General features: G+C 41.8%; 4 protein-coding genes across 7 annotated transcripts in view; 3 read left to right on the top strand and 1 right to left on the bottom strand.

Moving 5' to 3' along the window:
- The window catches only part of LOC110755442 (uncharacterized), a 7340-nt gene extending 1399 nt beyond the window's left edge, over positions 1-5941 (top strand). For 3 of the 4 annotated variants that reach the window (XM_021956640.2, XM_021956639.2, XM_088255101.1), the window contains exons 3-6: positions 1-1229; positions 4013-4440; positions 4552-4612; positions 5143-5941. The exon at positions 1-1229 is cut by the window's left edge. In XM_021956640.2, the coding sequence (XP_021812332.1) occupies positions 1-1229; positions 4013-4440; positions 4552-4612; positions 5143-5625 (2201 nt within the window). In that variant the 3' untranslated portion in view covers positions 5626-5941. Of the gene's footprint in view, positions 1230-4012; positions 4441-4551; positions 4613-4738; positions 4885-5142 lie in introns of all 4 variants that reach the window. The other variant, XR_015836619.1, reaches the window with a different exon arrangement.
- Positions 5942-19047: 13106 nt separating this feature from the next.
- Positions 19048-21206, top strand: LOC110755464 (alpha carbonic anhydrase 7-like). The gene is made up of 6 exons (XM_021956672.2): positions 19048-19141; positions 19893-20110; positions 20242-20451; positions 20591-20758; positions 20852-20905; positions 20996-21206. Exons 1-6 carry the CDS (start codon positions 19051-19053, stop codon positions 21080-21082), a joined length of 828 nt encoding a protein of 275 aa, XP_021812364.1. The 5' UTR covers positions 19048-19050; the 3' UTR covers positions 21083-21206.
- A 607-nt stretch (positions 21207-21813) lies between these two features.
- On the bottom strand, positions 21814-24230 carry LOC110755470 (lysM domain receptor-like kinase 4). The gene has a single exon (XM_021956679.2). It carries the CDS (start codon positions 24118-24120, stop codon positions 22282-22284), a length of 1839 nt encoding a protein of 612 aa, XP_021812371.1. The 5' UTR covers positions 24121-24230; the 3' UTR covers positions 21814-22281.
- Positions 24231-29173: 4943 nt separating this feature from the next.
- On the top strand, positions 29174-38754 carry LOC110755444 (uncharacterized). Its single transcript, XM_088254703.1, has 10 exons — positions 29174-29727; positions 29822-29853; positions 30023-30308; positions 30448-30780; positions 30921-31165; positions 31311-31415; positions 33639-36299; positions 36691-37140; positions 37221-37446; positions 37839-38754. The coding sequence occupies exons 1-10, from the start codon at positions 29400-29402 to the stop codon at positions 38561-38563; spliced, it is 5391 nt and encodes a 1796-aa protein (XP_088110829.1). The 5' UTR covers positions 29174-29399; the 3' UTR covers positions 38564-38754.
- The last annotated feature ends 29619 nt before the right edge of the window (positions 38755-68373 follow it).

The raw sequence follows: 68373 nt of genomic DNA on the forward strand, positions 1-68373 counted from the left end.
CGCTGTCGGGTCAAGGTTCTGGTGAGTCTGAGAATTTTGGTAATTGGAGGAGTCTGAATCCACCTCAAAGCTTAGATTGGGTGACAAATTACACAAGTGGTTCAGTGGGTAGTGGAAGTAATAATCAGAACCACATGTTTGGTAGTAGGGAAGCAAACACTAACGTGTCTCCATCCGCACCACATTTATTAAAGCCTAGTAGTTTCCATGGGTATCAAGATGTGCAGTCTAGTCTGGCTAATCAGTCTGCTGAGATTTCTATCCATCATGTTAGCCAAAAGCACTTGGGAACGATGCATTTTTCTTCTCCTCCACTAAATTACCTTAATACCCTCCAGGATGTTGTCACTTCAGCTTCTACAGGCGGCCAGGATCAGCTACAAATGGCTTCACTTGTGCAGCAAAGAATCATGGAAAATGAACTTGTTCTTCTTCCAAGCTATGGGAATCAGTCGAACACATTACGCTTCGATAATGCTAGTAGTAATTCTTGGATGGATCGGCAGCCTGTCGAGAATCGCCATCACTGGAGTAGTGGTGGAATGGGTTTTAGTACTGCTAAAAATGTTGATGAAGACATGAGGAATGGGATGAGTAATGATTCCAATCAGCAAGGGCTTTCTCTGTCACTGTCATCAAATCCACCATCTAATAATAAACTGCCTGCGGCTCAATTTGGGTCTCAAGATTTACATGCAAGCTCTCATGATGATCATGCTTTTAAGGATGTTCAAAGTCCGAAAACCGGGAAATCTTCTGCGGACTACTTATGTTCCATAACAAAGCCATCTATAATTAGCAAAGCTTGTGGAAAGTCTCTTCAAGACATTGTGGGGACTTCTACTAGCGCTTGTCGAAGCAACGGTCCTCTTGGTCCTTTCACTGGTTATGCAACTATTTTGAAGAGCTCCAAGTTCTTGAAACCAGCCCAACAGCTATTGGATGAATTCTGTAGAAATAGTGATTCAAAGCTAACCAAAACACGTGAGGCATCTGAGAGGATGTCTGGAGATGTCAGTGCTTCTGCTTCAGTTTCGGTTTCTACTGATGCTGCTAATGCAGTTGAAACTGAAGCAGTGGCTAAGGGTAACAATTCCGGTGCTTCTTCTTCAACGTTTTACGGTTCAAATGAAATTACCAGTGATGGTGGAGCTGCAAGCATATCTTCTGGGTCCTTTGGGCCTGAATACCAACAAAAGAAAGCAAAGCTTCTTTATATGCAGGAGGAGGTTAGTGATTTTTTTTTCTAGTCATCTCTCCTTTATTTGTCAATATGGTATTCATTTAATTTTGTTTTATACATTGGTTCTTGATAAAAGTATGGTAAATAGGAGCTTATTAATCAGTTTTGGGTTTGCATTGGAAGACTCTCATGCATGCTCTATGCATTTCTAAATAGCTATATGGCAATTAGTGTCACATAAATAGCTATGCATTTCTAACTCTGAATTAGTGAATTAGTTTGAGGAAGATGCAATTGTTAAAATAATTTTCATGATTAAAGAGCAAAGAGTGTTTTGTTTAAATAGAGCATTGGGAATGGAGAAGAGTGTTTTATTTCAGAATTCCTTTTTTTTAAAATTATATATATTACCATTATAATGTACAATTGTTCTGGACATTTCAATATAATGGTAATATATATATTAAAAAAAGTAATTCTTATAGACTTTGGTTCCTTGATAATTGGCTTTTTAGAGGCTTAGAGTACTCATTAATTAACAAGTTTAGGAATTGACCACTGGTTTAGTGCAACTCTAGCCTCCTCAACTGTGTTAGGGTGGATATATAATCGCTATTGTGGGGCCGTGATTATGACTTGATTAGAGTTTTGTGCAAAAGTCAGATTGATTAGATGGTCATTAAAATCATGCTGAATATTAAACGCTGTTATCACTTTCTTTTTCCGGATTTTAAAATTAACACATACTAAATTCCTTTAATTTTAGCCGGCTGCTACACTAACGCAACCCTTTCATTTTGTTCAAGTGCGAGCTTTTACGAAATTCACTCGGTAGAATATGCTTAAGGGTGAAATGCTTTAAACACTGCCACACTTGAACATAATTCGAGACACTACGTAAACATTTGGGATACCATGACTGGCTTGTAGAGGACCCTAGAAAGACCTCAAGGACCAGTGAAGTAAATTGGCTCTAATACCATAAAAAATTGACAGTTAGGTTGCATCGACAGGAGAAATTTTTGAGTGTGATAGTCACACTACCACGTGGTGGTACTAATCTTGTATTATAATATGAGTGGACGACATGCAGTCACACTACCACGTGGTGGTACTAATCTTGTATTATAATATGAGTGGACGACATGCGTTAGGTACCCAGTCATGTGATTTTTAGTACTCACCAATCACCAATTAGCACGAAAATTCATGCACACAAGAAGTTAGCTCACAATCCAACCACCGACGTTTGTTAAGAAGGAAAAACAAAGCAAACTTACGAACTGTTAATTTTAGTCAAATGAAATGATTGATGAGCATTGATGTTGTGTTCACGAGTCAATATTTAGATAACATCCCCAATGCATAGTGAAGTAGAAACACAGACCCTAACATAAGACTCACTTTCAGAATAAACATAATGTGTTTGGTAAGTAGAACAAAAGGATGGCCTGTAGGATTTTTGTGCAGCCATTTATCTTCCCAATTCAAGATTTCAAGAGGAGATATTGTGGACTGATATAAAGCACTCTATGACCATCTTGTACTAATGGTTTTTTTTTTTTCCTCTTCGTTTCGGTTTTAACATGGTATCAAATTTGAAGTTAACCCTGTTCCTCGCTCTCTAACGCTTCTCCACATTCGATAATGAGACAACTTTGATGGTCCTAATAAGTTATATTTTGATTTCATCATTGAATTAGCTAGTCCTTTATTGATATATCTTAGCAAAGGAAATATGTCATGTGATGTGTAGTTATATGACATGCTTAAATCGGGTGTTGGCATGCAAAATATGCAGCCCTCTTGAAGTTCTTGGTCTCATAGGTTTGTTGCACATAAATTCCTAAGTAAGAATTATGCTCACAGTTAAGCACTTGATGAATGATTTCTACTGTCTTTTTGATGTGCTGCTTTCCTCTTTTTTTTCTTCCAATTTTCTAAGTTTGTTTTTAGTACAAGCGATTGGGGAGGGGGTTTACACAAATATTCATTTGGTGCCTGGAGTTTTCGAAACTCTGTCGTGGAAGACCTTAACCAACTGAGCTATACCCTACTGCCCAATTTTCTATATTTGTATACCAGAAGTCCGTGAAGATAAACTAACTTCCTCTTGCGCTTTGTTTCTATATATTAATACATTACATGTTGATGATGACTTGACATGCAGCACTCTGGTCACATACATAAAAAGAAGTATATGTTTGTAAGGAAGATGGCCCACATTTTCATTAGACATCCACTTAATGTAGACGTTCTTCTCCTTAATGTCCAAACCTTAATTATTAATGAGTTAAATTCAAAGCTCTTTGGTGTACATGTAGGACCGTGGCAATTAACTAGATTTCCAATTAACAGTACACACCACTTATTTTTCCTGTCACTTTATAAAGGCTTTGTCTTCTTGGAATGGCTAACGACCGCATTATTGGGTTGAAAAGAAACATCCTTTCTGATTGCCGACATCATTTTTCAAGTTTGGTAGCTATCACTATTAAGTTTTCGTATTTTGGCCAAAAGTTTGGTGCCGTACCCAGAAAATTGTAATTGCAGTTCTACACTTTCTTTTGTGTCAGACTTTGGTGAAGCAATTGTCCTTCAATCAATAAAAGTAGTTGTAACATTTTATTTTATCACATTGTTGGCCATGTTTCGTCGAACCCTTATACATTGATACGTCGAGCAACTTGATTAATAAATGTGATATAGAGTTAATTGGCCGGTAGTGAGTATTATTAAAATTTTAGTGGATAAGCTATGTTGTTAAGATGAAGTGTTCATGAATTGATTTGAGTACCATTTTGGTAATTCTTGTTGTGCCATTGAAAGGTTTGCAGAAGGTACAAGCAATATAATCAACAAATGCAAATGGTGGTCTCTTCCTTCGAGTCGGTTGCCGGTCTCAGTTCTGCCACACCTTACATATCCATGGCTCTCAATACAGTGTCAAGACACTTCAGGTGTCTCACGAATGCCATCAAAGACCATCTCAAGCACATAAGGAAAGCTTTGGGAGAGGAATATTTGTCATCAGCTATAACTACTGGTACTACTGGGTGCAGTAGTAGTAAAGGGGATAAAAACTTGGCCAAGCTAAAGTTCATGGGCCTCGGCTTCCAAAAGCATAATACATCTGGTGGTGGGGCCCATCTGGGTTTCTCTGAACCCCAACAGCACGTCTGGAGGCCCCAGAGAGGCCTACCTGAACGTTCAGTAGCCATTCTTAGAGCTTGGCTCTTTGAGCATTTTCTTCATCCGTACGTACCCCATCTCTGTCACTCTCTCTTCTAATAAATTATCTCCCTCTCTCTCTCTCTCTCTCTCTCTCTCTTCTAATCAATTATTTTTTTCTATTGTGGTGTAATTAGGTATCCCACGGACACAGATAAGCACATGTTAGCCACTCAAACGGGTCTATCTCGAAACCAGGTAGGGTCACCTGCTTTATATCTAATTATCATGTCTAAAGTTCTTAATCAAGTTGATTACTTCTTTGCTAGAATTGATCAAATTGAATTTGCAATTATAGCATTTGTTAATTAAATAACTGTGTAGGTAATATTCACAGAATCACAGAAATGGGGCCTTTAGTTTGCATTGACGCCAGACTTTTCAGCTGCACATCTTCTGCTATTGTGCATTTGCGTTGAGCCCATTTTTGCATTTATTAAGACTTGTGTTAATTGTCCATTAGAAAGATGGTACGTACGATACATGGTCAGTCGAGATGATAAAAATTGTTTTATTCATGCTTTTCTAGTGTTGATTGTACCTAGCTTTTGATACTTAGGTTGCAGGAGTTCCATTTATGAAAATTCAATACTTTTCACGTTCCAATTACGGCTCATGCTACGAATATTATTAACTATGGACTTATGTGCTAACTTCTTGATTGTATTCAGATCATATGCGTAATGGTTATTGTTCTGATAATGACATAATTACTAACTATAATGCAGGTGTCCAACTGGTTCATAAACGCCAGAGTGCGTGTTTGGAAGCCCATGGTTGAAGAAATACACATGCTTGAGACTAGAGGAGGCTCTGTCGAAGCGAGCCAAGATCCCACCAAGAAGGATGGAAATTCTTTAACTGAAGGTACCAGCAGCAGGCCAGACAACGAGCACCAACTTGGCATAAATAATATGATGCATGATAGACAATTGGAATGCTCAGGAGATGAAGAACAGCAATATCAGGAGATCAAGAGGTCCAGAATAGAGTGTCAAGTTCCATCAAGCATGGACGGTGGATTGATGGGGTTTGTCCCGTACCAGCGAAGCGGGCTTGAGGTTGGGGGACTTGGCGCCGTGTCCCTTACGTTGGGTCTAAGGCATGGGGTGGAAAGTGCCCAACAACAGCAGCAACAACAATTGCAACAACAGGAGGATCAGCTTCGGCGGCAACTTGGAAGTCAAATGATTCGTGATTTTGTGGGTTAATTTAGAAAGTAGCAGAAAATAAGAGGATGAAGGTATAGCTCCGCTCGCTAATTATCTGGGCTCGCATTTGGGTAGATCATGTAAAAAACTAAAAAAAAATATATATATATATATATATAGTGGTGGATTAGCAATCAGGTGGGTAAATTGGTGAGGATTAAAGCTGTGACGTTGAGGCAGGGAGTGTATCTTGAATGGAATTTGGAGGAGGTTAGGTTTTCGTAACGTACCATTCTGTTGATCAAGTGATTTGTGGTAGAATGCTCACTGTTGAAAATTTGGCGACAGGTTGTGAAGATATTTTGTCACATGGAAAGTTGTATGTCTAACAAAATTAAACGCATAGAAACAAGTGAAAACAAAAAAAGAGGTTAAATTTGTTCCACTGCAGGCCCAGTTATCCGAGCCCAAAGTGTTCGTTGACTTCATTTCACACAATTTAGCATCATGAAATAGGCTTTGTTGCCCATAAAAGGCTTTATGAGCTTGGGTTGCACGCATTGGTTTCGTTTGGCTAAATTAATGGAGTTCACTTGCAGAACGATAATTTACTAAAGTGCAATCAATTCTGTTTCTGTAACTCATGAAAAAACTAACCCTAGTCCCCTGGTTTGGGGAGGGTATTCGATTTGGAAAATCTCCACCCCTCAATCGCCAATTAAATTGTTGTTGTCGGTTTGGCACCGGAGAACGGTACGTTAGTTTGGTTATTGTGGTTTGTCTGTTTTTGGCTTCACCTGGATGCGATGAGGTAAAGTTTCGTTATGGGAAGGGATATTGGATGTAACATCGACCAAAGGTGGTGAGGTTGGAAATAATGAGATAGGGTATGGATTTTTTGATCAAGTGCGTGAAAGTGCAGCAGATGAAGTAAATTTAAAATATATATCGATTTGGTTCGAGTTCAATGGTCATTTAATTGAGTGAGTCGTCAGTTGAATAAATCGGATTTGGTTTTATTGAAGAACGTTTTGACTTTATTTTTGGTCAAAATTTGCACATTTTGACTTTATTCAATTCAAACTGCCAATCGGTCGTCTAATAACTTCCCAGGCTATTACATTTATTTTTTTGTTTCCTATGATTCTATACAACGATTTTAACTATAAAACCAACCATAATGCTTTATTAATGAATATATATACACTCAAAAATTGTTTCTTTCATAAAACTTGAAGATTCAATAGTTATTACATAGTTAACCAATCTTTATTCCTACCACATCTATAGCATTAACCTAGAATTAAAAATAATGGAGCTACATGTGATTGCTCACAAATTCTACCAATTCAATCTTAACTTCATCAATTTGTTCTTGGGTTCTTGCACATTTTCCAAGCTTTTGTAGTCCCCCATGTAGCAATATCAGCAACAGGTCCCTTCGTAGCGATATCTGTTGTGAGTTTTAGATACCTGCAAAACAAAGGTTAATCTAAACACAAATTATACTCGCAAGTGCACAAGGTCAATCGTAATTGTAAGGCAAGCACGATGTCATTCTCATAATTAGATTTGTTTAAGAGACTGAGAAGATGAGATGAGAGGGAATGTTGAAGAGAGTTGAGGAGGGTTTCAAAAGGAGAGAGAGTGATGTTTTTCAAGCCATGGGTGAAATCTGAAATTTTTAGGTCGAGGGCGAATAAGCTTTAAGCGGTCTTTTGGTTTATCGCGTTTTCAAAAGATGACACTTGTTTAATTGACAACGTCGTGTTTTTAAAATCAACCCAACGCAACTCGCTTTTAGCGGTGTATTAGATCATATGCCATGACGGTTTTGTAAAAACGTCATCCATAACGTCTTGTATTTGGTGTCGTGGTTTAAGGATATTGTAGTAGTGCCTATCAGTCCTTCAATTATTGGAGTTAATATGATCATCTCCTCGTAAAACCATGTGTTCTCCATTCGGATTATGAAGTTCAATAGTTCATCTCCATAGCCAACACATAGTTCTTCTTAGGTTGAACTTCTTCAAGCCAACAACTTTAATAACTTCATGCAGGTAGGCTAATGAAACTGAAGGATCTTATTATGGCCTTATCTTTTATTATAGGTCTCTTAATTTGCGTTAGGAAACATATAAAAAAGGAAGAGCTTGCAATAAAGATGCATATATATATGCATGCGTATCATTGGAAAGTATATTTGTGCGATCCAAAAACCAGGATTCGGTATTACGAATATTATTTTATACCTTAATCACATAACCATATAAACAAAAATACACACTGTTTTATTCAGAGTTACACCATCTGCTCCAAACCCAAGCATAAACTATACTATATATCGATCGGGTACACTATTGCTTGTATATACATACATATATCTATATATAAACACACACAAACAGCTCTTACGCACCCACACCGTATCAACTCATTACTTATAACTATAAGTTAAGTAATATTTTTTAGCCACCGCCATTATCGTTATCACTGCCACCCTTGCTGAAGTCCTGCCAAGGGAGGTGATGGTGGTTGTTGACACTACTTCCAGGATACCCAGCATACCCTCCTTGGCCGACCTCAGCCTCCTCACCTAGCTCCCGGCCATGCAAATATCCATCATGTTCATTTGACGTCTTCACTGCGGCAAAGGAAGAGCTCGCCACCATAAAAATTAGGGCAAGAGCCAAGAGTTTCATTGTTGACCAGCTTTTGTATTTCTTCTGTTACCCAAAAATGACACTGGATGGATGAGGCTGAAGAAGTTTAATCAGATCATTTATATAGAGGCAGGCATGCTAGCTAGGGTTTTTCTGATTGACAGTTTTAATATATATAATGGATAAATTTGGTGGGTTGAGGTCTCCACCTATTGATGCAATACTAAGTGGGATGCCCACAAAATATGATGAGATTATATTAAATATATCTGATAGCAATATTTGTTGCCTCATTCATCAAAAGCGAAATAATTGTTTTGTCTCCTTGGTGCTATAAATAGGAAAACTCCACCTGCTCAGCGACGGAAGGCTAAGCATAGCAACAACAACAAAAGTCAATTAAGCACAATTGAGCTTGTTGCGTTGTATTCTTCTGTAATGTCAAAGCCAATATAGTAGTGATTTGGCTTCGAGATTTCTCCAGACATTTGGTAATGTCTGCATTTAATGATTTCGAGTTGCTTATTTTATTATTTGAGGTGAGACACTCAAAACCCAATTGGATTTCAGTCTTTTTTTTTATTTTTTATAATTACATTGGAGGAAAGAAATTCCACTGGGGTTAGATCCTGGGTGCCATGGGAGGAAGAGGGAACCCACCAGTGTGGTGAGAACCCATTGGATTTCAGTCTCTTTGCCACTAATTAAACACGGTAAGAATATCGAGCTTCACACACGTTGCTATGCTTTACAATTCTCACCTATGGATATTGACTTTAAATATACAATTTGCTTAATTAAAATGTGATTAGGCGATAATATGAGTACTGAAATCCTTGTAACATAATAATAATCTGATATGAATATTAAAGAATAAGAGACTACAGTTCCAATTGATTTTTTGACTTGAAACCCAGATTTGATACCAAAATAGAAAAAAAAGAAAAGAAAAGGCGGAAACGTTTGAGAGAACTTGGTGATCTTTTGAAATTGGGCTAATCTTAGGTTGCTGCATGTCTTTCATAATCTGGATTCTAGACAACATATTTTAATATGCTTTACGAAATTATGGAAAGAAGTTTTACAAATTCATGAACTTTATTGAAAAATTTGACCAAGTTAAAGTAGTGAAGGCTTGAATTCTAGCTTTAGCCAGGTGCAGTGCAGGGGCAGAGCTAGAATTGTAAAGTTAGGGGGCCGAAGTAGAAAATACAAGTTTATAAAACACCTAAGTATTCAATAATTAAATGTTTAGAGCTAAATATTTATAATTTAGTAATGTTCAATTTATTTTAGAGGGAATTATAACTTAAATTATAAGTTGTTTATTACAAATTCTATATGTTATATATAATATAATAGAGGAGAGATAAAAATATAAGGGGACCAAGGCCACTCCAGGCCTAGGAGTGGCTCCGCCATTGGCTAGGTGCACTTTTGTGTACCATAGCGCCTTGGTGGAAGAGATAGGTGTCTCAAGCGGCTCATCCGAGAGGGGATGGGTCATTGGAGCTGGGGGTTAATTTCTAGCTTGTATAGACTCCATGTCAGCATAAAATTGAGGCCTACATTTGCCACATCAAAATTTAATAGTTTTATTAATTGTGGGGAGAAATTATAAAAAGCACTGTACTACCACTTCAGCTTGTGATGCTCCCATTAAAAATATGACATGTGTCATAGTTTTATAAATAATTTGAAGTTTTTTCACAGCTAGATTTAAAACATTTATACCATTTAGAATAAACTTAAAAAGAAAAAAAAAACGAAAAGACAATAAAAGAACATAGAAGACGACAGAATCCACCTCCCACCCCAACCCAATCCCCCCTACACCGCCACCTCACTACCTCCCCTTTCTGCCCCTCCCTATCTTCTCCCTCCTCTCTCTCTCTCTCTCTCTAAAACTGCAAGATCTCTTGAACCCGTGAAGATCTCATCAGCATTGAAAAGGGCCCAATTTCATTCAATTACTACTAACATACACCTACCACCCCAACTTTCTTCACATCTAATGGCAATTTGAAAATTAGAAGTTAACAAATTAGTAAGAAAAAGGAGAAAAAAAGAAGCTAGTCTTGGGGTAGCCACCGAAAGAATGAGAAGAGGATTGAACAATGATTAAGCAGTAGAGAGAGAGGGGTGCATTTTTGCTCACCACTTTAACCATAGGTGTACCCTCACCACCATCCTCAATGCTTGACACGTGTCCAAAGACATAACCATAGTTAACTTTTGCTTTTGTATTTATGGAATCATGATTACACCTATGGACACATGTCAAGCATTGAGGATGGTGGTGTGGGTACACCTATGGTTAAAGTAGTGAGCAAAAATGCTCCCGAGAGAGAGGGGGGCGGGGGGGAGGGAGGAAGAAAAAGAGAGGGAGTGGTCAGTAGCCACGAAGACAGCACGAGGTCGACGATGGGTCGGGGTGGGTGGTGGGGCTCTTTTATTTTTTATTTATTTTATTTTTGATTTTTTAGTTTTATTCAAAAGATAATAATTAGCTTCCAAGTGTAGCGGAATTTTTTTTTTTAATTACTATTCCTAAATGACACATATTTTCAATGAGAGTTTCATAAGATGAGGTGGTAATACAATACTACTCTATAATTTCTCAACAGTAAGGGCAATTTGTAGGGTTTATAAGAGTTTGTGTATGCCTTTATGTATAGTCAATCATGGCGCACCTTATTAACGCTTACGGCAATCAAATGCATGCATGCCGTAAAAGGAAAAGACTTTTTACGGCTTGACCTTTCGTGACACGTAGCTGAATGCCGTAAATTGTCATTTACGGTGCCCAACACACACCGTAAATACTCAAATTTCTTGTAATGGATGGAGATTTGTAAGAGCCCTAGCTGTACAATTCTTTGAATAGAAATGGACACATTCTTCTTCACATATTCAGAAATGGTCTCTCTCTTTAGTAAGAATCTCAACATTAGTAAATGAAGGGGAAGTTAAGAATTGAAATCATTCCAACATCCATATGCTAGTAAATAGAGGAGAGGTAGAAATGGGAATCATTCCAATACCAATTCTTTGATAAGTAAACATAAAGTGGAAAGCAAAAGCAGCAGCCTACAAGTTTCTCCAAACCGTTGTATGTAGCAGCGCTTCCCCTGAAAGTAGTTTTTGTCTCTTTAACCAAACAACATGGATATCCAAAACTGTGAAAAGAAGTGATTGAGACCCCAAAAATGAAAATACCAAATATGGTCTAGCTTCGTCCCTACCTACTTGGAGGTTGGTATGGGTAGATAGTTATTGTTATTGTTTTTTTTTTTTTTTGGTTCAAATGAGGGAGCTTGGTTCTTCTAGATGACTTTGCATAAGCTAAACGAATCCACTATGAATGGGTAAATTGATTGCAAACAAATAGGTCAAATAAATTCAAAAATTATAAAGTACCAACCCCATTCATAAATCACTGAATTAGCCACCATACATTTTTTTTAGTACAAGCGATAATTAAACTACAAAGGGAAGGTTATTTCTCACACACTATTTTGTATATTATAATATATATAATATATATATACATATATTATACATATATAATGTATATGTGTATATTATAATACATACATAGGTATAATATATATATATATACATTATATATGTATTATAATATATAATATATATTACATATATACACGTATACTATTTGTTGAGGCCCAAAAAATTCATAGTTGGGCCCGAATAAATTTCCGGCCCAATGCAGCGCCTTATTAAGAAAAGGCACGGGTTGGAACACATGAAAGCCCATCACACGCAAGCCACAGTCCACGTGTCATGCCAAGTAAATAATTTGTCATGCTAAGATAAGGTAATAAAATATGCCGTCTTTACAAGCCCAATTTAATTAAGCATCATGTCCCTCTTTAAGGACGATAAAATTGAAGCATGCCAAGCGACATGCCATGCCAAGCGGAAAATTATTATTTCACACCCAATCACACTGCAAGCGTAAGTGGGCCCATGCCACTCAAATGCCCGGGGTTTGCTTGAGTGAGTTGTGGTATGGATGGTAATAAGTTGTCATGAGGCTCATTGATGGGCCGAGAAACGGAGGAACCGGGTTGCTTGGGAGCCTCGGGACTCAAGCCCATTTCTTAGGCCCAAACATGGGTAAGCACAAGAGAGAAAGAAAATAGCCCAGTATCCTAGAAAAATCAGCCCCTTACCTCAACAAAATTGCCCAACATTTGGTGGAGTTAGCTCATTTATTTGATAAACCAACTTATTGTCTTAGAAAGCCCAAATATCTAAAATAAAGATCTACAAAAGCCCCAGCACTTGGCTGAAGAACAAAAGCCACGAGGGGAGCTTGGAGGACCATGTGAGCAGAGCTGTTGGGAGGCTCTAGCCCATGGGAAGAAGCAAGTTTCAAGCAAAAATATACAAAGGACAAAGGGATGTTGGTGTGTAGGCTGCTAGGAGAGGAATCACCTTTTGAACCAGCATGCATACCCATTCCTTTCCCCCATCAGATCTGGTCATAGAAGAAAGAAAGAAAGAAAGAAGAGAGGGAGATGGCTAGAAATAAGAAGTCCTCCACTGTGGCAGCCGCAGGAAGAGCATTGAGCTCCCAAAAATCCCTGATTTTGTGGGATTGGGCAGAGAAGATTTTGCCAAAATCAGATAGGAGGAGAAAGGAAAGAAAAAGCTTGGCCAAAATTGGGTAGAAACCATTAGGTTTTCTTGGGAATGGCCAGCTTCCAACGGCTATAAAAGGAGGTCTCTTCAACCCAGCAAGCATCATCAACATCTGGAGAGCAAGCTTCCTCTCTCACCTGCAAAACCCAGCAAATTTGTGCTCTACTCACCCTTCTCCCTCATTTTCCCCTTTTTTGGCAGATTACTGTAGTATTTGACTCTATCAAGCTGCCGGAAGAACACTTAAGCCACCTATTCCCATCTCTCTCCACCAAAACTTCCTACAAATCCATCCTCTCCCATCTTAATACTTTCCTTTTTTCTTAGAAACACACAGCTTTCTCTTCGGTGCTAAACTCATGGCAATTTTGCTTCCATGCCACAAGCCTCTCATGCCAAGCTAGAAAATTAATATGTAAGTTGTTGCTATTTTCATTGGTGAAGGTAATCAAGGTGTCTCCTAAGGCTTTACTACCCTTTCGAAACATTCTTGTGGCTTAATCTTTGAACTTAGACACAAGGGGATAATTTCACCAAATCGCTTCTTACAGCGGCCCAGCCCATTTGTAGTTGCCAGAAGAAAAAGACCCCCACACTATTATTATAATATTAATATGTATATATGTGTGTATATATATGGGTATATTATAATAATAATAATGTACGTGTGTGTATATATATATATATATATATATATATATATGTGTGTGTGTATATATAATAATAGTAATATATGTTGTTATTATTACAATATAATATATGCATATTATATATTAGTAAATATGAGACTACTTAATCCTCCCTCCACATGGGTTTAGTAGTCCTCTCTTAAGTAGAGCCGGCCCTGGCCTAGGGCCCAAAACTCAAGGGGGCACAAAAATATGAATTTTCAGCCTATGTATTTACATTAACAGAAAACAAACCCCACAAACCGTCAGTGTCCTAGGAGGAAGTCGTCGTAATCATTAATTATGGCAGCAAACAAAACTCTTTGAGATTCCCTAGAAAACTAAATATAAATTATATAATATAATATTTCAAAAAACAAAAATTAATGAAACTAAACATATGGAAACAAAGAGTTCTTAACAACAACAAAAACCAAACAAACGTTCTTATCTTAGCCACAAAAAAAAGACCTGGTAGTGGCAGCAACACACATAGGAAGCTTTAGCAATTTGAATGTCTTTTCTTTGTGTTATTTTTTATTTTATAAATAGATGTATAATAGGATTTTTGTAAGAGACATCTTTATTAACTTATTTTTCTTTTTTATTTGTTTTAGCAAAAAACTCAACAGAGATTCTTGTTCTTTACAATTGAAAATTTGAAGTTTCAAGTTAAAGAAAAAATGCTTAAAATCCAAATTTTACTATTCTTTATTCATTAGTTTTATTGTTATTGTTTGTGTTTTTATAAAAATTAAAAAATCTTACCTAATAAAATTAATTTGTTAATAAATTTTTTTTGTAATTTTAGTTTTTAATTTGTCTAAAAGGGCACACTTTAGAAATTTGCCCTGGGCCTTAGAAAACCCAGGACCGGCTCTGCTCTTAAGGAGGTGTTTTTGGTGGGCCCAATATTTGCAATCCCATCTAAGACTAGAATTAGATGAAACAAACATGGTACTAAATTTAGTCTAAGTCAGGTCATCAAGCCAAGACTATATAACAAATGATCCCTTAACTACATGGTACTAAACTGTAATTAACTCTATTTCTATTGCACACCACATATATTCAATATAAAATGTCAAATGGTTATTGTCAACATTTATGTTCAACAATGAAAAATATAAATATAAAAATCATTTGTGTCAAACAAGAAGTCAAAGTTCCCACAAAATTCAATGTGTGATGGTTTGATCTGGGGTTGGTTGAGACTAGGGAATCTCATAACACGATCCACCTGAAGTTTTCCTTAATACTCCATGATTTTTTGTTGTTTCTTTCCAAACACAATGCAAAATATAATCAAAGTAACAATAATATTTCTTAGACTAGAGCATATGAACACTACACCATGCATTGCTTCTTTTCACATTTAAAAACAAACTCTTGAAAAGGATTTGCCATAGGTCCTTTGCCATAGGTCCTTAGCCCAAAACTAGTCACTTGTCAATTTCTAATTGGTTCTTAGTGTGTTCAAATTTTCTAAAAATGAATTAGAAAATTACAAGTTGCTAGTTTTGGGTTTTTCTCTCCAAATAGACTCTATAAGGGTTTTTGTATAGGGTGCTAATTTTCCCACTCCCCTTTATTTTTTTTTAATAATTTTTACTATAACATACAAATGAGTGTAAATGGACAAAAGAGGAGTGGAAAAATTAGCTCCCTTTTGTGGAAAACCCAAAAAAAAAAATACACAAGTTGCAATTGGGACAGGTCAAAGAGATGGGGTAAGAATGATTTGTCTATATCCTTTTTCTAATTATAATATTTTTGCATCCCACATGATACACAAGGAAATCCAAGAGAACTAAACAAAAAATTCAAATTCGACCAAAAAAAACAACAAATTCAATTTTGACCAAAAAAAAAAAACAACAAATTCAGAGAGCAAAGCAAAATTAGAAGAACAAACTCATTCTTCGTTTTTGAATAACGAATGGTCAAAACCAAGGTGGTTGGTGTGAGTGGTTCATCACTCTCATTCCTTAAGAAAGGTCAGGGGTTCGATCCTTACTCTTGTACGGAGTCACCACTTTGGCCAGCACTTTACCCCTCACGGGCCGACCCGGTGTGAGCGGAGATTAGTCTGGGTTGTGGTTAAGGCTTAAAAGTGCCACCCATAATTGGGGCCCATCCAGGACCACCTCGTGGTTCAGACCAAAAAAAAAAAAAAGAATGGTCAAGTATTATAAATCATGAAAGTGCACATCTTACCCCACTTTTGAGGGTCAATGGTCAGGCGGCTATTACGTATGTGCATTGTTTTAGTAAGAAAAAAATATATTAAAACACATAAAATATTGACACCGGCATTAAGCTTGCATTTTCTCAAAATCAAGATGACCAATATGACATGCGCAATGAAGTATATTTATGTTTTGAAATCGAATGGCACGTGAGTAAACTTAATTAATAAATATTTTCTTTGATGAATAAATTAGGCATATCGCCTGAAATAAAAGAAGCTTCAATTCTATTTGAATATAGAAAAAAAAAAACATAGAATTTGAAGCTCATAACATTTGTCACCTCATGCATGACCACCACCAAAATCACCCTCACTAGCATCACCTCCACCACTATAACACTTCTACCAACCACACACTCATTTATAAATTATTCACCTATAAAGAAAAACTTTAAATTTCATTTTGTGTTTTAAATTTCTTTGTCGAAACGCAGGATTTTGGCCACCATGATTTTAATTCTCCCAATGTCGTCACTGAAATTAGTTCCCACCAATACATTATATATGACGGAACAGGACTTCCATTCAAAAACTTTACAGCGGGATTTTTGTCCCCAAATTTGACGTTTTCTTTTTCTTTCAAATCTCGTGGACAGTAATATCCCAACCATTCCAAGGCGGAATCGTTTTCAATGCTGATACAGTGCAACAGCGAGCTCACATAGGAGAATCGGAGTTGAAGTTCCCTTTGACCTTCTGGCGGCCATGGATGGTTCAGAATTTGACTCTATAATTCAACTAACTAGTTAATTTACGAACTGGTCTACATAGATATTTTTGAAATATTAAAAATGGAGAGAGTTTGTATATGCATAATTAAAAATGAACTGGTCTACATAGCACTACTAAACTAGTTGGTAAACAACTATTAGTTTAATATGAAGCGAGTTTGTATATGCATAATGGTGTATATCAGATTTGTATGCACTAATTTATTGTCACTAAACCATATACGTGCACGAATTATCTACATTGATCATCTAGACTATTATTTCATGTTCCATCGTTACATCATAAGTTTATTTAGAAAAATCAATATATAGTTTCTGCATGTTTTGTGAATTTAAATTTGTGGAAATTGTGGAGTACGTTTATATTTTGTAGGGTTAATTTCAATTTTAACAATTAAGTACCCTATATTTGTAAATTTTTGCAATGTGACTCCATCGTTAGCGTGAACGTTAGAAACCTGTTAAGTGATGAGGTTTCATATGCGATACCCACTTTTTTATGAGGTGGAGGGGGAAGGAGAGGCAAGGCGAGAGACCTAGTTTTTTTTTCTTCTTTTTTTGGTGTTTATTATTATTATTATTATTATTATTATTATTTCAAATTTTTATTAAAATTTTAAAATATCTTATTAATACTTTATTCTCTTATGCAAAAAAGAAGGTCATGCACATGACACATAATCACTTAACAGATTTTCTAAAGGCCAGGTTAACGGTGGAGCCACATTGAAAAAAAATTACAAATATGAGGGACTTAATTGTTAAAATTGAGAGTGCAATGACAAGAGTACAACTGGAGGGTACCAAACTGAAATTAACTCTACTTTGAATTTGTTAAATAGTAATGTCAGGATGACAAAAAAAAAAGGGTAATGTTATTGTATTACATGTTATGACCGCAATTGATTATGTCTTTGAGCCACTTAATTGAGCACCTTACTTTTGCCTTTAAATAAAATATCAAAAGATAATTGGGCTTTTCACACGGTAAGCTCATAAGTAGGGCTAAAAATATAGAAAAGCCCTACAAAACTCAAGCCTTAGGACAAAGCACATTTTGACTTTTCAAAGGGACCAATACAAGCCTTTAAAAACCTAAAAATTACAACACTACCATTAAAGTTATATAAAAAAAATCATAATGCAAGGATAATAATGGTATTTCACACATCAGCATGTCCTTTTTGAGTTTTTTTTTCTTCAATTTATAGTTTTTAGTATTTATATATAAAATCAATACAAGAAATGAATTTTATTATAAATTTCTCTTTGAGGTAACAAGACAAATTAATGGAGAATATTTTGTTGCATGGCGAGCATAGCCTCCACTCGCCTCTATATGGATTCGCAAGTGTATAGCAGTGGTTCTCATGCGACTCATGAGTTCGTAAGATAAAATTAGCAATATGGCCAATGTATCACAAATTATATTTTTATTGGTTAGTAAATCACAAACAGACACAACGAAGATAAATAGGGAAAACTCTTTTATTGGTTCGTTTTGTTATGATTTTTCTCCAACCATTATAGGCGGCTACATTTAAGCGTTGAATTTTCATTTGCGTTTCAGCGTCGGATCTCCACTACCATCTTTTTGCGGTTTCTTTATGTTTGGAATAAGTCACAAAGATTCTTTGAGTTCTTTGTGTAGTTCTCACCTATCCTTTTATGAGAGCTTTTTACTTCTTCTTTGTGAGAGCTTTTCATATTTTCTTTATGAGAGTTTTATTTGTATTGTTATGGCTTGGTTTTTTCAAGTTTGATCTCTTTTTTATTATTCTGAGTTTGCAATCTTAGTTGGGATGCCTATGCCATAGTTTCTTCAATCATGCGTGATTGTTAGTGGAGGCACACTAGATTGTCTTAATTTCGATGTTAGACAGCTCTGTTATTGTAATGGCCCTTTGTAGCTAGTTTGTATTGGCAATTTGTGGCTAGTTGCTTTTTTGGCTGTATTATGAATGCAATCATAGAATTTCTCAATAAAAAACAAGTAAATCACAAACAGACTAGGTACGTAGAACCTCGTACATCACCTTCAAACCACCAACCACCCAAGTATTAAACCTACTCATGTTTTGCCAACCTCCAAGACTATAGCGACCTGTTCAAATGCATGACGCATAGATATATAAAATCAAAACTCTAATAATTATTTCAAGAATCGTCACCAACGACGTAAACCAGATGGAGTCTACCTTGTAGAAAATTTAAGACATAAAGCAAGAAAAAGAGCACCATAATTAGGGTCTTCTTCCAAATGGTATATATATTTTAATGTAGTTAATTAAAAATTGTGTATCGACGGGTAACTTGTCTGTCTTCTAATTTTTTTCAAATCAGATCTCCACATGAGAAAATATGAAGTCCAAGAAGAAAATTTGTTTTGAAAGTCTCTTGATCGTGGAACACTTGTTTTTTCTGTTTTCATACTTCAGGCTGATGCCTATATATATGTAAGCAACTAAACCTATTCCCCGATAAGCTCTCAGTGCAGCACAAAAATGGAGAAGTTTGCCACCCTAATCTTGGTTTGTAGTTTCCTCATTGTCCTTGTTTTGCTGCTTTCATACCAAGCAACATCTGACGAAGTTGGTAAGGGCATTAATAACTTCATGTTCATTATTATTTTAACTATTTAGAAATACAGAATGTGCCCTTAAACAGTTTCATTATTAATCTCTCTTTTGGGTAGGTTATGCATTTTCTGAAACAAACATGTCATTGTGATCTTTTCTCTCAGCCATTTTTTCACAAGGGAATTTCAACTTTCCTTGTTTTATATGTATATATACATAGAGAGCTTCGGTTGAGGGATCCCTCAAATAAGTTTAGGGCCCAATCCGTATTGTATTTTACTAATCCAAACCGTCTATTTTGTAGATACTCATTCAAAGATAAACTCTACAAAAAAATCATTTGAATTTGATATCATTTGACCACTCAATTGAATTATTGAAATTTTAGTACTTTCTTGAAACACTATGTTTGTTGATTTTGTAGGACACAATTGGATATCGAAACGGTTTCCGATTTGTCTAATTTTTTGCAAGGATGATCTATGAATGTAGACTTAAAAAATAGATGGTTTGAATTGTTGAAAAAAAATTCGTAGGGTACCCTAAAGGGTGTCCCTCAAATAATATTTGAGAGATCCCTCAATAGAAGGGGACTGTATATATATATATTTATATATACATGCATATAATTGTGGTAGTAAGTTGGCTGAGACCTAGCTGAACTTTTGGTTTGCTTGCTTTATAAAGTTGGCCACTGGTAGTGCTGCTATGGAATTTTGGTATTAGTCCATTGCTTCTCATCTTTGTTAATATTCTTGATGGTGCAGAAGATGAGAGGGAGTTTAATTATGAAGATGACAGTGAGAAGGGGCCAGCTCGATGGGGAGAGATTCGCCAAGAATGGAGCCTGTGTAACAAGGGATCGATGCAGTCTCCGATCGATCTATTAGATGACAGAGTTGAAGTAGTGTCGGATTTGGGGAGACTTCAGGGTAGCTACAGGCCTCGCAATGCAACTCTTAAGAATAGAGGCCATGATATTATGGTAAGATAAAAGAGAGAGCTAAAGGTACTTAAATTGGGTTTGGTGAAGTTTAATTTTCCTTGAAGTCCATAAGGAAAAAGTACTTTTACCAAATATTAATCATCGTATGTTTAAACAATTTGTGGCTGCAGTTGAAGTGGGAAGCTGATGCAGGATTTATACGAATAAATGGAACTCTGTATCAGCTCAAACAATGCCACTGGCACTCACCTTCTGAACACACCGTCAATGACAAGAGCTTTGATTTAGAGGTGCATCTGGTTCATCAGAGCCCAACTGGAAAGATCGCTGTGACTGGAATCCTGTATAAGATTGGAGAGCCTGATCCGTTTTTGACTTCGGTAATTAATCTCTTGAGTGACGCTACATTTACCACATTTATTGACTACATTGTTGACCACATCTCTCATGTAGTCGAAATTATATAGTTTTATTTCTCTCTCTCATGTTTGATGTGCTTAATTCTGTCTTTGTGTTTAGATGATGGATTATTTAGCAGACATCTCTGGTACCAGTGAAAAGCAGAAAGTGGTTGGTATGGTTGATCCAAAGCAAATAAAAACAGGCAGTACAAAGTATTACAGATATATTGGCTCTCTTACAATTCCTCCTTGCACACAAGATGTTATCTGGACAATTATTGAAGAGGTTAGTTTCCTTTCCTCTGCTTCCCTAACCAAAACATCATAATACATTTTCTAGTGACAAATTTTTTTATCTGAATCTTATTTGAATCATCAGGTGAGGAGTGTCTCAAGTGAACAGGTCAAATTCCTCCGCGTAGCTGTTCATGATGTAAGTTCAATCCTAAATCTTTTAATGTGCAAAATATATATGCATTGATAATTTGATACTTTCTGTGTACTAATGTGGAAGATCTTGCAGGAGTCAGACACTAATGCAAGACCAGTTCAACCGAGAAACAGGCGCGTCGTGCAACTTTATAAACCCACCATAGAGGAAGAGAATTGAATCTAGCTAGAGTTCTATGGCTCAAGTATATATCACCATCAATCACTTATTGCAGATCTTGAAACCTGGAGGAGATATGCAGGGTCTGGTTTAAATAAGCGACTTATGATCACCAGGGTTACTCTAGCTATGTTTCTTTTGTACACCATTTTTCCATTTCTTCTCCAAGTTTTTGCTTTTTTGGCGGGGGAAGCTTGGACCATGTTAAATTACTTTTCCTTTTTGTTACATATAAATAATTCATATTAACTTCTGAGCATAAATGTTCAAGCAATAATCAAAATCCCACATAGAGAAAGTGGAAGGCAGAAAGATGAGGAGAATTAAGTAGAAAACACAAGGGTGGAGGGAAGAGCGGCATCATATAAAGCTCATCTTATCAGATTTTTAGAGGATTATATCAAAAATATTGAACAAAGAGTGATATCATATCCACTTGCAGCAAGGTTGACACAAATTATCAAATGGCGGGCGTGTTGAGAGTGTGAATCCCACGTCGGAGAATTTAAAGAGCCTTGCGCCTTCCATTACTCTTCGTTTCTATGGGGATTTTTTTTTTTTTTTTTTTATTAAGCTAAAAGCTTCTAGTACTCTAGGTGGTCCATAAAACATTAGAATTAAGGGAAGTATATACCAAACAAGTGGAAGCAACAAGTTCTTGGCGTCACCAGAAAATGAAAATGTATTAAATAAGTCTCTTCAGACAACATGTGATGTGAGCAGTGACCAAATGGAATCTAACCAGCCATGTCTTGCAATTACATACCCTTGGATGCATGCGTCTCTTTCTAAGAACTGATGTAATAAACTAAAACATGAATAATTTAAGAGGGTAATAATGAAGAAAAATAACTTTAAAATAATGAGTGGCTTATTTTCGGATCATGGGGATCATGGTTCATGCTCGAACCCTTCTTTTTCTAGTTATCCAGCTCCTTTCACCTGCATGATTTAATTGTTTATTTCTAACAATATTAAGGTCCATGAATATAAAGCATAGGACGTTCATACATTACAGAATATATGATCGATGTAAGAACCCTGATATTACAGACATAAACAATATGTACAAAGGAGGCATGGAACCACTTATGATCCAACTTTAACAACCACAGGTTTTACACCGTTACAGTTCAGTGGACAAGTGTTCTTCCATAATCGGTGACCAATCTGGCTCTTCGTTATCGATCAACTTCTGATCAGACCATTCTGGCAAGGACTTTCATGATATCATCAATGGACGGCCGATGGAGAGGGTCATCCTCCACACAGGCCTTTGCTAAAACAGCTAAGCATAAAGCCTCTGCAAGAGGATAGTCCTCCAGCTGTGGATCCATGAAGCTCCTAAGTTGTTCGAGGAAACCACCTTCGCTAGCACCTCCTCCCAAAAACTTGATGGACTCTTTGAAAAACTTTCCATCAATGTCCTCTCTTGCTGAGATGAGCTCAAGCAAAACAACTCCAAATGCAAAAATATCCACCTTCTCAGAAGCTGAGCCATGCAGAAGGTACTCTGGTGCAACCCATCCTTTGTCATTTCCTTCGGAAGATCCAAATGGAGAGATAGTTCCAATATTCGAAAGTTTTGCCCTCCAATTTTCTGTCACAAAAATGTTTCTAGTATTTATGTCTAGGTGTGCACATGAAGGGAAAGTACAACAGTGTAAATAGTGAAGTCCTGTAGCAATATCAAAAGCTATTTGTGTTCGTCGATGCCACTTGAGAGGAGTAATAGATGGACTAGACAAGCAGTCCCTCAAGCAGCCATTGCTTGGATACTCAAAAACCAGATAAGACCAAGCCAAGTGATTTTCTCCATAAGAAACAGCCTCTAAGTTCAAGATGTTGATGTGGTTGATTTTTGAATGTACATCAATAACATGGCTGGTATCTTCAAACCGCATCTGCTTGATCATCACTTCAACATTATTTATCAACCCCCTATAGACCAGAGAACCAATCTTGTTTTCTTCATTGAAATCCCTTGTTGCTCTCCTGAGTTCTTCTAAGCTATAATTGAACAAAGAATACTTCAATCCAGCAAGAATATCCGGAGATAAACATGATGAAACTGGAGAGCTTCTGCCCGTTTGACCGGATTTAAGAGGGCTTCTGACTGTTGAACATGAAATTGGAGAGCTCAAAGCAGTAAAGGACTGGAGCTTCTCACTCTTCCATTTCTTTAAAGCCCTTCTATACAAAATTATAAATGCAATTAATGCTGCAAGTAGCAGAGAAAACCCAACAACAGGCCCTACTATATACAATTTCTTCACTTTTGTGTTTTTAACTGTTTTTTCCACAGGATTTGTGGGAAGAAAATCAGGAGCTGGAGGTGGAGAATCTAGGATATTGAAGTTTAAGACTGGAGGTGCTCTCAAGGGAACTAAAACAGTTGTTTTTGGAAATACAGTTTGGCTTGGTCCTAAATGATTTACGGACCATAAATCTTCAGGAGAGATGCCAAACTTCTGGCTCAATATGATTGGGCTGTCGCCTTCAACGAAAGGGTATGTCACAAGGTACTTGTCTCCACTACTGCTATCAGGACAAGCACATCTTAGAGGCACAAGAAGCTCAGTACCAACCTTAAGCTTGTTTTCTTGGGAAAAGTTCTCCTCACTAAGTGTAAAGGACTTCAGCAAGCCTTCGAAAATGCCACAAGCTATCTCGGAGTATGATGTGTTTTCGGAAACCATGTAGCTGAAACTTGCCTGAAAATATTGACCTGAGCAAGAACAGTCAATGGGAATAAGAACCTCCCTACCTGCTCTGAGTGCCTCAGAAGGAGAATTAAGATTGTTGAGCCCAAGCAGCGCATCAGAGTCCATCTGAAACAACTCCGAGATACTCGAAACAGTCTGAAAATGCGGGTTGGCTCGGTAGACCAAGAATGTTCTGCAAGAATTTTGGAACATATTGCAAATGTATCTTGAGCCTGAATAGCTAGCATCAGAAGCACACCCAGTTGGATCATAATACTGCTGAGCATAGCTTAAATTTAGGCAAACCAAGATGAAAAAGCAGAGATAAATCATTGTTTTTTTTTGTTTTTTTTGTTTGTTTTTGTTTTTTTTTCTGATATCAAAAAGAAAATGAGAGGAAGAATGATTTGGTTTAGATGAGATAGTGCTAAATTAGTTAGTTGCTGATCGGAGAGCTAGCAATGAAAGATGGATATTTCATTTTAATATTTCCAGGTCCGGCCAATATGCATGGTCAAAAGTATAGTCAACTTTAAATTAAGGAAGAAGCAACAACAAAGTGCCATAAATGGCCGGCTATATATAATAGCAATTGCCAGATGGGAACAGATTATAGTATTGGTACAGTTTGACTTGTTTCTGTGTGTTTTTTGCAATCAAGATCCTCTATGACTTGTTTCTACAGTCATCCTTTGCATTTTTCAAATATATTTCTTATTTTTTCTTTCTTTTTTAAATTTAGAAGCAGATTGCAAGGGATTTATAACTGAAGTCTTTATGAGTATTTAACCTTAAATTCAAGGCCCTAGGTTTGATTCCCTCCCCTCTCCCACCTCCCAAAATCGCTTGTATAACAAAATTAAAAAAAATTAAAGAAGCAGTTTTGAGCGTGAATGAGTCGAGTAGTATGCTGAAGAAAATACTTCCCCTTTTTGGTATATAATTGGCGTACATGGTGTTAATTCTCAAGTGGAGAATTCTTGTGGGCCAACTTTTTTTTTGTAGTTAAGTTTGACCCTCTTATTAGAGAGTAGGATTCTTGTAAGCAAAAATGTGCAATGAAAAGAAAGGCATCTTCTCTGGTAATTGCTAATAAATCCTAACTTGTAGAGTAAGTAATGCTAAGGAGATTTCTAATAGAGGTGGAGTCCAACCATATAAAGTGTCCTGTTAGAGAGGTAGTGCATAATGAATGTGATACATCTAACATTTTTCATTAGTATAATATGGGTAATAATGACATTATTTACACTCACACTTTTTGAAGATATTCACATAATGTTAGTATGAAATTGTGTTGGCATTTCCTAGAACGTAGTATAGGTCTTTGATTTCCAGAAACTGCAGGTGTGAGAGCAAATATTTTTGTCTCTAATTACAAGACATCATGTGGATAAGAAGAATATCCCTTAAGTTAATTAATTGAGCCCATTTATTTGGCCAATTAATTAATACTAAAAATAAGGATAATATCTTAAATATGGGATATTATCTTTATTCAATAAGATAATACCACCAATTTAGATATTATCCTAATTAAGAGATATTATCATCATCAAATTCTGAGATTTGATCCCAATCAAATCCCTAATGGACTCAACCTCTACAATTTGGGAAAAGAATAAACTCCTTCCTAATAAGAGCTTATTCTTTACAAAACCCTAGCAAGGCTACACCAAACACTCAAGGTACTTCTAAAAACCCTAGAAAAATACCTGAAGCTCCACTCTCCCTTTCTCTTAGCCAACGGCAACACCATTGCTGTCGGCCTCTCCATTCTCCTCTCTCCATATATTCTCCGCACAGCTCTGGCCACCTAGTTCTTACCCTAGAGAAATCTTCATACCATTTTTTAGCTATTGTTTCACCTAGATTCAATCGAACTAACTAAGGTATCGAGCTAACACCCCCCAGGTGTGGTCTATTTACTATGGTATTTTTTAGAGGAATCGAGGAAGAGAGAGAAGGAAGTTCAAAGGGCGAAGGATCTAGAAGCGAATATTCACCCTAGCGATTATTTGCACAAACAGCAGGATTGAAACATCCCAACAATCCTTGAATAATAGAATTGTGACTTAACACTTATGAGACATTTGATCCAAGGGTAAGCCATGTCATTTCTCATGAACACATGATAGGAACGTTTTTGACATTTAATATGATTTTATTTTCATGATTTCTCTCTAATTTTACGTCAATCAGAATCCCTTTAGGATTGGATTTCATTTAGGCATAATTTTCAATATCTTTTATTTATTATTTCTTTAAGTAACTTGCTTGGAAATCATGTTTTCAATCATATCACAATATCAAGGTTGTTTGTGCAAAATTCCATACAGGGAATATTCACGGATTGATTCTTCGATCTTTGATCTTCTTTCTCTCTCTTCCTTGATTCTTGCGAAATAAATAGAAGTAAATAGACCACACCCAGGGGGTGTTGGCCAAAGGCCTTCCGATGCCTAAGTTAGTTCAATTGGATCTTTGATAAAAGATACGACAATAGCTAAACTGGATGGAGTTTTCTCTCATGGGGAGAGCCGAGTGGCCTTAGCCGTGTGTAGTGGTGCTTAGCCTTGTGAGGAGAGATAGTGAGAGAGGGGCGACGACAAGGAGAAAGAGAGATGATTTTTGTGTAGAGTTTTGGTATTGAGAGAGGAATTTAGAATTATCTTGAATGTCTTGTGTGGCTATGTATTTATAGTCTCCTTGTGTGCTAGGGTTTTGGGAGAATAATCCTTATTTGGTTAGGATTATTCTTCCCAAAAAATATGATAGGAATTACTCCAAGAGATTTGGTGGAGATTGGTTCCTTGATTTAGGGAGATATTCCTATCTTAAATCAAAGATAATTTCCCTAATTAAATAGAAATTAATTAGAATAATAAGTTTGACTTAAGGAATATTCCTTTTCCACGTGTCATCTTCTTATTGGCCGGTGAAATATATGTTCCCACAAAGGTGTCCGATCACATTTCGATTGTTTTGATATTGTGATTGATTAAAACTTTCTTTTGTTGTATATTTGCCTTTTCTATTGGTTTAATTTCACATGTAATTATCTATTGAAAATGATAATGTTTTTGGGATTTAATTTATTTTTTGTCAATCAAGCAATCTTTGTTTTGAAGGACTATTTTTCAAAGTTTTCATCATATTTTCAGTCCATAAATTTTGGAAAGTTGAGTTTTTATTTGAGATAAATCGTGTTCCATTTTTACTTGGTGATTTATCAAACACTTTTATCATTCATATTGCATTCATTTGCATGTTTGGTGACTCATACAGTTGATGGCACCAAGGTTGTGGTGGCGGTTTTTCTCTTGTAAGTTTGAATCGATCACGACCAGTATTGGATTCAACATAAGGAGAGTTGGAAGAACTCCGGTGAGCTAGAAGCAATCGTGGTCAGTGTTGCTTTCAACGTAAGGAGTGTCGAAAGATCATCCCATGATAAAAGTTGAGTTATGAAGAAGTCGGTAAACATTGTCTAGAATGTGTCTAGGATGAGTGTGTGAGTACTTTGTGGGAGCAAATATTCCGACTTTCAATCACAAGGCGCCACGTGGACAAGAAGAATATCACCTAGGTCAATAATTGGGCTCATTTACTTGGCCAATTAATTGAGACAAAAAATAGGGATATTATCTTAAATATGAGATATTATCTTTATTTGAGAATATAATCACCAATTAAAGATAATATCATCAATTTGGGATATTATCTTATTTTGGGAATATTATCATAAATTAGGGATTTAATTATAATCCAAATCCCTAATTGACTCAATCTCTCCATTTAAGGGGAAAAAATATCTTCCTTCCAAATATGAATTATTCTTTGAAAAACCCTAGATGGCTATAGCCCTATAAATATATGGCCACATTCAACACACAAGGTGATCCTAAACTTAAATCCCCCGAAACCTCTCTCTCTCTCTCTCTCTCCCTAGCTGTCGGCCACCTCCTTTGCTGCTGGCCACTCCCTCTCTCATCTCTCCCACACGGCTAAGTGCCACCACACATCGTTCGGGCCACCTGGCTATCCTCGCGAGAGAAAACTCTGTCTAATTTAGCTATTGCCACATCTTTTCTTAAAGATCCAATTGAACTAACTTAGGCATTAGAGGACCTTTGGCTAACACCCCCCGAGTGTGGTCTTTTACTCATATTTGTTTTACAGGAATCGAGGAAGAAAGAGAAGAAAGCTCAAAAGGTGAAAGATCTACACGCGAATATTCTTCCTTGAGAAATTTGCACAAACATAATTCTTGTAATCATTGTTCTATAGTGGATTTGCTTTAGACTGAGTAATCTCGTAGATTTTCTTCAGATATGGGGTTTTATCACGTAAAATAATTCTTCATGTGTTCTTAATTTTTATTATATGCACATTTGAGGATTAATACAACTTATCAATCCTCTAGGTATGTTTTGATTTCTTTATTACGCTTAACCGTTGGAAACTTACACTTCACCCTACTGCTATCCTATAGGTAATTTCACATAACAATTTCAATAATCGCTAATCTGCAACCTCCATAAAAATGACTTGTAAATGACAATTTGAAAAATCAACGGTTCAAATTTTGAAATACAATAGTTCCACCAGGCACAAAATGTTCTCAAATAAGGTTATTTGGAAAGGAACTCATAATCATTAAATAACTTTACAAAATTTTGTTTACCAAATAGTGCCGCGATACTTTATTTAATTTTTCTTTTTGCTACCAAAAAAAGAGTAGGGTTCTACAAGATTAGGCCAACTTTTATTTAAGTCTGAGAGAATCGTAAGTAAATATGAGAAAAGAAGTTGGTGTCGGGAGTAATTGTTTTTATTTAAATCTAGGCCAACTTTATAATGCGATTACTTCTCAAACTCTATCATGTGCTCATCTTTCTATTTTCATACTTTCCTTTTCAGTCTATTGGGTTGCACCATAATCAAGACTTACCATATTTAACAAAAGTCGCTTCTATTATCAACAATTTTTCAGTCTCAAAAGCACCCTTTGTACTTTTTCAATTCACTCTTGTTTTTTCCGTCTCCTGATTTGAATTCAAAATTAAAAACCCCTTGTTTTCTTTTTTCTGTTGAAATTAAAATACTGTTTTTTTGGCCAAAGTTAGGAAGGAGAGGAGGAAACTCACACACACGAGTATCATGGGATTGAGCTGAGGACCATTTGAGAGCACGCTGAAGACCCATCCAAACCTGACACCCTATTTGTGAGCATTTTGACTCTTGACTTGACCATTGTTTTGCCAGGTTCTTGTATGCATATTTTCTTTGGTTAAAATTTCAGGGGTAAAATGGTCATAACATAAATAAAAATTAAATGCCGGTTTCGTCCCCTCCAAGTAAAACAAAGGCAGTACGGGATTCTCACACTCTTTCTTCTCCTTTCTACAAGAAGTTCAAACACAAACAAAACCACCGGACCACCGCCTTACCGTTTCATTTGCTTTCCCTTATTTTCCTGGGAAACTTTCTCTGACATAGTGGAAACCCTAACATTATCTGCTAATCACTGTAACTTTTGTGGAATTAATTGTGTTGAAATCAGTAGTAAAGGAGATCAAACGCAACTCGGAGCCTCTGTTTACTCGGAAATGGCAAAAACTTCACCACCCAAGAGGAAATCTGAGTTTGAGATGAAGCGGACGCCGAGTCCCATGAGGAGGTTCGAGAGAGCCAAGAATAACTCATCAACTTCTTCTGGGTCTAAAATGTCTGGAAGTAAAAGCTCGGGTTCATCGTTAAAAGAGCGAAAAGGGGAAATGAAAGAGAAGAGTATGAAAGATTTGGCATTGGGAACTAGAGAAGTTAGCAAAAGTGGGAAACAAAATGCAGGAACTGCCCATGTGAAAAATAACATAAGACATGGCAGAGATTATTTGGCGCGGTTTAAGAAGAATAAAAAGGAGGTTAAAACATCAGGTAACACTGAGTTTTGCCCCATTTTTTTTTGCCTGTAATACTCATTATTTCTTTCTTGTTCTGATAATATTTTTTTTTTTATATATTTCTGCAGTAAATGCAAGTAAAGATGTCTGCAAGACAAAGGTATTATCATGCACAAAATATGGTCATTTTCTTTTATTTTCTGATGGTGGTTGTTTCCAAATGGATTGATTTAGTTTTGTGTTAATCCATTAGTCATTTGGTTTATTATGCTTAGCATGTTCTATTTTTTTATTTTGAAACTTGTGTTAGTTCATTGGTGTACTTGTAGGTTCCATTGCTGCTCATTAGTGAGCGGGAAAGGGAACATACGGATGAAGGACAGCCGTTCAGGTTTCAGGGAAAGCTGTTGGAGGGAAAGCATCCTGGGAAATCTTGTCCTGGTTTGTCTCAGGGGAAACGAAAAAGGGAACAATTGGTTGAAGAGTTATCGATTACAACAGAAGTTGAAAGTGATGAAGTTGTAAAGAAGCGCAAGATGGTGGTAAATAGTAATGATGATCCACACTATCTAAAGCCTGGATTAGAGGGAAAGATAAATCCTGGATGCAAGGAAGGTAAATGGCTGACATAGTGAATTATTTCATTTTTTTCATGACATTTTGCCTAGAGTTCTGTCTTGGTGCAGTGCTAGGGTCAGCTTGTAGATTTTCTGAATTTCCAGTTTTAGTTTTGAAAGCATCTCCACTTTTGCAGGAGCTTCTGTAACTCCAGCAGATATTGTGCCTCATTCTTCTGCCAGGTCAACTAGTTGTGTAAATACAATTGCTGATGAAAAATGTGAGCGGGAACCGCTTAGGTTGCATATAAAGCTGTTGGAGGGAAAGCATCCTCGGTGGAAATCTTGTTGTGTTTTGTCTCAGGGGAAACGAAAAAAAAGGGAACCATTGCTTGATGAGTTATCAAAGACACCAGAAGTTGAAAGTGATGAAGTTGTCAAGAAGCGCAAGATGGTGGTAAATAGTAATGATGATTCACCCTATCTAAAGCCTGTATCTGAGGTAAAAACAACTCCCAGATGCAAGGAAGGTAAATGGCTGATACTATGAAGTATTTCATTTTGTCATAATATTTTGCCAAGAGTTCTGTCTTTGGTTCAATGTTATGGTCAGCTTATAGATTTTATGAATTTCCAATTTTAGTTTCTGAAAGCATATCGACTTTTGCAGGAGCTTCTGAAACTGCAGCAGATAATGTGCCTCATTGTTTTGCTAGATCAACTACTTGTGTAAATACAACTACTGATGAAAAATGTGACTGTACTTCACATAATGTGGATAGGAATGTATTAGAATTACCAAAAAGTAACCTGTTTGATTCTGAGGAGAGAAGAAAATTGATCGATGCCCAGAAGAATCTCAATCTTCTTTTGAAGCCTGGGATATTAAAACTATGTGGAGTCCTTCAACTCTCTGTATGAATTTGATTTACCCGCTAACAATATTTTATTTTCAATTTTGTTCTTATGTGCTGCCTTAACTCAATATTCCATGAATACATCTTAGTAAAACACAGTTCTCTATTTTAATGATATCTTGATTGATGTTACTATTATGCAGGATGTTGTCAAGGCTATGGTCGAAAAGCTTCTTGAATACGTAATGAATAATCACCATGTAAATACAGAACCAGCAACAACATTGCAGGCATTACAGATAGCTCTGGTTAGAATTGATTTCCCCTTTCATGCACTCATGTTTCAGTACCTTCTTTTGGTGTGTTGTTAAGGAAATGGATTTGTCCCATGCTGAATTGTAAAGTTCTTAGATGCATGGTTTCTTTTTATGTTTGCCTACAACACTCATATTTCTTTTTTATTCTGAAATGATTTTGGATGTTTGGTCGACAATCAACCTCTATAGTTTGGCTTTTACTGGGTATCTGGTTTCTTTTTACTCTGATATCTTTTCATTGCATAAGTAACTGTGACCCTTTGATTTTGGCTTACAATAACTCTGATAATCATGGCATCAATATCCATCATGTCTAGCTTGTTGCAAATATCAATTTAGTTTCTTTGCCAAGACATTTGAAAAACATTTAATCTATCCCAGTTCGGTTTTACATTTTGACACCAAGCAATTTTGCATGTAACTTATGCAATGTGTGATGATGCTGCACTCTGCCCTTGCTTTTCGTGGTCAAATTTCACCCTCAACATACTTGAGTGATGGTGCGGCTAAAATGTGAGGGTGAAAATGTGTTGAGGACACTCTGGTTAATGGCTTTTTCACCCTCAGCATATTTGGTGAAATTTAACCACCAAAAGCTTGTTTTCAGCTGTGAAATTGTATCAAGACACTCTGTGTGATAAATCATAAATGCATTCATGGAAATACTTTGTCATAGAATGAGCTTCTAGGTCAGGTCGTGCCTTATTAGTTGGAGCTTTCAGGGGTGGTCTCTTGTAAAACTTTTTATAGGCATTTATCGTAACTCTATTTTTTTTTTTTTTTTCCTTTTTGGATAAGAAACAAACTTCCATTGAATAAAAATGAAAAATACAACACAGGGGAGTCCCTGGAAGACACCTTTCTTAAGTACAACAAAGCAGAAAATCCATGAAAACACAAATAACAATCTAATTTACAACTTCACCCCAATCAGAATAAATACCATAAAAAGATCAAATCAACCCTTAATTTCTGAAGAAACTGAAGCCCACAAGGATGCCAAAATCAAACGTTATCCCACAAATGATCCACATCCTCCCCCTTAACACCCTAAAACATTCTCCCATTCCTCCCCATCCACACAACCCAACTTAATGCCAAATCAGCACATCTTCCTAGCACCAAACTCCTTTTCTTTTTCTTCCCTCCAGAAAGCTTAACTATTCACATATTTATGCAAAACTAAAACTTGGGATTGCCGAAGTCAATCTGGTCCCTAATACGCAAAGAGAACGCAACTGGACAATATCTTTGTATTTTGGGATTCTTCTCTCTAACATCAATCCAAATTGGAAAGCTGCTGTACCTTAGATTTTTGGATTGTTTTAATTTTATTTTATATGATGCTTAAGTTTTGTCCATTTGGTGTTTGAGTTGTTCTGTAGTTGTTTTTGTTGATGGCTTGCTTTCACTGGATGTGGTGTCAAGTGTTGCTGCAATTTTTCATTCTATTATGGAAAGTTGTGTTTCTCATATTAAATCAATGGAAGTCAATCTTGAGACTTGAGAGTTGTGGCAGTCCCGCCTTGCCTAGTGGTGCACCGTGAAGTGTAAAAACAAATGTATTTCATATAGGTTTTGGTCTCAACACATGCAACTTCCAATCAATATTTTATTGATATTTGGGCTTTTATTTGCCCAAAGTACGAGACACTAAGACCCCTACTTGATATTTCTTTAAACATTACAAAACTCATGGGCTCTTCTTGTGGTTACCTAGGGTTTCATTATTTCACATAAACAATTGTTGCTGCCGAGTACTGAAGTAATAATAAGTCATACTTCCATCATAAATTGGTTACAATAGGGTTCACCCTAGTTTGTATTATCAAATAATGGATCCTTGAGAGCTGCATTTGAGTTAGCTTCTGATATCTGTGCTTCCATCTGTTTTCTCACTTGCTTATATTGTGAGTGGGTGACTCTTCAATTCCTACAAATATGTAGAGACTTTGCTTTCTATAACCAATTTTTGTAATGATTCACTAACATGTGATAGTTTCTATTCAATCTACATGCTTTATGTATCTTCCTGTTAATGTTGCATGCGAGAAGTTGCACTGTTCAGAAATTATGCAAGCAAATAGGCATAGAGAATTCAATGTGTTATGAACACGTCCATTTTGTTGTCGTGTTTGGCTTGTAGCATGCTTGCGTCTATAATGCTACTTAAGCTTTTTTTTTTAACCAACTTACTGGTATCTGTAAATCCAGTGTTGGACAGCAGCTTCATTTCTGAAGCAGAAAGTCGACCACAAAGAATCGCTTTTGCTTGCAAAGCAGCACCTTAACTTCGCTTGCATAAAGGAAGAGGCATATTATTTTTATTCAATGCTGAGGTGTCTAAAGGAAACCGTTTTACACCGTACAAGGATTTTCAAGGTTGCAAAGTCTCCAAAATCTGCTAAATTATCAAGTAAAGATGCTTTGAAGGACCATTCACATGCAAAGGCACTATCAAAGATTGGAGACTTGTCCATGAATCTAGAATATTTAGCAAAAACAGATGTCTCAAAAAGTATCAAAGATATTTATAAAAAGTTCAAGAAGAAGATGACAAAACTTACGGAGAAGCAAAGAAAAGACAAAAATGATTACGAGGAAGAAAAGGGGCATATAGAAAGAGAGAAGAAAACAGAGTTGGCCGTTATTCAATTTTGTTACCAGAATAATACTTCGATGAGGACATATAGGCTTAAGATGTTGGACAAAAGAATTGAAGAGCATAAACTCCATATGGACATACACCGTGAGTGTCTTGAGGAATTTCACCTGCAAGAATGGTTTAAGTTGAAGGAGCAGCAGAAACAATGGGTAGAAAACGTGCAATCCTGGGCTAATGTTGAACTGTTAAATAGGTCACCTTCAAATGGACCTGAGCCTTGGCCAAAATGCTTACAGAATAGTGAAGAAGTTAGAGTTAATAAAGATTCTGAGGATTTTGCCTCTTTAAGAGAGCATGGTCTTGACAAGGTGGTCCTGATGGGATTTTCTGGAACTCAAGAAAATGCTCCTGATGAAGGTGTAGTATGTGGTGGTTTCATTAGAACAGTGACGTCTCCAGCTAGACCCCTTAGTGCAAATGGTGCATTAGATACAATGACTTCTGGGGCATTTTTGTTTACTGATTGTATGGAGAAAAACGAAGCTGGCAGTTCTGGTGATGATCAAGAGAATGGTGTGTCTATGAATCCGTGTGCCAAAGAGTTAATTACTGATGGAGGAACTTCTGACTATGGGGAGGTTCTGCTTGATGTGCCTGAAATTGTTTGCTGTACTGATGGCTCGGAAAAAGTTGTCACCCCCAGTCTTCCTTCATTTGAAGAATGCAGACACAATGCAGACACATCACTCATTCCTGATGGGGAGGTCAGACTGGAAGTGCCCAAATCTGGCAAATCAACTGATGGTCCAGAGCAAACCCTTCCTTTGGATGTGTCTTCTGAGCCTAATGGGGCTGCATTAAGTGTACCTGACAGAGAAGCTCCACTGGGATTGCATGAGAGTGCCAGTTCAAGTCATAATATTGTGTCTGTGAGCACACCATCATCTGAAGAACAAATTCATGTAGTGATGGTAACCGTTAAAGATAAAGTGGTAGAATCAAGACTGTTTGAGACTGGCAGTTCAAATGATGACCAAGGGAATCTTGTCACTGTGGATCCATCTGAAGAACAAACCCCTGAAAATGCCACATATGAGACTGTCAATTCAATTCACGGTTTGCATAATGTTATTTCTGTGAGTGCGCCTTCGTCTGAAGACCAAATCCATGAAGTGACAGTAACCATTCCAGAATCTGGTGTCTTTGAGACTGTCAGTTCCAATGATGGCCAAGGGAATCTTGTCTCTGTGGATCCACCATCTGAAGAGCAAACCCCTGAAAATTCAACAGATTATGAGACTGTCAGTTCAAGTCATGGTTTGCATAACATTGTTTCTGTGAGTGCACCTTCATCTGAAGAGAGGATCCATGTAGTGACAGTAACCATTCCAGATAAAGTGGTCGATTCAGGAGTGCTTGAGACTGCCAGTTTGAATGGTGGCCAAGGGGATGTTGTCTCTGTAGATCTACCATCCGAAGAACAAATCCTAGAAAAGACCTCAGCATATGATGAGTCTGTCAGTTCAATTCATGGTTTGCATAACGTTGTTTCTGTGGATCCACCTTCATCTGAAGAAGAACGACATGCAGTGACGGTAACCATGCCAGATAAAGAGGTAGGATCGGGAGTGCTTGAGACTGTCAGTTCGAATGATGGCCTAGCAAATCTTGTCTCTATGGATCCACCTTCATCTAACAAACAAATCTCTGAAAAAGCCACAGAACATGAGACCATCAGTTTAACTCATGGTTTGCATAATCTTGAGTCTGTAAGCCCACCTTCATCTGAAGAACGAATAACCGTGCCAGGTAAAGAGGATGAATCAAGAGTGCTTGAGACTGTCAGTTCGAATGATGGGCTAGTGAATCTTATCTCTATGGATCCATCTTCATCAGAAGAACGAATCCCTGAAAAAGCCTCAGAACATGAGACTGTCAGTTTAAGTCAAATCCATGCACTGACAGAAACCATGCCAGACAAAGAGGTTGAATCAGGAGTGCTTGAGACTGTAAGTTCAAGTGATGACCTAGGGAATCTTGTCTCTGTGGACCCACCTTCATCTAAAGAACAAAACCCTGAAAAGGCCACAGAAAAAGAGAGCAGTGAATTGCATGTAATGGCATCTAATAGTGCAACTGGGATCAACCAGCCGAAGGGAGTTGATACTGCAGCCATTAGCAACTCTTCTGGGGAAAATCCCCTGGTAAACTCACTCCCGCTGCAGCCTGTGACAGCTTTGGTGCATGGTGGTTCAGTGACATTCGATCAGGTATAAAATTGTTAGATATTGTCAATCCATATGCTAGTCACCTTGTTTTGATCATTATTCTCGTGCAACAAAAATGACAGTGTGCTTTGTATGGGGACATTGCCTACACTATTTTGTTTATATTATCCTGAGAATTATGACGGGGTTAAATTTTTAACATTACTATGGTTGTTAATGTGTACAACAGAAAATTATATGTTAATTGTCCTGTGAGTTTTGTCTTGGTTCTTTCTCCATGTTATGAGGAGATGGTATTCAAGATTTTTAACAAAATTAATTCTACATCAAGAAAATAAAGACAGAAGAAGAAAGTGATTGAGCTGTTCACTGACTGACACATTCTCACCTGTCCAGGCACACCAAGACAAAGGTACGCTTTTAGCCACATTGACTGCAGTGCAATGTGCTGGAAAATGAGCCTGTTGTACAAGTGCCAGTGCTGCCATCCTCTAATACACTTGGCCATAGTTCTCCTGAGTTATTTTCAGTTGCTGGAATTAACATTCAGCCAATTAGTGAAGATCATACCTTTAACCAAGTTGCTCAGGCTCCAATGCGAATTGCTGGGAACCTTCCTGATCTTTCAGATCAAACTATTTTGCATCCTATGACATGTTTTTCCTTACAGCAGCCTGTTGATATACCCACTAGTGGATTTGGAATGCTTTTTCAAGACACAAGGGCTACATCTGTTACTTCTTCATTTAATACTCGTCCCATACCTTCTGCACCCTGTGGGGCATCTCAGATGCCTCTGCCTTTGTCCCCAGACCCTCTTCAGAATGAACTGGAAAAGTTGGATAAAGAAGCAGACCAAATGCATAAGTCTCATGAAGATATGGTCAGTTTTGAAGCTAATATCTTTTCATTTATTTTTTAAAACAAAAAAAACTCTTCTGAAGACCTTTTTGTCTTGAACAGAAGCTGCGTCTGAAATCTGATTGTGATAAGGAGATAGAGGAGGCCATCGCTGACATTCGTCGCAAGTATGAGATTAGATTTCAGGAGACTGATGCAGAATTTTACCTTAAAAAAAAGGAATCGGATGCAATTCGCAACATGGTTTTGAGGAATAAGATTTTGTCCTTGGTTTGGACTAAATACATGGATTGTACTAGGGCATCAAGTGCATCTGGACCACAGCAAGGTATGAAACTTTTGAGTTGCTCCTTTGAAGTTGTTTTCCCTTTTTTTCTTCTTTCTTTCAGAAGCTGAAGATGTAGTTTGGATGTATTTTGATTTTTCGGCGAAGAAAGATTATCATTGGCTATTTTCATCATGAAGTGCAATGAGAGATATGGCATTACTTCTTTGAAACCTAAGTAACAACTATTAATATAAGATGGTTATAAAACATGTGTACAAATGTCTTGATCCTCTTGCATGTTAAAAAGGCTTATGGCAGGCAGCTAATGAATACACACTATGTATATGCTTTATATCAATTACACCGATTTGTGCATTCATACATTATGGGTTTCTTTCTATGCTTACATTTTGTCATTGCTCTTATGCTCCTTACTGTTATTTCCCTGGCAGATGGGAATTTCGTTTTCTTCCAGCATCTGGACCAGCTATCTATACGGCAAAATCAACATATACATTCTCCAGTTGTCAGTTCATCTCTGGCCAGCCCACCTGCAGCTAGCCTGCAAAGTTCTATTGCATCCTTACCCAGCCTGCAGGCGACCCCACTTGCACCTGCAACCAATCCACATTGTACAGCTCCACCTATGCAGTCGCCTGCTCCATTTCTGAGCATTCCAGCAAGACCGCCTCACATTAGTTCCTCCTCTTCCACAGGAATCCCCCAAGGTGGAGGTGAGATTCGTGCCCCAGCCCCACATTTCCAACCTTTTAGACCTTCAACATCCATGTCACATCCACATCTCCAACCTTTTAGACCTTCAACATCCATGCCAAATTGGCAGTCACATAGCAACTCTCATGCATCGTCTGTGTCACTTCCTCATATTCCACGACTTCCAGCCCCCATGCAACAATATGTTCCTTATACTAGGGCCCATCATCCTGAAAATGCAGGGGGCTTGCCAGCTCTTAGTGTATATGCACTGCCTTTAATTATGGATATAAACGGTCGATTTGGTGCTAATCCATCTGGTAGTTTGCCCCCAATGCCAAATTTGGGTTCAACCCTTGACCACTTGCACCTTTCTGATCCTGCGATTACTGGTGGTGTACATGTCAACTCAGTACGCACAGGTAGATCCACCGACGTAGTTTATTTATCGGACGATGACTAGCTGGTTACAGGATATGTATACTTGGTGCTCATGGTTATGAAGCGGGGTTGTGACATGGTATAAGCATAGGCAGAAGTTGTAATGCTTGACTAGCAGCTAGGAGTTTGTAGTTGTATGCCTTCTGTTCTAATGGTTGTAATGTAAAAATGTAAATCTGTGGTTTGTACTGAAAATTTTCCTGAGCATAGACATTTTAGAATTGTGATGATAGAAAGTGTCGAGGGCTAAATGAACTTGTTACATTGTTGCAGTGGCTGGGCATATATCAGGCAAAAAGTAACTGGTTTTGATTCACAAATCCAGACAAAAGTTCGATATTAGAAAGTTTTGCCCTCCAATTTCGTTCACAAAAATGTCCCTATAAATATGAACCAACTTGCAACACCAAGTCATGGCTAGCATTTTCTGGGAGTTCTTATTACGGCTTAATAGCGGGTGACTGATAATGTGATTGATTTTCTTTTAATGTAGATCAGTAAACCTAGCTGGTTTCCTCAAATCTCATTTGCTTGATCATAACTTTCAACATAATTTATCAACCATCGCTAGACTAGAAAACCAATTTTGCTTTCTTCATTGAAATGCTTAGGAGTGAGCGTGGAATTAATACAACTCAATAACTGAAGATCTTGTCTTGTGTCTGCCATTCAACAGGTAGTTTATCGGGGGCAAGCTTTTGTTTCATCGACAAAACCTAATAACGGATTGCTCTTCAACAGTGACACAAGAAGATAATTGTCCAGACAGGCAACGAATGACTGAAGAAGAAAACTGAATTTTGCGTGAAAAGTGGTAACATCATTTGCCTGTAGAACTAGTCTCAGGTTTGAACCCTCAAACCCCAATTACGGCTCCTACCTCCCGATTTCAAACTCTGACAACAAGAAAACAAATTTTGCATGAAAAACTAGGGTCCTTTGGAACTGTCAGGGTCTTGGGTCGGACCTGACAGTTCGGGTCATCAGGGGACTCATCAAGAAACACAGACCCTCTGTTGTTTTCCTCATGGAGACGAAGATGAGAAACGACAGAATATACGGTGTGAGAAGGCGGATGGGATTCACAAATAGCTTCAATGTTTCACCCGAAGGAACGGCAGGGGGGATGAGCTTATGGTGGGATGACAGTGTAACGGTAACTGTTTTGAGAGCATGTCCAAATGTAATTGATACTATGATTGTTGCGAGCCATTTGAATCATTCTTACAGGGCTACTTGGATCTATGGTACCCCTTACAGAGAAGATAAGGCAGGTTTCTGGCTTTGGCTTGGGGACACTTTGCAACCTTGTAATTTTCCCTGGTTCTGCGGCGGTGATTGGAATGAAATTCTATGGAACCATGAAAAAAAAAGGAGGATTGGTAATTCAACCATCCTTCATGGCACCATCATTGGGTCTGACCATTGCCCTCTAATTCTGGATCAAACACCTTGCATCACGAAACGTATGAGGCTGTTTAAATTCGAGGCGGCTTGGGTAAGAGTCCAAAATTGTCGGCTGATCGTGGAGAGATGCTGGAATGAAGAGGCTGAAGGAAGCAACCTTCACAAATGGTCCACCAAAATTAGGAGGTGCAGGACTAAACTCAGAGAATGGAGCCGTTCAAGCCAACGAAATAGCAAAGAGCAACTTGAGTCTCTGAATAAGGAGCTGTGTACTCTCCAGGAGGAGTGGAACGAGAATAGGGAGAAGGTGAGCCAAGTGAAAAAACAGATAAATGAGTTGAGTATGAGGGAAGAACAATATTGGCAGCAGAGGTCCAGATTAAAGTGGTTAGTGGCAGGCGATGCCAACACCTCTTTCTTCCACCAAACCACAATCCAGATGAGAAGGCAAAATAGGATTACCAGAATCAAAGACTGTCACGGACACTGGATCAGCGATGAAATAGGGGTGCGAAGAACTTTTGAAGCTTATTTCAAAAATATTTTCTCCTCAAATGGCTCTCGTGATTGGGGTAATGCTATGGACTGTGTGGAAAGTGTGGTAACTCCCCAAATGAATGAGGATCTCCTTCAGCCAATTACCCTAGATGATGTGAAGACAGCAGCTTTCGAATTGGGGTCTCTGAAGGCACCTGGTCCAGATGGATTTCAAGGAACTTTCTACCAAAACTACTGGAGCATAATACATGAGGAGATAGTGGGAACGGCGGAGGATTTTCTTGCTGGCATAGTTTCTCCTTTTAGCATAAATGAGACAAATATTGCTCTTATTCCTAAAGTCTATGATCCTGAAAGTGTTTCACAATTCCGGCCAATTAGTTTGTGCAACTTTTCTTACAAAATTTTATCAAAAATTTTGGCAAATCGCCTCAAACCAATTCTCCCTTGTATCATCACCCCAAACCAAAATGCTTTTGTTTCAGATAGACAAATCCAAGATAACATTCTTGTGGCGCATGAGGTATTTCACTACCTTAAACTCCGAAAAGTTACAAATTTTTTTGAGATGGGTATGAAGCTAGATATGAATAAAGCTTATGATAGAGTTGAATGGGATTTCTTGGAGGCTGTAATGAAAAAAATGGGTTTTGATGATCGTTGGGTAAACTTAGTGATGGGGTGTGTAAAAACTGTGACCTTTGCAGTTATGATTAATGGCCAGCCAGGAAGACGTTTTCATCCATCCAGAGGAATCCGCCAAGGAGATCCGATATCTCCATACCTCTTTCTGTTGTTAGCGAGGTGCTATCACTTATGATCTCAAAAGCAATTAATTCTAATGTTTTGCAGGGTATAAAACTGTCGGCTGCGCAGATCTTACGGCCTGGGGTTCCGGGCCGAGGGGATGTGCGTTAACACGTGGCTTCCTGCTTTTGGATGCGGTGCGGTTGTGCGCGGGCGTGCCAGCACGGTTTACCGTGCGTCGAGATGTTGATGTGGATAGAATGGTCAAGTGGTGCGCCTGTTTGAACTCGTCTTCTAATCAAACGATTGTAGCCGAGAGAGGAACTGATCTCGGTTGCAAGGTTCACGGCCTGAGCTACAAGGCCGTTTAAGGGTGGTGCTGATGGTGGTTTTTGGGCGGTGCTTCGGCGCGCTGCTCAGTGAGCGGCGGTCGTATGATATATGGGGTGATATGGGGTGAATGAATGAGTAACAGAGATGGTGCTCTGGCGCCTTGAAAATCAAGGGTTGTATGATATATTGATGAATGGATTTTCCTTACAAACTAACACTACTCCTAGGAAAGCAAGTAAAGATATTGAAAGTGCATTACAGGAAAATATAATTTGCTCCGTGGGAGGCTTTTGTTTGGTGTTTGAACCCTGTGAATGTAGCTTGAGCCTTGTATTTATAGGAAGAGTTCTTGGAGGAGTAATCGAGGCAAAAAATCTGCATGGTGGAGCCTGACTAGAGCAAGTGGGTAGTCCAATCGACATTTGGGGTCGTGAAGCATGGTGGTGTGACCCCATAAATCCCAGTGAATCTCGGCCGCCGCCCTGATCGTGGGTTCTGCGCTTCTGGCCGTGGAGACGCATTTATTGTTTCTGATAGTTGGTGACCCAATCTCCCAAACTGTAAAAATTCTTGTGAGAATGGCTGTGTCTAATCACTCTGATTCCTGTCACCAAATCCTGACTTTAATCACTTCCCACCTTCCCTCGTGCATTAAATGCTTATTCGTGGTCAGTGGGTTTGCTACCATAAATAGAGGCATTGCTTTATTAAATGAAGCGTGGGACCCTGCTGCCACTTGATGATCTGACCTTAGCGCCTTTGGCCGTGATTTTGTTCGGCTTCGGCCTCGGCCTATAATCAAGGCCGAGATGATCATGCCTTCACAACTTTTCCTTTGCTTTTTTAGGAAGGCCAGACATCTTGGCGAAACGCCGCGTTTTAGCCTCACAAGCAAGCGTTAGGGTCGAGAAAAGGGGCTCCCTCGGTCAGTTCTTGGCCGAGATTTATTAGGCACAAACAAAAACTTGGCTCGGATGGACCTATTGTCTCGCATCTGCTATTTGCGGATGACACACTTGTTTTCATGAAGGCAACAAAACCAAACTGTGATCAAATGGTCCAACTGCTCAATGTATTTTGTGAAGCCTCTGGACAGCAGATAAACTACTCCAAGTCTTGTCTTTTCTTTACTCCAAATACCCCAGAGTGCATGAGAAAGGAAATTGAGGATACTTTGAATATTAGGGGGATTGGTGATCCTGGGAAGTATCTTGGGCTCCCTACTCTTTGGGGTAGGGCAAAGAAGGATGCTTTGGCTTATATCAAAGATAGAATTAATAAAAAGGTGCAAAACTGGAAGCAAGCTTTACTCTCACAGGCTGGGAAAGAAATTCTTTTGAAAGCTGTGGTCCAAGCCATCCCCGCCTATCCTATGAATATCTTTCGGTTTCCTACTTCCTTGTGTAATGAGCTCAATTCTATTATGGCAATTTTCTGGTGGGGTCAGGCTGGGAATGAGAGGAAAATTCATTGGATCAATTGGGAAAGCATGTGTCGTCCTAAGCTTGAAGGAGGGCTAGGCTTTAGAAATTTCCAAGAGTTTAACATGGCTCTCCTTGCAAAGAAGGTTTGGCGTTTAATCTTGGAACCGAATGCGTGGTGGGCAAAAGTCATTAGGGGTCGCTACTTTCCTGATTCAAATTTTTTGGAGGCTCGGAGAGGGTGTCGTGCCTCTTGGGCCTGGTCGAGTCTTCTAGAGGCTCGAGATGTAATTATTACTGGAGCTCAGTGGCAAATTAGCAATGGAGCAAGGGTGAGAATTTGGTTTGATCGTTGGGTCCCATCTTTGCCCGACCTACACCCACATTGTGTTCCATCATCAAATGAGGTTTGGAATATGACAGTAGAGGAGGTAATTAACCATGATACTGGGGCATGGAATTTTGAGTCCATTGAAGGTTTGCTTAGTGATTCGGAGAAGCATGCTATCAGGTCTGTTCCCATTGGGTCAAGATTTGTTGGGGATAGATTAATTTGGCCTTTGGAGAAGTCTGGGAGCTACTCTGTCAAGTCTGGATATCACTGGATCCACCGTTTGGCTGCCCCGAGAATAATCAACCAGGCTTCTACCTCATCTCAAGTACCTCTTGAAATATAGAGTTTCATTTGGGGAATAAAATGCCCCCCAAAAATTAGAAATTTTTTGTGGCGTGCTCTAAGAAGGGGTTTGGCTACAAATGAGAATCTTTATAGGAGAAGGGTGAGATCTTCGCCATTATGTTCTTTATGCCATCAATCTGAGGAATCTGTCGAGCATATTCTTCTCCTTTGTCCATGGGTTAGTCCTGTTTGGTTTGGAGGTGTTTTGAGTATGAGAATCTGCAAAAGTGAAATCACAACGATGTGTGAGTGGCTCCTTAAGGTGGTGATCCGAGCAAATCTTAATAAAGGTGATGTGGCCCGTGTGGCTACATCTATTGCCTTTACCTGCTGGTATATTTGGAAATTTCGCTGCAAAGCAATCATCGAAGGAAGAGCCCCGTCACCTTTGGCAGCCATCTCTGCTATCTCTGCGGCGGAATTGGAGTTTGCTGACGTTGTAACCACTGCCCGTCTGAACTGTCCCTCCCTCCTGCCTGTGGATACTGCTTCTTATACTTGGATTCCTCCAGTGCTCCCTTGAGTAAAAATTAACTTGGATGCTGCTTGGTCTCCCACTTCCAAGCAGGGTGGCATTGGTCTGGTTGTTCGTGACAATATGGGATCCTTTATTCTGGCAATGGCTATTCCCTGTATGGCAAACTCTGCGCAGGAGGCTGAGGCCATGGTAGCTGTTGAAGCCTGTTCTTTAGCTTTGGAACACGGTTTCAAACTTGTCCAGTTTGAGTCGGACTGCCTTGAGTTGGTGCGTGGGATCAATGGCAACATTAGTCATGGTAGGTGGGAGTTGTACCCGTTCTTATGTAGGATTCGGGACCAACTTGGCCATCCAAACTTTGAGTTTTCTAGCTGGACTTGGTGCCCAAGATCAGCAAATGTTGTAGCAGATCATATTGCGAATTTGGCTCGTGTAAAGATGAGCAAGGAAACTTGGGTCAGGCGACCCCCATCTTCCCTGATGCACATTCTGAATAAGGATAGTTTACCCAGCCCTCACCCTTAGGTTAGCTTGGAGGCTTCTTGCAGGTGGCGACGTTTAGAGCAGCTCTGCGACGTCTGTGTTATGGCTACTTGCAGCTTGCTTTTAGTTTGTTTTCTTTGCTCGTCCTGCCAGTCTGGGACTTTTTCCCTTGTTTGGTTTCATTTTAGTGGCTGCTTTGGCCTTTTAATGAAATCCTACTTTCTGACCAAAAAAAAAAAAAACTAGGGTGTATTACCATGTCGAAGTCGATAGACCCCCTTAGCAACAAAATAATAAAACAAAAAGAAGCCAATAGAACCAAATTAAGAAAATAAAATATTTGGGCTATATCTAATATTAGAATTCTATCGTGAGGCCTATCTACTTCCTAAAATAGGGAGACCTCTAGGAGCTCCTAAGGAGAAAGAAAGGACTCTTAGGGCTCCCTATAATTTAAGGCTTATTTACTGTTTCACCCCCTAAAACGAATGCTCGGTCGCACTTCATCCCTTTAAACTGAAATTTTCTCACTTAACCCCCTGAATCTCTAAAAATTGCTAAAATTTTCTCACTCACTTTCGTCCATTTCCATCTACAAAACCATTAAGTGTGCCGACGTAGCATGGGCATTCTAGTAATTTTCGCTCCTTATCTTCTCTCTCTCTTCTCTCTCCCTCTGCCTCTCTTCTCTCCCTTCTCGGACCCAACCTCCATCGCACCACCCCCACCACGTCCCCCTCCTCCCTCTTCACTCTTCTCTCTCCTCTCTGCCTCTTTCTCCCCTCTACCTCTCTCCCCTCGCCAGACCCAACCCCCACCCCAAACATAACCCTCCATAGAATTACTCAACACACCCAAACCACCACCACTCAAAAATTTTTATAAACAAAATCTCCTCGACAGCCACTCCTTGTCTTCTCTCTTGGAAAAGATAGTGAGATATATATATAAGAAAGAAGAGGAGGGATGGGGTGTGGTGCGATGAAGGTGAGAGAAGAGAGATGCTGAGGGAGGGGAGGGGTTGGGATGTGATGGAGGTGCGCTGGGGGTTGGGTCTAGGAGGGGAGGGGAGAAAAGAGAAAGGCAGAGAGGAGAAAGAGGAAGAGAGAAAAGAGAAGAGAGAAAATGGAGGAGGGGGGTGGGTGGGGTGCGATGGAGGTTGGGTTCGAGATGGGAGAGAAGAGAAGGGCAAATGGACATAGGGAGAGAGAAGAGAGAAGATAAAGAGCTAAAAGTACTAGAATGCATGTGCCACAGTTTTGTAGATGGAAATGGATGGAAGTGGTAAAGTGAGAAAATTTCAGCAATTTTTAGAGATTTAGGGGGTTAAGTCAGAAAATTTCAGTTTAAAGGGGGTTTAAAGGGGTAAAGTGAAATCGAGCGTCCATTTCAAGGGTGAAACAGTAAATAAGCCATAATTTAATGCAGCTTTGTTTTATGCAGATTTTAAACTTTTAAGTAATGCTAACTAATTATATATATATATATATATATATATATATATATATATATATATATTTATTTATATTGAATTAAAAAATAATTATAGTATTTATCACTCCTTAAACTATGAGAGAAACTCTCATGCAACATGGATATCACTTTTTGCTATCCCCATCCAATAACACAATGACATGTGAGATCAGTTTTCCACGTGTCATTGTGTTATTGGTTGAGGATAGAAAAACAGTGATATCCCCGTTACAAGAAAGTTGTTTTCCTAAACTAGGTAGTATGTGTTTGAGCAAAATTCTCACGAGAGAATATTCGTAGGTTGATTCCTCGATATTCGATCTTTCTTCTTTGTCTTCTTCCTCGATCCCTACAAAATAAATTGGAGTAAATAGACCACATCCAAGGGGTGTTGGCCAAAGGCCCCCTGATGCCTAAGTTAGTTAAATTCGATCTTGAAAAAGATACGACTAGCTAACGTGGTCAGAGTTTTCTCTCAAGGGGAGAGTCGGGTGGCCGAAGCCGTGTGAGAGAGAGAGTGAGGGGGAGAGAGGGACGACAAGAGAGAGAGAAAGGGAGAATTTCGGTAGCAATTAGCGAGAGTTTTTCGAGTTTGTCTGCCGCGCAAATCTCACGGCCTAGAGTTCCGGGCCGAGGGGATGTGCGTTAACACGGGGTTTCCTGCTTTTGGGTGCGGTGCGGTTGTGCGCGGGAGTGCCAGCACGGTTTACCGTGCGTTGATGTGTTGATGAGTGTTGGATGGATAAGTGGTGTGCCTGTTTGATCTGTCTTCCTGGTCAAACGATTGTAGCCGAGAGAGGAACTGGTCTCGGCTGTTAGGTTCACGGCCTGAACTACAAGGCCGTCGAGTGATGGTGTTGGTGGTGGATTTTGGGCGGTGCTCCGGCGCGCTGCTCAGGGAGCGACGGTCGTGTGATATATGGGGTGAATGAACGAACAAACAAGGATGGTGCTCCGGCGCCTTGAAAATCAAGGGTCGTATGATATATTGATGAATGGATTCTGCTTACAACCTAACACTACTCCTAGGAAAGCAAGTAAAGATATTGAAAGTGCATTACAGGAAAAAATAAGTTGCTCCATGGGAGGCTTGTTTTGGTGTTTGAACCCTTTGAATGTAGCTCGAGTCTTGTATTTATAGGAAGAGTTCCTGGATGAGTAATCGAGGCTGAATTTACGCATAGTGGAGTCTGATTGGCGCAAGTGGGCAGTCCAATCGACATTTGGGATTGTGAAGTATGGTGGTGAGACTCCAGAAATCCCGGTGAATCTCGGCTGCCGCTCTCGATCGTGGGTTCTGAACCTCTGGCCGTGGAGACGCATTTATGGCCTGGACAGCTGGTGAACCAACATCTCAAGCTGTCAGAATCCTTGTGAGAATGTCCACGTCTAATCACTCTGATCTTTATCACCAAATCCTGACTTCAGTCACTTCCCACCTTCCCTCATGCATTAAATGCTACTTTGTGGCCAATGGGCTCGCTGCATTAAACAGGCACTACTTCATTAAATGAAGCCTGGGACCCTGCTGTCACGTGATGATTTGCCTTTAATGCCTTGGCGGCAAATTTGTTCGGCCTCGGCCTCGGCCTATGCTTGAGGCCGAGATGATCATGCCTTAGCATTTTCTTCTTTTATTTTTAGGAAGGCGAAATACCCTGGCGAAACGCTGCGTTTCAGCCTCTGCAAACAAGTGCCAGGGCCGAGAGAAACGGCTCCTTCGGCCAGCTCGTGGCCGAGATTTATCAGGCACAAACATTGCCCCCACATCCCTGGATTCTTCGGCCTCGGCATGGGTAGGGGCCGAATGGATTCCCAGGGATGGACCCTTTGCATTCCTTTCTGAAGTGATTGACAACTGGGGCATTAAATGCGCAGGCCAGTCGGCGCATTCCGCGCATTTAATGCCTCAAGCACGTCGCGCAGGCCATCATTGCCCAGGGCGTCTCTTCGCTTTGTCAGAGGAAGCGACGGCCTCTGGGCTTTTGACACGTCGCTGCGCCTGTTGAGCATGCTGACAGAACGTTACGTCTCTCGAGAGAGACACGCCCTTTCGTTTCAAAATCTAGCGCCAATATAAAACCCAGACTTCCTTGCTTTCTCTTTACGCTTTCAAAATCTTCAGACGCCCAAGCTTTGTCAAAGACCTATTTCTCCAAACTTCAAAAACCCATCAAACCTTCGCACCTCCAAGTTTACCAGAGAACCCCTCGTGAGCTCGCGATTTTCCCAGAAACTACAGACCTTATTCCCCCCCTTCAAAATACTCACTTTAAACCTTCTCTAATGGCCTCCAATACCTCCACCTCTGCTGAAGTTAGGTCCCAAACCTTCCAAACTGAATTCGAGGCTATTTGCCGAGATATTCAGGGTTCTATCCTTCCTGATATCATCGTGCCCTGTACCGACGATGATGGCGTCCCCACTGATTCCTGCGTTCTCGGCCCCTCAATTAATGGCGGAATGCCAGAGAGGCTCGTGGCCCATCTGAAGAACAACCTGGTGGATCACTCGGCCTTTGACGGGGGAGACTTCCAGGACTGGAACGTCCTCAGGCCGCAGCAACAGTGGCCAACTGTGACCCCAGACTGGGAGAAATGGCTGCCGAGGATGGAGCATTTCTTCGGTCAACAATGGAAGGATCAAGGCATCTACCACTTGATCAAGCTATTTGATCGGCCGCTCGTCATGGATCGGTCGCTCTTGGCCGCGGCCCTGTGCTTCTGGTCGTCGGCCACCAACACCATGAACTTTCGGTTCGGCATGATGACGCCGACCGTTCTAGACATGGCCGCCCTGTTCGGCCTGTCCCCCCTCGGCGTGGAAGTGAACGCCGCCCTCGTTGCTCCCGAGGTGGAAGGGAGTTTCAAGGCCACGTGGCCTACTCTTGCGAGAGTTGCTGGAAGCAAGGCGAAGAACATGCTCAACTACTCCAGCTTCTATAGCAACTTCGGCGTGGAAGATAGTGATGAAAACGACGCCGTTGCCCCTCTCGGCGAGGTTGAACACGCCGCGTTCTTGTTATACTGGTTGTGCAAGTTCGTGTTTTGCACCCAGGCGAACAAGGTCACCCTGGAGTTCGCCCACCTGGCCGATTACCTAGCGCAGGGCGGTAGGTTAGCGCTCGGCCCGTTCCTACTCGGCCATATATACCGCACGCTCCATGACATCGTCACCGATGGGATGAAGCCGAAGCACGGTGGTCCGCTGTGGGCCTTCCAGTTCTGGTTGCAGGCCTACTTCCCAGAGCTGAGGGGGGTGGCCGCCCCTCAAGACAACGAGCCGCTGGCCAACGCATTCGCTCGCGCCCCCAAGAAACATAACGCCACGGCCTTCTGCTACAAATTCTTCTACAGCTTGGCCGAGAGAACTGGTACGCAGTTCTGAGTCTGCCTTGCTCGGCCGTTCCCTCTGTTCCTGACCCACGACCTCTCCGTCGTTCCTGATGTTGAGACGGAGAACGATCTGAAGGAGATCTGGGGCTCCTTCCTGGTCACACGCGACCTCCATTGCGGCCTGTCCAAGGCCGGGGCCGAGGTGTATCTGCCGAACCTCGTGGCTCGGCAGTTTGGCCTAATCCAGACGGCCCCACTCCTTCCTCTGTCAACGAACCGGCTATCGTCCTGGAGGGCCGACGTCTCCCAGCAGCACGGCGTGGCTGAGATCACCTTCCAGCTCCAAAAGGGAATGACCTTCCTGACTCTGACGCCTTGGTCACGCCGTAATGCGTATGACGAGGATGGAAGGGTCTGGTATGAAGAGTGCATCTCGGCCAGATTTCTTCGGCCTGTTGAAGAAGCCGTGAGGGCGGCCCTGACGAATGCAGATTGGGACCCTCTCACCCCCAAAGGCAGCAAAATGAAGAAGGTATCAGCTGGGCCGCCTCGGCCAAGTGCCCCGGCTGTGGTCGCCCCCAGGGTACCGGCCCCTTCCCTGGCCAGATCAGCGGCCGTGGCCTCTACCGCAGCCCCATCATCAACCGTGGCCCCAGCTCCCAGGGCGACGCCTGTGGTGGGGGGTCGCAAGACGCTAGCGCATAGGACCGTGCCGGCCTCCCCAACATCTCGACCATCCACTGCTGCTGGTAGGCCTTGCTTCTTTTCCTTTTTATTATTTATTTTTTATTGGCCTCTCTAAACCACTTCTGTCTCTGGTCATCTCACTCTTGTCCCTTTCCTTTTGTATACGCAGCCTCGGGTCGCAAAAGGAGCCGAGAGGCGTCGGGTACTGAGGTTGCACCGGCCCAGAGTGCCGCGGCCGAAATGGCGGCCGTGCAACGGCCGAGGAAGAGGACCCTCTTTACCTCCTCGGAGGGCAGAAGTGAAGAGGAGGCTCCCTCTGCGACTGTGAGTGAGGCCCCCCCTGCGATCGTAAGTACCACTCCCTAGCACCCCCTTTTTCATTATTTTTCTTATTTTTATGCACTCTGGTAATCTGGTTCTTTCCTCAGGACGTGGTAATAGTCGAGGAGGAGGCCACGGTCGAGGTACCGCCCATGACGGAAACGGCTGCTGCCCACATGGTGGCCGAAGAAGTGGGAGGGGCAACGGTTGAGGAGGCGGCCGCTGCCGACGAAGGGGCTGAGGCGCAAGATGTCGAGATGGCGCCCGCAGAGGTGCCGTCCGCCGAGGAGGCTGCAGAGGGGGCGACCGAAGAGATTGCCGAGGAAGTCGCCGACGAGGCCGCTGAGGGAACTGCCGAAGAGGGCGGCGAGGAGGCCAATGAAGAGGCCGCTGAGGAAGTAACCGACGAGGCCGCCGAAGAACCTGCTGTGGACGTGCCAAGTGGGTCATTGACGCCCACCCCTCGTCGTCCAGGCGGCATCTCCTTTCACTCGGTAAGAATCCACTTTCAACATACTTGGCTTTATTGTTTTCTTTTGATATGTTCCACACCTCTGACCAAACTGTTTGTCTCTAGCCTCCCCAATCGTCGCCGCCGCTGGCAATGGTTGCCGCGACCATGCCGCCTGTGCCGTCGTTCCAGGACTCGATGGTTGTGGCCGAGCCGGTGGTGACTGGAGCCGCGGTCGTGAGTGTACCGAGTCTCCTGCGGACTACCTCGGCGGTGATGACCGACCTTTCGCTCCCCGTGAGTACCCGACCACCTTTTCGTTTATTCCTTTACATCCTAGTTAACCATATCTTACCCTTGCTCCCTCCTATGTTCAGGAAGCCACCTCCTCTGATGATCTTGAGGAGCTATACGCCAGCCTCCATGAGGAAGGGGGATGCTCGGCCTCGGCTCCGTTGGACGAGGATTCCAAGACCGTTATTGAACGGCTCCGGGAGTTTCTTCTCCTTGATGTTCAGCAGATGACCAACGCCAGGGCGATCACGGAGTTTAGGTCCTGCCTGGATACGGCCATGGCGCTCGGTCTGCTTGACTCGGCACAACTGGACGAACTACAAGCTCGTCTGACCGAAGGCGAAGAGATGCTTGGCCGGTATACCGAAGCTGTCATGCGGATGACCGAGGGGAGCTCGCTCGAACAGGATCTGGAGGTGATAAAAGAAAAAGTTCACCCTGCAATGGCCTGGCTGAAAGAAAATGACCTCGTTATCCAACGAGAGAGCGAAGAGCTTGCGCAGATTGAGGCCCAGATTACCGAGCTCCAGGCTCGCCGAGATCTCATTCTCCAACGCCGAGATGGCGCGGTCGCAGCTGGGAGCGAGTTGAAATCCTCGGCCAAGCGAATCCTTAAAGCAGCGACTGAGACGAAGAAGGCCCCGGCCGAGCGGAAGCTGATTCGAGCGAGATGGCAAGCGGACATCAACGGTTGGGACATCGCTTGGAGAAGGATCACCTGCCTGATCTGGGGGATGTTCAGCGAAGGGGTCTAGGCGGGTGAAGAGCGGCCATTCCAACTTACTTTTCTTTATATAAATTTTTCTTTTCTGGGATGTAACAAATAACCACAAACATACGCTATTTTATTTATATATATAGTTTATTTTTGTTCTATGACTTCACACAGATAAATATGTATAATATTTCGGCCATGACTGGCCGTTCTCTTTCGTAAATAATGCCCTTTCTAACTAAGTGTAAGGCAAGGGCCTCCTTTTTTTTTTTTTTTTTTTTGAAAACGAAATGTATACTTTCCTTTTTTATATGACGGCCGCGCCCTTTGTTTGGCCCGTCCGCCTACTTTCCCCTTTTTTTTTTCTTTTTCTTGACTTTTTTGTCGTAGGTTCTCGGTGCCATTTTCTTTTGAACTTGCGCCGAGTCGTAGGCGTCGAGTTCCAACTGTTTTGAACTCCCTGAACTCTTGAGCATCATTCGTGAGCAATCCTCTTTCCTTTTGCGGTGTTGTCTGATATCTCGAAGAAACCGAACCGTCAGCCTTAGTATCTTACTAGTGTTTTGGCTCCTGGTCGAGATATAAGTAGATGTGCCTACGGCCGAGTTTTTCGAAACGCGGCGTGCCCAAAAAACTTCAGGATGTACATCACGCGTATTGCTAAGTTTCTTTGACAGGTGCGGCCTTGGGTAATCTGGTGCCCCCAGCTCCCCCTTCATTAAACCGTCCTTCATGAAAGGCCGGATGTCTTCAAACTGAAACCCTTGACCCGGCCTGCCTTGCTGTGCCTTATTTCGCGGCCAATCCTGTCGGGTCGTTTGATCAACGGGCTCGGCCGTTATGACCGAGCCGGGTAGTTTTAGTGGAACGCCGTAGTTTTGGCCGAGATAATCTCGGTCGGCTGGCCATCGAGGTATGGTCACCTGGTTCTGCTGATCCATACCATGGAGGGAACCTGGGCGCGTTTGTATTGTCATCTGACTGGCCGAGTCGTGTATTTGCAATGATAGTGCAACGGTCATGCCTTTTTGCTCGCATTGTTGTGGTAACGCTTCGGTCATACTGCTTTGGCCGGACTGTGCCTGATCGGCCAAAGTATGGGTTGGGCCGAATTGCTCGGCCGTAGACACCGTAGGACTCCCCCTCAAAACCTTGGCTAGAACGTGGAGTGGGCTACATGCTTTCTTTGCCGGTTGGTTTGGTCCGGAATTCGCCCTTGTGGGCTGGGCCTGCCCCCAGCTATTGGTCGGCGGCCAAAGATGCTGGCCGTAGCCTGGCGCTTGGGTATGGGAAAAAACGCCAACGCTGCGGCTCTCGCCGTCTGGCTCATTCCTTTCACGTCCCTGACTTCTATGTCCGGCTTCAGGGGGTGTTGCGGGCGAAGTTACCGGCATTTTCTCCTGGAAAAGCGTTCGCAGCTCTGAAGTGAATCTATCCATCGTGGCCATGAAGGATGTCTCCATCCTGTAAGCCTGCCTGGATATCAAGAGTCCCACTGGGCGTGCCAAAAGTGTCTGCCGCGCAAATCTCACGGCCTGGAGTTCCGGGCCGAGGGGATGTGCGTTAACACGGGGTTTCCTGCTTTTGGGTGCGGTGCGGTTGTGCACGGGCGTGCCAGCACGGTTTACCGTGCGTTGATGTGTTGATGAGTGTTGGATGGATAAGTGGTGCGCCTGTTTGATCTGTCTTCCTGGTCAAACGATTGTAGCCGAGAGAGGAACTGGTCTCGGCTGTTAGGTTCACGGCCTGAACTACAAGGCCGTCGAGTGATGGTGTTGGTGGTGGATTTTGGGCGGTGCTCCGGCGCGCTGCTCAGGGAGCGACGGTCGTGTGATATATGGGGTGAATGAACGAACAAACAAGGATGGTGCTCCGGCGCCTTGAAAATCAAGGGTCGTATGATATATTGATGAATGGATTCTGCTTACAACCTAACACTACTCCTAGGAAAGCAAGTAAAGATATTGAAAGTGCATTACAGGAAAAAATAAGTTGCTCCGTGGGAGGCTTGTTTTGGTGTTTGAACCCTTTGAATGTAGCTCGAGTCTTGTATTTATAGGAAGAGTTCCTGGATGAGTAATCGAGGCTGAATTTACGCATAGTGGAGTCTGATTGGCGCAAGTGGGTAGTCCAATCGACGTTTGGGATTGTGAAGTATGGTGGTGAGACTCCAGAAATCCCGGTGAATCTCGGCTGCCGCTCTCGATCGTGGGTTCTGAACCTCTGGCCGTGGAGACGCATTTATGGCCTGGACAGCTGGTGAACCAATATCTCAAGCTGTCAGAATCCTTGTGAGAATGTCCACGTCTAATCACTCTGATCTTTATCACCAAATCCTGACTTCAGTCACTTCCCACCTTCCCTCATGCATTAAATGCTACTTTGTGGCCAATGGGCTCGCTGCATTAAACAGGCACTACTTCATTAAATGAAGCCTGGGACCCTGCTGTCACGTGATGATTTGCCTTTAATGCCTTGGCCGCAAATTTGTTTGGCCTCAGCCTCGGCCTATGCTTGAGGCCGAGATGATCATGCCTTAGCATTTCCTTCTTTTATTTTTAGGAAGGCGAAATACCCTGGCAAAACGCTGCGTTTCAGCCTCTGCAAACAAGTGCCAGGGCCGAGAGAAACGGCTCCTTCGGCCAGCTCATGGCCGAGATTTATCAGGCACAAACAGAGTTACCTTGAATGTCTTATGTAGCCATGTATTTATGGTGCTCCTTATAGGCTAGGGTTTGGGAGAATAATCCTTATTTTGTTAGGATTATTCTTACTCAAAAAGATGATAGGAATTAATCACATAGATTTGTTGGAAATTGGTTCCTTGATTTAGGGAGATATTCCTATCATAAATCAAAGATAATTTCCCTAATTAAATAGGAATTAATTAGGGTAATTAGTTGACCTAAAGAATATCCATTTTTCACATGTCGTCTTCTTATTGGCTGGTGAAATATGTGTTCCAACAAATGCCCCCAGCTTCTGTATAGCGCTTGTGAGGGATGGAGGAGATGAGAAATATTTATTGGGCATTCCAACTGCATCTCGGCTTCCTTATTTGAGTTGAACAACTTTTGCTAGTTAGGCCCCTTATTGGAGTAGGGTTTTGACTTCTTCTTAGAGTTGGGTTCCTAATTGGAATAGGCTTGTGATTCCTTCTTAACCTAGGATGCCCAATTTTTATAAATACAAGGTTTCTCTTTACTCCTTTTTCATATTGCAAACTTGTTTCCTTTACTTTCTAGCTTGTGAGAGAGAGATCTCGGAGGATTGTACTGCTTGTTGAGGAGATGAGTTGCTGTGCACACCAAGTTAGGTCAAAACTTTTTTTTTTCTTTTGATTTTTATTCGCGGCGAGGACCAGTTGCCTTGACTGGCCCGTTGTTGTCGTGATGCTGCGGCCGGAGCTACGGCTGCAGCGGTGGCAGTCGTTAGTAGTGGTGGTAGTCGTTGGCAGCTGTTGTTGTCGTAACCCCCCCTTTTTTTAATGTCGTATTGCAGTTGGAATCGCGTCTCAAAGAAGCAGCTAGGAACGCTGGCACTGGTTCAGGTTGCGTTGCGGCTTGGGCGGGTGCTATTGTTGCTACCTTCTTTTTTTTGTACCGCAAGCCATATTTTTCTGCGATTTAACTTGAAATTTTCTTGTTTTTACAGCCGTTCAACGATCATGTCTTTCGATTAGGGTAGTCAATCACCTAGTTCGCAAGTGCCTTTGTACATGTGGGGTGGTTCCAAGGTGTACAAGAAGAGATTTGTGGTGAATTTGCATTGTGTCACGACAGAGGCTCACTTTCAAAAGTGGCGCACCTCCTATGCTTCTGCCATACCTAATGACGTGCACGTCAAGCTAGCAGAACCTTTAACTGATGATGTGCCTCGCATGGACCCGAGCAATCCGAATGCCAAGAAGGTGTTTTGTGTCATGGAGTGTGCCTCAAGGCAATGTACTCCAAACGTCTAACGGGTGATCATTTGCTTCGATAACCTGAACCGCTTCTTCAAGCTAGGCTTGATTGTGCGGGAGTTCTTTTACTTCTTCGAGGTGAGGAGCTACGAGAAGTATGCCCAAGTTAGTGTATACAATGCCAAGCTGTTTAATAGTTTCAGCCAAGGAGATCACTTGTGGCATGCTGATGTCTTGGAGGTCAACGAAAGGTAGGAAGACGAGGTATGTGATGGTCCACTTGTTCACCTCACCTACTGCGATGGTATGTCATACTCTGTTGATCTGCTTCAGTTTTATTTGAATTCTTTGATGTGTTACTGACAGACTTCTGTCTTCTGTAGAGAAGGATATCAGCAAGAAGTTAGATCTAGAGCTAGACATGGCTAAGGTCCCTTGGGCCTTGAACATCCCTGCAAAGTTTCGCGAATAGGGTTGGTGGTCTGCCCCCTGCCAAGGATGTTGGGAGGTGGAAGCAGTATGGCCCAAACTCGAATGATCAACTTGCCAAATGGGATGAGTCCTCAACCGAACTCCCTGAAAAGAGGAATGTTGCCCCTAGGTCCTCTAAAGATAAAGTTGCACCCTCGTGAGCAAGAGACATGTATTAGCTAAGAAAGAAGCCGGGACTTCCTTCTGCTGTGATCAAGTATTTTTTGAAAGAGGTCCTGTATGCTAAGAAAATTCAAGTGGGAGCTGCTCCTTCATTGTCTGCCACGGTCAAGCACCTTGTCGGCATGAATAGCAAGAAGATTGGTGGCATGCAAAATGTTCGAGACATTCTGCTTAAGTTTCCAACTGATAAACTCAAAACCTACTATCTGCAAAGAAGTCTGTTCCCGACCTAGTTCGCTAGGCGAAAAGCAAAAGGCTGTTGATATTCCTCACTAAAGTTCGAGTCGCCTGCACCAGTCAAGGGATGAGGGTCGAACTGGAGGACTGCTCCTCCATTTAGCGATTGCAATCCGTCTGCCAAGCCACGAGCAGTCAAGCATGGAACTGATTCAGCATCGTTGTCTCCTTTGGAGGCGAGGATGGCTGCGGCTAAAAAGGTCAGAGAGTCGTCTATTCGGGTGAAGGGTCATTCAGATTTGTGAACAGCTAGTCCAAAGGTTGACAAGCCTAGCTCTGCAAGGGATGCATGTGTGCCTAATCTGCCTAAGATGAAATTTCTATCAAGTTCGTCTGTTGGCGCCAAGCTGGTTAACCATGTACATCAAACTAGTGATCTTGACACGTTCTTAAGTCTTTCCTCTGAGAAGTAAAAGGAAGTTGCTATCACTTTGCTTAAAAAATGGGTAGTTTTTTCTGTTGTGGCCATCTGGAGCTCGTGTCATGTTGCCCCCTCTTCTGCTTAGCTCAATGAGTTTGAGAAGAAGAATGTTGGTATGACTAGCAAGCTCTCGGTCGAGCAGACCCACCATGAAACAAAGATGTCTGAAATGAAGAAGAGCCTAACTGAGCTGAAGAGTTCCCTTGCTAAAAAAGATAGTGAACTCAACTCTTCTGTTGTTACCCTGCATGATTGCAAGGAGGCCTACTTCCATCTCGAACATCAGAACGCCTACATAACCTAGAGTTATGACAATATGCTAGCTAAGTTTGACTCCGACCGCAAAGCTGCTGAACAATCCAAGTCTAAGGTTGTCATCGACGCATACAAGCTGGGCTACTTGGATTGCAAGAGTGAGGCCGCTCCTTATCATTCCAGTGAAGATGAAGATGTCGAGTTGTTTTGCCGTGACATGCCCTTTGCTCAAGGTGAGTAGATTAATGTTGTGGACATAGAGGTATCCAAAGAGCTGGTAGCTGATAAGACTACGACTAATGAGCTTGTAGTTGAGGATGATGATCCCAAGGAGGGCACAGCTGATGAAGTGGTGGCAGAGGTTGCGAGGCAAGTAGCTGGAGATGCTGAGTAGACGGCTGCATTTGATGAGCATAAAGCTGAGCAAGGGGAGCCGCGAAGGGCGTAGTTGATCAGGCGGAAGCTGATTCTTTTGGATGGTGGCCTATTTGGCTTGCGTATCTCGGAGGACGTTTCATTGTAGTTGTCTTATGACTCCTTGAGGACGCTTTTGGACAGTGGTCTGTTTGACCTGCGTCTCCCGGAGGATGCTTCATTTGTAGTTTGTCTCGAACACTTTGTTGAATGAAAACTTGAACTTATATTGATATTTGTTGTGATTACATCACTTTATTGAATGGAAATAAATGGGATGAACAAAAAAAACATCGAAAGTAGCCATGCCTTCAACTGTGTTGGAGACAACTTGATCGCCTACTGGGGATAGAGTTGGTAAGCGGAGACTTCATGGGTTATACCTTCGAACGTGATGAGCATTCCACTATCTCGGAACTTCTTTCCCACTAGGGTGTCAAGTGTATAACTCCCTCTTCCCCCAGACTGCCTTATCATGTAAAGAACTTTCCAACTAGGTTTCATCTTCTTCGATCCTTGCCTTTGTGTTGAAATGAAAGCTTTTCTAAGCACAAGGTCCCCAGGTTGAAATTTTCTCACTTTAGCTCTCTTGTTGTAGTAGGACATCAACTACTGCTGATAAGCTACTACTTGAACAATGGCCTTTTCTCGTTCTTCTTCGAGCAGGTCAAGGTTGACCTTCATCTCTGATTAAAGTTGCACACCTCAATACTCATTTATGGAACATTGATATGGGGAGGAATAATTGTTTCAGTTCCATAGGCTAAGGAAAATAGGGTTTCATTGGTTGATATTCTTTTGGTAGTGCCATAAGCCCATAGGACTCCAGGCAGCTCATCAACCTATTTTCCTTCAGCGCCTTCCAATCTTTTCTTTAGGCAATCCAGCACGATCTTGTTGGATACTTTGATTGGCCATTGCCTTGCGGATATCTCAAAGTTGATATGTGCTGCTTGATGCCATACTTTGCAAAGAATGCAGTGATTTACTAGCCAATGAATTGTGACCCATAATCAGTGACCAGCGACTGCAGGCAGCCGAACCGATAGATGATGTTATTCCAGAAAAATCGCTAAATGTCGGCTTTTTTAGTAGATGATAGAGCTTCGGCCTTGATCCATTTACTAAAGTAGTTGGTGGCAACAATCATCATGTCCTTCTTGGCAGGTTCTAGTGGCATGGAACCCACTAAGACAATAGCCCATTTCATGAACGGCCATGGGCTGTTCTGCAGATGGTGCATTTTGGCAGGTAGACTTGGGATCGGCTTATAGCATTGGCATCAATCACGTCTTTTGATATACTTCGTAGAGTCGTGGTGTATGGTAGGCCATAAGTAGCCTATGCTGAGAGCCTTTTGGGCGAATGATCTGGCCCCAGCGTGAATTTTGCAGAGCACTTCGAGAGTTTGTGGGTACTTGATGCATGTGAGATAAGGACCGACATATAATCTGCGAACAAGCTTGTTGTCTCCATGTAATAACTTGCGGCTTTCTACTAGATCTTTCTAGCTTCAGATTTCTCACTTGGCAAATTTTCGTTCACCAAGTAATCGATGATGGGGTCTTGCCAGCTAGGATCCTCATCAATCTGCCTCAAGTCCGGCTGCTCTGCCTCTTCGATGCTTGGCTGGTCACGGTGCTCAATTGGAATTAAATGTCTTAACTGGGTGTCCATCGCTGATCTTAAGCTTGCCAGCGCATCAGCATATGTGTTCTTTACTTGAGGAATTTGTTGAATGGTAAAGGTAGGGAATGCCTTCAAAAGCTCTTGGACTTTGTCGAGGTACTGGATCATCTTTGGGTGTTTCGCCATATACTATCTTGAAGCTTGATTTGTGATCAGTTGAGAATATGAGGGCTCGTTTGGTACACTGTATTAGACTCTGGATAAGAGTAAATAGTCCATGTCAGGTGTTTGGTGTCAACTTGTATTATTTAATTACCTAACTATTTTATACGAGTTGGGCTTTGAATACTCTCCTTACCTGACAAACTAATATAACTCACACACCCCAATTTAGATAATACATGCTTAATTATACAACTAGGGAAAAAGAACACACACGTTAATGTGAAAAATCCGACAACGCTATTTTCATCTTCTTCTCCCTAAGGTTCTTCTCTAAGGTTATTCTCTTCACTCTTCTCTAGGTATCCATCTCTCTCTCTCTCTCTCTCTCTCTCTCTCTCTCTCTCTCTCTCTCTCTCTAATATGTTTCTTCTCTCTTCTTCTCTCTTCTTCTCTCTTCATATTCTCTCTTTCTTTATATATTTTCTCTTTTATTAAATTTTTGTGGAAATTAGGTTATGAGTTTTTCCTTTTTGACCTTTTTTTTTTTGTTGTATTGGAACAATACATGCGGCTGTGTATCCAACTCAATACATGTTGCTAAGTTTTTCTTGCATTTTTTTCTTTATATATTTCATTTTCTCCAGGTTTCCAACACAATAATCAAATTATCATCCAAAGTCATCGATTAGAACAATACATGCGGCTATGTTTTTCTTTCTGTATTTCTTTCTTTTCTTTTCTTTTCTACTTTTGGTGCTTTGTTGGTGTCTGCCGCGCAAATCTCACGGCCTGGAGTTCCGGGCCCAGGGGATGTGCGTTAACACGGGGTTTTCTGCTTTTGGGTGCGGTGCGGTTGTGTGCGGGCGTGCCAGCACGGTTTACCGTGCGTTGATGTGTTGATGAGTGTTGGATGGATAAGTGGTGCGCCTGTTTGATCTGTCTTCCTGGTCAAACGATTGTAGCCGAGAGAGGAACTGATCTCGGCTGTTAGGTTCACGGCCTGAACTACAAGGCCGTCGAGTGAAGCGCCGTAAAAAGTTCACCTTACCGAGGAAGGACTGCAGCTCCTTCTTAGTCCTCGGCGGAGGGGCCGCCATAATGGCCGTAGCCTTATTTTTATCGACCTCGATTCCTCGTTGGTGAACCAAGAAACCGAGCAAATTCCCGGCGGTGACACCAAAAGCACATTTCTTCGGGTTCATTTTTAGGCCGTGCGCTCGCATTCGGTCAAAAGCCTGTCGAAGATGTCCTACGTGGTCAGCTCTGGACGGGGACTTTACAACCACATCGTCGATGTAGACTTCAACGGTTCGGCCTATAAGGTCATGGAAAATAAGGTTCATGGCTCTCTGATATGTTGCGCCGGCATTTTTCAGGCCGAATGGCATGACCACCCACTCGTAGGTTCCGATTGCTCCTGGACACCTGAACGCCGTTTTATGAACATCTTCCTCAGCCACAAAAATCTGGTTGTAACCCGCATGGCCGTCCATGAAAGACAGGAGTTCGTGCTTTGCGGCTCCGTCCACCAGGAGATCCGACATAGGCATGGGATATTCGTCTTTGGGGGTCGCGAGGTTCAGATTTCGGTAATCGGTGCAAACCCTCAAAGCCCCAGACCTTTTCAAAACTGGTACAATGTTGGCCAGCCATTCAACGTACCGGGCCGTTCGTATGAAGCCGGCTTTAAGGAGCCGTTCAATCTCCTCATTTACCCTAAGCTGTACCTCGGTCGAGAAACGCCTTGCCGGCTGTTGGAAAGGCTTGAACCCCTCCTTGATTCTTAATTCATGCTCGACCAAACTTCTCGGCAAACCAGGCATCTCATGATAATCCCAAGCAAAACAGTCCTTATATTCATGGAGCAAGCCGATAACCTCGGCCGCTAACTCAGGATCCAAAAGATGGCTTACAAAAAGAGGCCGTGGTTCGGCCTCGGTCCCTACATTAATTTCTAACAAAGGGTCCTGGACTTCAGGGTAGTCGTCCTCCATTTCGGCGGGCGCCGTTTCTAGGTCGTCCAACGTCAATGCGTCCGTTTCGTCTGCTTCATGGAGGAATTCGATCAGGTTGATTGGTGAATTTGGCCGTAAGGATTCCGCCGCCCAGTGTTCCAGTAGACGCTCTACCAAATCCCTCACGGCCGCTGCCCCCTCTTCTTTAGTGGCCTTATCTATCATTTAAAGACTGGTGAGGTCGATCAACACTTCGCGCGCCGAATCCTGTCGGATATTCTCGGCGCCTAACTCCAGCACTTTCTGGGCCGTCGTCCTGGTTGGTCGGCCGTTTGCATCGTGGCCGATGAGGACAACCATCCAACATCGTCGTCGTAAATCCGAGCTTGCACGGCGTTGGCCTCGAATGGTTTTTCGTCGGTCAGGTGTATGGACACCTTTTAGCCGTCCCAGAAAAATAACAGTTGGAAAAGGGAAGACAGTATACACCCGGATTGATGGATCCAATCACGGCCGAGTAATACGTTGTAGTCGACGCTTGATTCGACCACGTAGAAGGCCGCGACCCTCGTCTGATTGGCCACGGTAATCTTCAGGGGCAATACGCCAATGGTTTTTGACTTATCGCCGACAAAACTACTCATGACCACGTCGCTGGGGATGAGGTCCTCCTTCAACTTGTCCAGCTTTCTCATTAAGGAAAAGGGAAGGATGTTGACCGTCGCCCCACAGTCAACGAAGACCTTGGATATGGGCACGCCCTCTATGTGAGCCGAGATATACAACGGCTTCAAGTGCCGGTATTTGTTCGGCTGGTCTCTTGGTATTACCTCGTTAAATGCTACGGCCAGCAATTCCTCCTTAGTTTTTGGCCTCTGATCAAATTGCTCCTCGGGCACATCACCCTCTAAACCGCTGGTCTGCCCTCCCGGGGCTGAAAACTCGAATGGCAGCACCAGGACCATGTTGATGCCGACTTCCTCCGGCTCCTGCGGGTTTCCCCTACCGGCTTCCTCTTCGGTCTCAGAGCCGTTTTTAGTGAGAGCCGTTTCCTCGACCATCCCGAGGATTCCTTCATATTCTTCATCGGAGATTCCTATTGTGGGGTCGTCCTCGGCCTCGTGTCCGAAGAGAGGATCTCCGAAACCCTCGTCCATCAGCTTCACGGCCCCCGCACTATCGGTTATGGATGCTTTGACCGCGGGGGTTTCTGAGGTTTCGACCTCCATTTGGAGGGTCCGTCTGGCCTCTGCCAATACGTCCCTGGCGGCTAGTTAATCGTCTAGGCGGCTCACCCGGCCCTTTTCCTCAGTCGTCAAACCAAAGAACGTGTTCGTCGGCGTCACAGCAAAGTACCGGCGGAGATAATCCAAATCGTCCCTACTGAAGGGAACTTTGGCCTCTAATCCGTCGAGGTTGGGCTGGTAACTCGGCAGGCCTCTTGCCCTGGACTCCCTGTTTGCTTGGTATACGGCCTTAATGGCCGAGTCAGAACCGCTAGTGATGAGGAGCGCTTCTGCCTTTGTGTTCTTGAGGGCCAACTCCACGATTTCTCGGCTCTCAGGGGTCATACCGTACAGATCCACGGCCGAATGGTCTTTATGGAATTCTTTGAGGAAGGATAGACCGTTGGCCGAAAAAGGGGGATCCCTCCCGTGGTAGATGTCGACGACACCCTCGTCCGTTCCTTCCGCGACCGTGGCCTTTGGCTGGGCTGAAATGGTCGACGAACCACGGGGACTTCCGTCTTGCCTAGGGCGCCACGCCCTCAAAAGCCTGGTGCTGGCTGCTCTTACGGCTGGGGAGACAACCGGTTCGGATGACAACCCGTCAACAGTCGCCACTTTCTTTTGGCGTTTGAAGCCCTCGACCTCGTTTGTCTGCATCCTGGCCTGCTGAACCTGCCTCTGCATTCTCCTCAGCTGGGTTTTTGTCAGTGGTTCGGCCCTGCCCCCAGGCCGTGCATGGTACCAACGGTCATCCTTTATGACTGGGGGTCTGAACGTTTTTATCGATCTTGGGGGAGCCTCTTCTTCGTGACTGGCCGAGACGCTGGGGTTTTGTGGCCCTAGTCGGCTAAAAACAGCTCTGTTGGTCGGCTGTCGACCGTACTGACCACCGAATCTTCTTGCTGCCGTTCGAGATGGCTCGGCGGCCTTCCTCTTGTTCTCCTGCGGCCCGGGCTGGCCGATCTTACACCTGCATCGTTCGCAAAGGGCCGGCTCAAGTTCGGCCAAAGGCTCCTTTCCTTTTGCCGAACTGCGAACTCCTCTATCCTCGGCCGGGAGTTGAGCATCGACCATGTTCACGACAGGTGGAGGGAATGGCTTGGAGTCAACCTGCATGGCCGCCTTTTCCGAAAACTGGAGCTTCTTCTCGTCTATCAATTTCTGGATAACGTCTCGCAAGACAACGCAGTTGTTGGTGTTATGAGACCAAGAACTGTGGTACTTGCAAAACGTTTTTCCTTTGAAAAACGTTTTACCTTCTTCTCGGCCACCAGCAGGTCGAAGATAGCTTCGGCCCTTGTTAAGTCAAAAGTGTACGCCTTCGTTTCCCGGGTCGCGAACTTGGCGTCGGGGATCTTTGTGCGGCTGTTGTCAGTTTTAACGAGCCCTCTGCAAACGAAGGGTTTGTCTATGCTGACTTCGGCCGAGCTCATCTCGATCTCATCGCCCTCGGCCTCTGCGGAGCCGTCTGCTTCGGCGTAGCTGACGATGGGATTCCTATAGTAGGTTCCCTTTGAGGCCGTCTTCTTCTGCATCTCCTCTTTCAACAAGGATGCATATCTGTCCACCTTGTTGGTCAGGTCATGCATGTCCCGAAATTCGATCCCCTGGAATTTCTTCCGGTATTCGAATTCCAATCCTTCCTCGGCCATCTTGACGAACTCCCTCTCTGGTAGGTTCGTGCGGCACCAATTCCTACATGTTTTGAACCGCTGTAGGTAATCGCGAGGTGATTCGTCCGATGCTTGGCTCATTCTTGCCAACTCGGCGACCGTAATTTCTCGGTTGGTCTGGTAGAAATGTTCGTGAAACACCCTTTCCATATCAGACCAATCCCTTATTGAGTTCGGCGGAAGGTTTATAAACCATGAAAACGCCGCGCCGGTCAACGAATGAACAAAAAGTCGGAGTCTCTGAGCGTCCGAATCGGCCTCTCCACACTGGGCCGTGAAACGGCTGATGTGTTCAATGGACGAGGTCTGCCCATCCCCAGAGAAAAGCATGAACTCTGGCAATCGATAGTTCCGGGGGAGGAAGGTTTGGTCAATTTCTGGCGGATACAGCCTCGTGTATCTTGGCATGTCCGGCCGCCTCTGAGCTAAGCCGTCTTCGATCATCCGCCGGACATCTTCGAGCCGGATCCCTTGAGGTGGTGCCTCCTGTTGGGCTGCAAACGGCCGCATGGCCTGTAGCACCTCGTTCTGAGGCCTTGCCTGCTGGGCCATTTGAACAAGGCTCGGCCGGGATGACGGAGCTGGTCGATGCTAGATGAGCACCGTAGGTGCGGTCCGCTCGCTGTCTCCGCCGAGTAGGTTGGTCCGGAATTCATCCAAACGGGCTGGGATTGCCCCCAGCTGTTTGTTGGTGGCAGAGAATGCTGGCCGTAGCCGTAAGGCTCGATTCTGTCGCGCTCATGGCTCCTCGGTCCGGTTCTGGGAGGTGTGGCAGGTGAGGCCACCGGCATCCTCTCTTGAAAGAGCGTTCACAGTTCTGAGGAGAACCTGTCCATCACGGCCATGAAGGATGTTTCTATCCTGTAAGCCTGCTTGGACATCAGTTCCTCCACCACTGCCTGTTCCTGCATGGATTCGGCCGTGCGATCCGTCGTTACTGGAGCGCCGGCCAAGATCCCGACCGTATGTTCGGTCTCGATACTTGTGATTGGTGAGGTGGACTCAGGAGTCTCAGAAGTCATTTCGACTGCTTTGTTTTTGAGCTTTGCCTGTGCCCTAGTTTCCACCATAAGTTTTTGACAGTTGTCCCACTGGGCGTGCCAAAAGTGTCTGCCGCGCAAATCTCACGGCCTGGAGTTCCGGGCCAAGGGGATGTGCGTTAACACGGGATTTCCTGCTTTTGGGTGCGGTGCGGTTGTGCGCGGGCGTGCCAGCACGGTTTACCGTGCGTTGATGTGTTGATGAGTGTTGGATGGATAAGTGGTGCGCCTGTTTGATCTGTCTTCCTGGTCAAACGATTGTAGCCGAGAGAGGAACTGGTCTCGGCTGTTAGGTTCACGGCCTGAACTACAAGGCCGTCGAGTGATGGTGTTGGTGGTGGATTTTGGGCGGTGCTCCGGCGCGCTGCTCAGGGAGCGACGGTCGTGTGATATATGGGGTGAATGAACGAACAAACAAGGATGGTGCTCCGGCGCCTTGAAAATCAAGGGTCGTATGATATATTGATGAATGGATTCTGCTTACAACCTAACACTACTCCTAGGAAAGCAAGTAAAGATATTGAAAGTGCATTACAGGAAAAAATAAGTTGCTCCGTGGGAGGCTTGTTTTGGTGTTTGAACCCTTTGAACGTAGCTCGAGTCTTGTATTTATAGGAAGAGTTCCTGGATGAGTAATCGAGGCTGAATTTACGCATAGTGGAGTCTGATTGGCGCAAGTGGGCAGTCCAATCGACATTTGGGATCGTGAAGTATGGTGGTGAGACTCCAGAAATCCCGGTGAATCTCGGCTGCCGCTCTCGATCGTAGGTTCTGAACCTCTGGCCGTGGAGACGCATTTATGGCCTGGATAGCTGGTGAACCAACATCTCAAGCTGTCAGAATCCTTGTGAGAATGTCCACGTCTAATCACTCTGATCTTTATCACCAAATCCTGACTTCAGTCACTTCCCACCTTCCCTCATGCATTAAATGCTACTTTGTGGCCAATGGGCTCGCTGCATTAAATAGGCACTACTTCATTAAATGAAGCCTGGGACCCTGCTGTCACGTGATGATTTGCCTTTAATGCCTTGGCCGCAAATTTGTTCGGCCTCGGCCTCGGCCTATGCTTGAGGCCGAGATGATCATGCCTTAGCATTTCCTTCTTTTATTTTTAGGAAGGCGAAATACCCTGGCGAAACGCTGCGTTTCAGCCTCTGCAAACAAGTGCCAGGGCCGAGAGAAATGGCTCCTTCGGCCAGCTCATGGCCGAGATTTATCAAGCACAAACAGTTGGTTTTTTTCTTCTGGTTATTTCCATGTTGCTACTACTGGTTGTTGATTCTCTTCTTGCTTGCTTTTGTTGGGCTTCAATATATTCTCTTTTTTTCTTAATTATATATATGCAAATTATATTGCCTATATTTTCACTTAAATTATCAAAGAATTTTTTGTAAAAAAATAGTACGATCCAATGTTACTCGGAACAGTACCAAACACAATATAACTTCGTTAGACTATTTATCTGAAACAACACCAAACGCGTTATAATATTATGGATAAACAATCAGTACTCTCTTGAACATATTAATACTATCCGACAGAAATTAGTCAGTACTGTTCGACGTACCAAGCAAGCCTGAGTATATGGTCAACCTCTTGATCAATAGCTCCCTTGCCAAGCGTAGTCCAATGAGCAATGCCTCATATTTTGCTTCATTGTTTGAGGCTAAAAATCCCAATGTGATGGCTTGATCCAACAAAGTTTCATATGGGGTGATTATGACAACGCATACTACAGCTCATTTGTGATTTGACGCTTCGTCTATGCACAACTACCACATGTCTTTGGGTAGGTCAGGATCGGCGGAGGAGGTCTCATCTACTCTCGAACTTTCCTTGTTTTTTATGACCAGCTTCTCTTCTTCGGATGATGGAGTAAACTATGCAACAAAATTTGCTAAAGCCTGGGCTTTTTTAACAGTATTCAGCCGGAAGATGAGGTCGTACTAACTGAGTTTGATAGCCCATTTCATGAGTCGCTAAAAAGCATTGGGGCTGTGGAGAATCGATCTCAAAGGAAAGTTGGTCATAACAATGATCTGGTGAGCTTGGTAGTAGGGTTTTAACTTTCTCGCGAAAACTACAAGGGACAACATGAGCCTCTCCATTTTCGGATAGCGAGTCTCTGCATCGATAGGGGCTTTTGATGTGTAGAATACTGGATGTTGTGCCCCAGCTCTTCTCGGATGAGAACTGAGCTAATTGCTGAGTTGGACATCGCCAGGCAGATGAACAAATCTTCACCTGATACTAGTTTTGAGAGCATGGGAGGTAAAGTAAGGTAAGTCCTCAAGTTTTAAAAAGCTACTTCGCACTCTTCGTCCCACATGTCTCTTTGTCCTTTCTTCAAGGCTTTGAAGAATAGCTTGCACTTGTCAGTGGATCTCAAAAGGAATCGGTTGAGAGCTGCTACTTTGCGCGTAATACTTTGTATCTCCTTCATTGTGGCACACGACTTCATATTGAGGATGACCCTGATTTGCTTGGGATGTGCTTTGATGCCTTTTTGGGTGACTAAGTATCCCAAAAATCGGCCGGATGAGACTTCAAATGTGCATTTGCTCGGATTCAACTTCATGCAGTATTTTCTTAATAGGCCAAAGGCTTCGGTAAGGTTCATGATGTGATCTGCTCGTTGGGGAGCTTTGACTAGCATGTCATCTACGTAAACCTTGATAGTATTGCAGATCTACTCCTTGAAAATCTTGTTCACGAGCCTCTGGTATGTTGCTTCGACATTCTTCAGCCCAAAGGGCATGACTTAGTAGCAGTATGTGCCTTTTTCGATTATGAAAGAAGTCTTTTCTTTGTTGTCTTCATACATCATGATATGATTGTAGCTGGAGTAGGCGTCCATGAAGCTGAGCAGACGGTTATCAAAATTTAAATCTACAAGTTGATCAATTATGGGTAGTGGAAAGTTATCTTTTG

This window comes from Prunus avium, chromosome 6 (assembly GCF_965620075.1).
Source record: "Prunus avium chromosome 6, drPruAviu1.hap1.1, whole genome shotgun sequence".
NCBI lineage: Eukaryota > Viridiplantae > Streptophyta > Magnoliopsida > Rosales > Rosaceae > Prunus > Prunus avium.

What these genes read in the sequence shown, in the direction of transcription:
- LOC110755444 (XM_088254703.1), top strand. Translation starts at nt 29,400, where the DNA reads ATGGCAAAAACTTCACCACCCAAGAGGAAATCTGAGTTTGAGATGAAG. An exon ending in AAAGGAGGTTAAAACATCAG is followed by an intron (nt 29,728 to 29,821) that starts GTAACACTGAGT and finishes ATATTTCTGCAG; the next exon opens with TAAATGCAAGTAAAGATGTC. An exon ending in TGCATCTGGACCACAGCAAG is followed by an intron (nt 37,447 to 37,838) that starts GTATGAAACTTT and finishes TTTCCCTGGCAG; the next exon opens with ATGGGAATTTCGTTTTCTTC.
- LOC110755464 (XM_021956672.2), top strand. Translation starts at nt 19,051, where the DNA reads ATGGAGAAGTTTGCCACCCTAATCTTGGTTTGTAGTTTCCTCATTGTC. An exon ending in TCTGGACAATTATTGAAGAG is followed by an intron (nt 20,759 to 20,851) that starts GTTAGTTTCCTT and finishes TTGAATCATCAG; the next exon opens with GTGAGGAGTGTCTCAAGTGA. An exon ending in TCCGCGTAGCTGTTCATGAT is followed by an intron (nt 20,906 to 20,995) that starts GTAAGTTCAATC and finishes AAGATCTTGCAG; the next exon opens with GAGTCAGACACTAATGCAAG.
- LOC110755470 (XM_021956679.2), bottom strand. Translation starts at nt 24,120, where the DNA reads ATGATTTATCTCTGCTTTTTCATCTTGGTTTGCCTAAATTTAAGCTAT.